The following is a 72,089-nucleotide window of genomic DNA, read 5'->3' as shown; positions in this document are numbered from 1 at the left end:
ATCATGATGGTGTGATCACTCACCTAGAGCCAGACATCCTGGAATGTGAAGTCAAGTGGGTCTTAGAAAGCATCACTATGAATAAAGCTAGTGAAGGTGATGGAATTCCATTTATGCTATTTCAAATCCTAAAAGATAATGCTACGAAAGGGCTGCACTCAATATGTCAGCAAATTTGGAAAACTCAGCAGTGGCCACAGGACTGGAAAAGGTCAGTTTTCATTCTAATCCCAAAGAAAGGCAATGCCAAAGAATGCTCAAACTACTGCACAATTGTACTCATCTCACATGCTAGTAAAGTAATGCTCAAAATTCTCCAAGCCAGGCTTCAGTAATATGTGAACCGTGAACTTCCAGATGTTCAAGCTGGTTTTAGAAAAGGCAGAGGAACCAGAGATCAAATTGCCAACATCCGCTGGATCATGGAAAAAGCAAGAGAGTTCCAGAAAAACATCTATTTCTGCTTTATTGACTATGCCAAAGCCTTTGACTGTGTGGATCACAATAAACTGTGGAAAATTCTGAAAGAGATGGGAATCCCAGACCACCTGACCTGCCTCTTGAGAAACCTGTATGCAGGTCAGGAAGCAACAGTTAGAACTGGACATGGAACATCAGACTGGTTCCAAATAGGAAAATGAGTATGTCAAGGCTGTATATTGTCACCTGGCTTATTTAACTTCTATGCCAAGTACATCATGAGAAATGCTGGGCTGGAAGAAGCACAAGCTGGAATCAAGATTGCTGGGAAAAATATCAATAACCTCAGATATGCAGATAATACCACCCTTATGGCAGAAAGTGAAGAGGAACTAAAAAGCCTCTTGATGAAAGTGAAAGAGGAGACTGAAAAAGTTGGCTTAAAGCTCAACATTCAGAAAACTAAGATCATGGCATCCAGTCCCATCACTTCATGGGAAATAGATGGGAAAACAGTGGCTGACTTTACTTTTCTGGGCTCTAAAATCACTGCAGATGGTGATTGCAGCCATGAAATTAAAAGATACTGACTCCTTGGAAGGAAAGTTATGACCAACCTAGACAACATATTGAAAAGCAGACATTACTTTGTCAACAAAGGTCCATCTAGTCAAGGCTACGATTTTTCCAGTAGTCATGTATGGATGTGAGAGTTGGACTATAAAGAAAGCTGAGTGCTGAAGAACTGATGCTTTTGAACTGTGGTATTGGAGGAGACTTTTGAGAGTCCCTAGGACTGCAAGTCCATCCTAAAGGAGATCAGTCTTGGGTGTTCTTTGGAAGGACTGATGTTGAAGCTGAAATTCCAATCCTTTGGGCAACTGATGTGAAGAGTTGACTCATTTGAAAAGACTCTGATTCTGGGAAAGAATGAGGGCAGGAGGAGAAGGGGACGACAGAGGATGAGATGGTTGGATGGCATCAGCAACTGGATGCACATGAGTTTGGGTAAACTCTGAGAGTTGGTGATGGACAGGGAGGCCTGACATGCTGCGGTTCGTGGGGTCGCGAAGAGTCAGACACAACTGAGCGACTGAACTGAACTGAAGCAGAAGGAAACACTTATAAAGAGGTTTGGAACTACATGAGGATGCTGAAAAAGCTGAGAATCTGATATTGCTCTAGTATAAGGCCTGAGGCAGGGATAACAAATGTTTTCCAGAAAGGCCCAGATGGGAAATATACTAGGCTTGGTGGGTCATATGATTTCTGTTGCAGTTTCTCAACTCTGCTATTGTTCTGTGAAGGCAGCTGTAGAAAATGGTGTCAAGGAATGGGAACAGCTATGTTCCAGTAAACTTATTTGTAAAAACAGGTGGTGAGGAGCCAAATTTGATCAGCTTAGAATATAATCACATTGTTTTGTTTTATCATTTATGTATTAATATTTATTGAAAGTGAAAGTATTAGTCGATCAGTTGTGTCCAACTATTTGTGACCCCATGGACTGAGCCTGCCAGGCTCCTCTGCCCATGGGATTTCCCAGGCAAGAATACTGGAGTGGTTTGTCATCTCCTTCCACAGGGCATCTTCCCCACCCAGGGATCAAACCCCGTCATCTGCATTGCCGATGGATTCTTTACTATCTGAGCCACAATAAATATATGTAAATCATTATATTTAAATATATAATATTTAAATATATAATGATCTCAGTGTTGCTTTTGTTTGTTTGTTTTCAGCTATATATTCAGGTGCGTGTCATAGAATCAGGAATGGAGAATAAGTTTGGTTGACATCTGTGCACTGATCAGGTGAATGGGCTAACCCAGTCCTCCAACTTTGCTTATTTAGATTTACTCTGGGTGCTGAGGGGACAATCACTCACTTACTTACCCACAGTTGCCATTTTTGACCTCTGCTAGGGGCTTTCAGTGTCTCAACTGAAAGAAGAGACTAGTGGTGAAATATTTTTAGAAGCTTGACAGTTGATACAAGTGGAAAGTTTTAATCATTTGGTAGCTGAGCCTTTTGCCATTTCTCTCTAGTAATGGAACAGAATCTGATTTGAGAGCTGTATCCGTCTTCTCAAACAGAACATTACTACATCAAAAAGGAAGCTGTTACAATATTTAAGGATTATCTGTTAGGATGCGAAGTACTCTGAAGTAGGAGACAGAAGTTCTCTTAGTTTTTTCCTTTGCTGGGACCAAGTGTGCGGGGATACCTACTCTTCTTAGTCTTAAGTTTTAAGACTAAGTTTTAAGTCTTTAAAACTTTAAGACTAAGTTTTAAGTCTTTAAAACTTTAAGACTAAGTTTTAAGTCTTTAAAACTTTAAGACTAAGTTTTAAGTCTTACTCTTCTTAGTCTTAAGTTTCTCATCTTTAAAATGGTCACAGGATTATTCAAAGTATATTGGTAACATCCCCTGGGGCTGACGTTAGGAGCTGTAGGAAGATGTTTATCTTAGATCATATCCAACTGCCGTACAGTCAATATATAAGAAAACACAGAAGAAAGATGTTCTAAAATGTGGAGAGGGCAATTTGACCTTTGAAAATACATTATGCCTTATGTTGGGAAGATCCCCTGGAGAGGGAATTACTAGTTTTTCCTGTATTCTTGGACTTCTCTGGTGGCTCAGACAATAAAGAATCTGCCTGCGGTGTGGGAGACCTGGGTTCGGTTCCTGGGTTGGGAAGACCCCCTGGAGAAGGGAATGGCTACTCATTCCAGTATTCTTGCCTGGAGAATTCCATTAACAGAGGAGCCTGGTGGGCTACAGTCCGTGGGGTTGCAAAGAGTTGGACACAACTGAGTGACTAACACTTTCACTTTATGCATAATAGTTTTCAAATCACTGAGCCATGGTTGGGAACCACACAGATAGGAAGCAATCTTGTCAGAAATTCAAATGCTTCAACAACACTGGGTCTAAATAGATCAAAAATGAGTGTTTCTCAAATACATCTAGAATGTCTCATATTGAGTTTGAGCAAACATTTGGGAACCTGGCAAAAGCAGAGAATGTGCAGATGTTTTCCATATACACAGTATGTGTTAATCAGCTGAGTGAACCAAAGAATTCAGGAAATGCTCAGATAGGGAAACTGTTAAGAACAGAAAAATCTGTTTGCTTTCCTGACACTGTCTCTTGTCTGAATCAGTTGTGAACATTCATCTAAACTACTCGTATAGGTCATAGAAACTTACAAGATCAGTAGTCCGAGAAGATCTGGAAACAGAACTATTAACTCAGCTTTTATCACTACTTGTCACGCTTCCTTTTTTTCCCTCCTAAGCTTTTATTGGGAAAATTTCCCCAAAGCTATAATTACACTGAATAATGACAGAACTTCCTTAATAAAGCAGAGAGCAGAAACTTTTTGAGATAGCAAAATTTGCAACCAATTAAATATTAGTGGAAATTGTCTATCTCAGAATCCATTTATTCACATTCATTTTTTTAAGTATCAGACTTGCATTTAATCTACAGGAAGTTCAAGCATCATGCATGTTTGAATTCTAGAAATAAAAAAATGTGTGAGTAATTTCATGATTTTCCTAAAATCAGTTTTCTGTACCAATCAAGAATATGAATGAAAAAGAGGTTAAAATCATCATAAAGAGCCATACATGTGTAGATTATTAAAATCAATGCCATCAAATGATCATCACAGTGAAGACGATAGCCTTTTTTTCCAAGGCTTTTTAAGTTGTTGACATATGTCCTTTAAAATTGTACTTGTAGAATAAAGTCTTGAATATATTAAATATTATAGAATATTTTATAATATTATAAAGAATATATTATATATATATATGGGTAGTATCTCAGCCCAAGTGATAATGAATTACCCAGATAGTTTATTTCATAGAATATGTTTATGCTAAGATGGGAATTCTTCTTCATTTTATTTCTAGAAATACCACACATAAAATCCAAACTTTGTTATCATCAAGGGACATGAAGATTTTTAAATAATAGAAAGTGCAGGGGACTTTTCTGGTGCTCCGGTTGCTAAGACTCCACACTCCCAAAGCAGGGGGCCTGGGTTTGGTCCCTGGTCAAGGAACTAGATGCTATATGCTGCAACTTACAATCCCACATGCTGCAATGAAGATGGAAGATCACGTATGCTGCAGCTAAGGCCTGGCATAGATAAAAAAAAAAAAAAGAAGGGTTGGGTCAGCAGGATGGGGGTGGGGCAGTTCTCCTAAGTGGCAGCATCACCATTACTATACAGACCCAAGCCTCTGAATTTGGAATCAGAGGCTAAGGCTTGAGTGTAACTGTGGTCAAGTAAACTGCCTTTGAACCAGTTGTTGAAACTTTCTGAATGACAACTTCCTCATCTGGAAATGGAGAAAATACATACTTCATGTGGTTGCTATAAGGACTACACAAAAAAAATGTCTGTGAAATTGCTTGAAAATCTGCAAGTTGTTACTGCCATTTCATTACCAAGCTTGCCTGGTTGGGCAAGAAAGACAAAGCTTGTTGAAAAAATCCGGATTGATTTCAAGCAACACAAAACAAAAACTAGTAGAAAGCAGGAAGCGATGTCAGGCATAAAGCCTTGGCACACTTTCCATGTTTAGAAGCATTTCCCATAAAGGGTTATATATAACTGAGTGACTGGAAAACCTCAGGAAAGTTCCATTTCCTCTCCTTCCTTGCTTAGCCCCAATCATTAATTGCCCTGGGAGTGCTCATCACTCCCCCTGTAAGGAGCACTGGCTGTGAAGTTCATGATGATTACCTTTGAAGCTAAAGATGTAATGGGAGATGTGACTGCACTTCCTTAGAGCAGGTTTCTGCATTTACAAGTCACCTCCACTCAACCCACAGGCCTCTCTGAGCTCAATTACAGCCTTGTCAGCAAGAATGCAGAAAGCAGCCGCTGCAAGCGAGCCCATTGGGCTACGCAGGGTTCTTGACACTCCAGTGGGATAGTAATCACTTTTATGGTGTCTAACTGACACCCGCCCTCCTCCCCAATAAATCATTAATATGCCTACAATTTTTCATTTTTGCAGCCAGCAGAGGGATTGCAAGGTTTTAGCACAAACTGATTTCTATCTTGACGGCCCTGGTCTTTAAGCTAATGCTAAATTCTTGCTTTACTCTCTTCTCCCAGGATCTGGGACATTGCAGTTCAAGTCTCAAGGGCAGGGACCTATTTTCCTGTATCTGGCGGTGATTTTGGCTGCATGACCTTGGATATCATGCCCTCTGAGCTGCAGTTCCTTCATGGAGGAAAAAGTAGAGCATGGTTGTGGCTAGGTGATCATTAGCATCTCTTCCCCCCAAAATTTCCTCTTCAACCTCGGCCTCAACTTACCCTGCAAAATGCATCAACTTGGAGCCATCACCAGCACCTGACAGCCGTGTCGCTACCTTGGAGAGACTGTGCAACCTTCTTGGGGACCTGTGTGACCTTTCCTGCAGTGGTAGAGCTAATTTCACTGTCACTCACTGCCTGACGGTGTCTTTGTGTGGGATCAGAACAACTTCTGTTCAGAACCATTTGGGTCCTCTTGGCTTTAATAAAGGGACCTTCCCACATGGAAGGGACAGATTCATTTTGTGGATGCACAGTTTCCAGGCCATGGCACACACTTACCCTTGTGACCTCCTTCATGAGAAAAGAAGAATGTGTCATTGTGATTTTGCATTCGAAAGTACTGAAAATCTGCATTCCCCTCTGACTGATCTGCCCTGGGCTCTGGGAGTGACTCGGCAGCCACGGGACAGAAATCGAAGTGGCCACAAGATCTTGGGACCCTAGCCAGTCCATTCACTGAGCTCTCCATCTGCTTACAAATTGCACCCTGTTGCTTTTATCAAATAACTCAGTGAACCGGGAATATATGTGCTTTTTGGTTTTTTAATACAGATGGAAAGTGGCAGGAGAGATTTTGTCAGACCAGAACTTGATGGAAATTTTGAAGTGTTCTATGGAACCAGATGTTGTGCAGTTCATTAAAATTAAGTGAACTATTTAATACAGATGTTTATAGATATTGAGCATCTTTTTACTGACTTTTATCCTTCAACAGTTCAAACTGATCTGCGTTTCTTAAAGAAGGGCTAAGAATAAAGAAAAGAGCAGGAAGTGCCCTCATGACATCATTGCCAAGATATGGCCTTAGTCACTTTGTGTGTTATAAGAAGTGTTCATAATAATTTTGGAGATGGTTATCACTGGCACCCCTGTGGTCCTGCTTATGAATCTAGGAAGAATTACCAAAAACAATTTTCATTGTGATTCTGAAGTAATGTGAAGTAAAAACAAACTTCAGTTTTGAAACTACCTTCATGCATAATGAAAAAATAAATAGTATGCTTGCATCGCAAGAAAGTAACGAAAACAATTCTAGGATTTACTAAGGATGAAGCTGCTCAGAATTTACTGACTCTTTTCTTGGTCCAGATCACCTCTTTCACCAGAGCAAAAGCTGAAGATTCAGAGCCAGCTTTACCATTGACCAGCTGAGATTCACAAATGTCCACATATCTTCCTCATCTGTGAAATGGGATTCTTACAGAACTTATCCCATAGAGTTCAAGGAGAAACAACTGCTGTGCAGCATGTTAAATACGCAACATATGCCTGGCGCTTTGTGAGGCCCTTGATTATCAGCAACCATGATGAATTTTGTGACTCTCACTGTGGGACGTATTGTCGTGAAACTTCGATCGTTATTCTGTTTCCGAGTAGAAAGACATAATAAATATAACTAATGATGCTGTTGTATTGTATAAAATGAAACAATCAACAATCTGGAAAATATCACCCCATCTTGAATATACAAAGCCTAGGCATCAACTATGTCTAGTGAGCGTGAAACGGTTTCTTACCCCAAGGGGAAAGTTGCCAGAGAAAGAGAACATTTGTCTCCAGCTATTGTGGCTCAGGGGACATTTGGAAATGAGATAGAACAGGAAAAAAATGAGGCTCTGTAAACAGCCACAGGAAAGGGGGCATGTAAGATGTAATGGGAAATCATTCAGACAGAACTCTGACCTCACTACCAAGCATACCAGGAGGATGGGATGTCCTTCCCATCACGGTAGTCAAGTGAAGGGCATTTGGAAAAGAATGTCCAAGGAAGCCCAGGTCCCTTGGGCAATTATTATAAAATGAAAATCGAGCAGCTCTAGGAACTGAAGCACTTTGTAAGTCCTGAGAAAGGAACTGGGCAATCAGAGAGGCTACTGCTACTGCTAAGTCGCTTCAGCCGTGTCCGACTCTGTGCGACCCCGTAGACGGCAGCCCACTAGGCTCCTCTGTCCCTGGGATTCTCCAGGCAAGAATACTGGAGTGGGTTGCTATTTCCTTCTCCAATGCATGAAAGTGAAAAGTGAAAGTGAAGTTGCTCAGTCGTGCTCGACTGTTAGCGACCCCATGGACTGCAGCCCACCAGGCTCTGCCGTCCACGGGATTTTTCAGGCAAAAGTACTGGAGTGGGTTGCCATGAACTTGCCAAAGGTAAAATGCTGAAATGCAGGCAGGCTAACACAGGTGCAAGGAGCAGATACACTTTAATGGCTTTATTCAGAGTCTGGGCAGGAGTTACCGGCACTTGTCACCAGTTCTAATTTCACCAGTGGCAATTGTACACAGTTCATTGTGTAAATAATGTTGAGTGGTTTTGTATCTCTCCCCCAAACACATGTGCACACACACACACACACACACACACTTCTAAAACTCTTCAAAAACTTAAAGATCCTTTTAGATATGTTTAAAGAGAAGGGTAATAAATGAATGTTATCAATAGCATTGTTTACACTCACCATTCCAGTATAGGGACAGGTTAGTTCATGGTGAGGGAGTTAAGACTGTGAGCAGACTACTGAATTATGGTTTACTCTGTGGCCTTACACATAGCTGTGAAAAGAAGACAAGCAAAAAGCAAAGGAGAAAAGGAAAGATATAAGCATCTGAGTGCAGAGTTCCAAAGAATAGCAAGGAGAGATAAGAAAGCCTTCCTCAGCGATCAATGCAAAGAAATAGAGGAAAACAACAGAATGGGAAAGACTAGAGATCTCTTCAAGAAAATTAGAGATACCAAGGGAACATTTCATGCAAAGATGGGCTCAATAAAGGACAGAAATGGTATAGACCCAACAGAAGCAGAAGATATTAAGAAGAGGTGGCAAGAATACACAGAAGAACTGTACAAAAAAGATCTTCATGATCTAGATAATCACGATGGTATGATCACTCACCTAGAGCCAGACATCCTGGAATGTGAAGTCAAGTAGGCCTCAGAAAGCATCAATATGAAGAAAGCTAGTGGAGGTGATAGAATTCCAGTTGAGCTATTTCAAATCCTGAAGGATGATGCTGTGAAAGTGCTGCAGTCAATATGCCAACAAATTTGGAAAACTCAGCAGTGGCCACAAGACTGGAAAAGGTCCGTTTTCATTCCAATCCCAAAGAAAGGCAATGCCAAAGAATGCTCAAACTACCACACAATTGCACTCATCTCATACGCTAGTAAAGTAATGCTCAAAATTCTCTAAGCCAGGCTTCAGCAATACATAAACTGTGAACTTCCAGTTGTTCAAGCTGGTTTTAGAAAAGGCAGAGGAACCAGAGATCAAATTGCCAACATCTGCTGGATCATCGAAAAAGGAAGAGAGTTCCAGAAAAACATCTATTTCTGCTTTATTGACTATGCCAAAGCCTTTGACTGTGTGGATCACAATAAACTGCAGAAAATTCTGAAAGAGATAGGAATACCAGACCACCTGACCTGCCTCTTGAGAAACCTATATGCAGGTCAGGAAGCAACAATTAGAACTGGACATGGCACAACAGACTGGTTCCAAATAGGAAAAGGGGTACGTCAAGGCTGTATATCATCACCTGGCTTATTTAACTTATATGCAGAGTACATAATGAGAAACACTGGGCTGGAGGAACCCAGTGAGGAACCCAGCTGAGAAACACAAGCTGGAATTAAGATTGCCGGGAGACATATCAATAACCTCAGATATGCAGATGACACCCTCTTATGGCAGAAAGTGAAGAGGAACTAAAAAGCTTCTTGATGAAAGTGAAAGAGGAGACTGAAAAAGTTGGCTTAAAGCTCAACATTCAGAAAACGAAGATCATGGCGTCTGCTCCCATCACTTCATGGGAAATAGATGGGGAAACAGTGGAAACAGTGTCAGACTTTATTTTTGGGGGCTCGAAAATCACTGCAGATGGTGATTGCAGCCATGAAATTAAAAGACACTTACTCCTTGGAAGGAAAGTTATGACCAACCTAGATAGCATATTCAAAAGCAGAGACGTCACTTTGCCAACAAAGGTCCGTCTAGTCAAGGCTATGGTTTTTCTATTAGTCATGTATGGATGTGAGAGTTGGACTGTGAAGAAGGCTGAGCACCGAAGAATTGATGCTTTTGAACTGTGGTGTTGGAGAAGATTCTTGAGAGTCCCTTGGACTGCAAGGAGATCCAACCAGTCCATCCTAAAGGAGATCGGTTGGGTGTTCATTGGAAGGACTGATGCTGAGGCTGAAACTCCAATGCTTTGGCCACCTCATGCAAAGAGTTGACTCATTGGAAAAGACTCTGATGCTGGGAGGAGTTGGGGGCAGGAGGAGAAGGGGACGACAGAGGATGAGATGGCTGGATGGCATCATTGACTCGATGGACGCGGGTTTGGCTGAACTCTGGGAGTTGGTGATGGACAGGGAGGCCGGGGGTGCTACAATTCATGGGATTGGAAAAAGTCGGACACAACTGAGGACTGAGTGACTGAACTGAACTGAGCTGTGGAACAATGTTTCCAAAAACGCAGAAGCGTAAAACCACACACATTTATCACGTCAAAGTTTCTGTGGGTCAGGAGTCCTATGGGTTCTCTACAAAGCTGCTAATTAAGTTTTAACTGGGTCTGAGTTCTTATCTGAAGGTCACCTGGAGAAGGGTCACTTCCAAGTTCATGTGACTGCTGTCAGATTTCAAATCCTTGCAAGCTGCTGGACTGAGGGTCTTTGCTGCCTGGCTGCCAGAGTTTTCCCTCAGTCCCTTTCCATGTGCCTTGTTCTTTAGTGCAGCTCCCAATGTGGTAGCTTGTTGCTTCAAAGCCAAGAGGAAGAGAGTTATTCATCGTGACAGTCTTTAAGATTTTACGTAACATTTCCAAGGAAATGAAACCCTGTTGTCTTTGTGGTATCCTATGGGTTAGAAGCAAGTTACAGGTCTCACCTAAAGTGACAAGGAGTGAGTTGCACAAGGGTATGAATACCAGGAGGACTAGGTCATGAAGGGCGATCTAGCCTGTCCTCCAAAACTACTGTGTGTTTTGAAAGTGAAGGGAAATCATTAGTCGCTCAGTCATGTCTGACTCTTTGCTACTCATGGGCTGTAGCCTGCCAGGCTCCTCTGTCCACAGGATTTCCCAAGCAAGAATACTGGAATGGGTAGTCATTTCTTTCTCCAGGGGATCTTCCTGATCCAGGGATTGAACCTGGGTCTCCTGCATTGCAGGCATATTGTTTACTGTCTAAGTCACCAGCAACATTGAACACTTGATATTTTCAGGCTCACTCTGAGATGCATATAATTATCATTATACTTTATAGATGAAGAAATTGGGCCTCCCAGAGGTGAAGTAATTTGCCCAAACTGTAGAAATGCTTCTGGAATTCTAGTCAGATCAAAACAAATGTTATTTTTCCTACCCTTCTTTATATGGCCTTTTAAGGCAAGTGTTATTTACACTTCTTTCTTTGGAAGATCATGGAATGACCTCCAAGAATGGAACAGGAGTGAGCAGTTGAAATTGCTTCCACGTTGGCCTCTGATGGTTAAGGGACTCTTCTTCCCCAAAGCCATCACAGTCGTCTCTTAACAGAGCTGTTTTGGGCTTACTGCCTCAAGGGCTGGAAGACTCAAATCATCTCATCGAGGGTTATTCTTTCTAACTCTCACACACACACACACAAAAATCTTTAAAATTCAGTTTATGAGGTCCTGGGGTATGGCTACCCACTTCAGTAATTCTTTCCTGGAGAATCCCATGGACAGAGGAGCCTGGAGGTCTACAGTTCATGGGGTCACAAAGAGTTGGACACAACTGAGAAACTAACATTTTCACTTGCACTGTGATTACCATATTCTCTCTAATCACGTGGGGATACTTGGATTAGGAGTGAGGAGACACATTGCCACATTTTTAGGTGAGTAAGATCAGGCAATGGTTTATAGATGCCACAACAAGTTGCAGTTGTATCTCCCACTCCTCTGCTCCTATGGTGCCACCCCCCTCCCCACTGGTACCCACCGATTTATTCTCTGTATCTGTGAGTCTGCTTCTTTTTTTATTATTATATTCACTACTAGTTTGTTGTATTTTCTAGACTCCACACATACATGATACTGCACAGTGTTTGTCTTCCCCTGACTTGTTTCTCTTAGCACAATGCCCTTCAAGTCCATTTATGTTGCTGCAAGTGGCAAAATTTCATTCTTTTTAAAAAAAGAGTCCTTATTATGTTCATACCTTGTTGCACCATTGAGTTACAAAACTGAAATTCAACCCACTGGACATTCCAAGGAGCGCCACGCTCACAGCAAGTTTGAACGAGGTACTCGAAAATCCAAGGCAAATGTTTTTTGTGTCATATTCAAAACGATTAGCTTCAGACATCACAAAAAGGCGACTCATACATCATGCATTGATGCTCCATTTGAGAACAGCTGCAGCCTATGTGCAGGAATTCACAAAGAAAGATTATCTGCCTAAAATCAATCTTTGCAGTTCTGGAAAAAGAGAGAAGACGGAAATAACTCTTTGTGGAGATGACTGACGTGTTCTGGCCAAGCACACTTTGTTAACAAAACAGCCGAGAATTAGACAAATTGGAGTTGGAAAGCACTCTTGTCATAACAGGGCCGATGGGTCTGTGGAAAGGCAGCAACCACGCCCGTGGGATGTGTTCACTGCTTTCCTGAGCTCTTTTTAAATGATCCAAGCTGTGAAGCCTTTCCCTGGAAGCTGATCTCCAAAGTAGGCAAAATGTTCCATGTTAGAAGTCAAACAGGGAGGTGGAGAGGGGCTTGCTCAAAAGCCTCCTGTGCTGGATTGTTCATTCATTCATTCCCTGAATCCAGGACTGTCCAGTGGAATTTTCTGTTGTGATGAAAGTATTCCAGAAATACCCTTCTTGGTGCTGTAGTCACCAGCCACTTGTGACTACTGAGCACTCAAAATAGGGCTAGTAAGGCTAGGAGCCACATTTTAAATTTTATCTAATTTAAATTAAATTTAGATATTTACATGCGACCAGTGACTCCCATAGTGCAACTATGCAGCCAGTCATTTAAAAATATTTAGAAGTTGCTTGATATGCATCTTTGGAGGATAGTGAGTATCGTCTAGTTTTCTTTTGAATGATATGAAGAAGGTAAGCTGGGTTCACAAGTATTTAGAATAAAACAAGAACTAAATTTAGTAAGACACACATAAAATTTTAAGAGAAAAGATATATGTAAATATATGTACCAGATGATAGTATAGTTTTATATTCAGTTCAGTTCAGTTTTATATTTGGGAAGAACAAATCTGACTCCATATTGGATCTGTTTCTTTTACTTTAACCTTTGTGCTCTATTGCTATTGCTACAAGAATGTTGCCTATAACCTTAAATATATGCAATAGCCCAATCTCAAGGCTTTTCCATTCATATAGCGATAAAAAAGTTTCAGAACAGAGAATAACATTTGTCTTGCTGGAGGTTTCCTGGAACGTTGTGACCAGGCCTATGTGGACAGCAGCAAGAATAAAGGATTCGGGCACCAAGAAAGTCTGCAACAACCAGCCATGCCCGCCTCCTCTCATGGTATAAAAGAAACCTGAATTCTAACTCAGGTATGATAGATCTTTGGGGTGCTAGTCCAGGATATTTTCAGTCTCCTAGGTTTCTGAATAAAGTCACTATTCCTCACCCCAGTGACTCATTTCTTGATTTATTGGGCTATCAGCAGTGAGAAATATATACTTGGACTATGTAACAGTTTATTTTACTCATTTATTTATAATTATATTGATTCAGAAGTAACTTAAAAAGGTCGAGGCAAAAATCAATTATTTCTTTGTGGCAAAGATGAATTTGTGTTGATTCTGGAATGGAAGTCCAGGTAGGGAGAACAGGAAAGGCCAGGTAAAGAGTCCCAGAAACAGCTTTTTCTGTATGTGATGGATTAGATGAGAAGAATCTGGAGAGTGCACAACAAGGCATAAGAAATTATATATTATCTTTAGCCAGGAAGTAAATAAACAGGCAATGTTTATGCATATTTAGATTAGCAAAAACCATCAGAACGAAACAAAACTACAGGCAATTCTGAGATTGGAATATGTAAGCCATAGCCACAAGTCATTTGTCATGTGCCCAACAAAAACTAGTAGCTTTTCTAACAGACTAGATCTATCTATCAAATTATGGCAAGAACATCCCCAGAGAAATCAAAGGAAGCCCTATTCCACCGAAGCTGTTTAATATGGCCCGGGTGTTCAATTCAATGAGTTACTATTTTATACTGGTAGTAGTGACATGCTTTTACCTTCAAGTATGGATGATACCCTTCTCAGTGAGCAAGAATTTCAGCTTTTGGAAATAGAAATTGCAATATGGGGGATAGAATGTCTTTATCTTCCAAGTAGAGAAAGCCTCAGCAAAAGTCAAGTCATGTAATTGTCATCTAGAAACAGGAAAATAGAAGTGATTCTCTTGAGCTCTTTAAGCTTACCAATGCCAACAAGAGTAGGGAGAGAAACAAGCCTGTGCCTGGGGGTCCCTGGCATGTTATAGCCATGGTTACATTTAACCTTTACAACTCCATGAGGTAGGTAATAATAGAATTTATGGTTAAGGAATTCTAGATCTGTGCAGGCTCATAACATTTTTAAGGTCATAAGGAGAGTCTGTTTCAAAGTTAAGTCACTCTTACTCCAAAGCCGTTGTCTTTTTCATTACATAATGCCTTTTTCTTTTTTTCATTATTGGAGCATAGTTGACTTTACAATGTTATATTAGTTTCAGGTATGCAACATTGCAATTTGGTATTTTTATAGATTACACTCCATACAAAGTTATTATAAATATTGATGCTATTTCCTGTGCTGTACATTATATCCTTATAACTTCTTTATTTTATACCAAGTAGTTTGTACCTTATCACCCCTTCACCCATTTTGTCCCTTCCCTTTTGCAACGACATGAACGTATCTGGAGGGTATTATTAATATTTTAGTGAAATAAGTCAGAAAGGGAAAGACAAATGATATAAGTTCTCATTTATAGGTAGCAACTAAGAAATAAAACAAATGAAAAAAAAGAAACTAAACGTAAATGAACTCACAGAAAACATCATGTATCTTTCAAACTCTCCATTGCTTTCAGTTTCCGGTGTCACGGTGCAACTTTACAAGTTAATGGAGTGAGGGGAAAAAGTCAGGCAATTCCCCAGCAGGTGATTACTTGTGGTATGTGTGATGGCATCCTTCAAGAAAACGTCCTGGGATTTCTTCCAAAGCAGGGGCAGGGTCCATGTGGTTGAATAGGACAGGGGGCTTCATAGAGGAGGTGACACTGAAGATGGATTTGAGCAGCAGATAAGATCTGGCAGTGGAGTACAAGCAGGTAAGATCTGGCAGAAGAGGAAGAGGCAACCTCAATGGCACAAAAACGTACTGAAAAATCTGTGTCACGTCTAGCTGGAGATTGAGTGGGAGAAGGAATCCCTGAATTAAGTGTAATAGAATGTACATTTGTGACTGGAAAAAACCCTCAAATGTATGTCAAATAGGTACAGTTAGAGGGAAAGAAAACCTGCCATTCCAAAGCTTCACACTAATATTTGCTATCCACCGACAAAAACAGAATTTACCTTCTGGACCAAAATAATCCGTTTTTGGGAGAAAATAATTTTATTCAAAATTATTCATTATGCACACTTGCTTTGGCCAGGCGCAGGGGAGATGCAGCCAGAAAAATGTGATTCCTGCTCTGCTGGAGCTCAGGACCTATTTGGAAAGACAAGCATTGTGTGCGTTACAAAGGACAAGCACAGAGTTATAAGGAAGGTGGTCCTGACCTTGTATGAGGATGCTGGAGGAAAGGTCTCAGAAGCTCTCTTGGGATTTGAGAGTTTCAGGGTTGGGTGATGATGATTGGGGGGAGGAGGAATAGTGTCCCAGGCAGTGGGAATAGCATGTGTGAAGGCCCTAGTGTAAGGAACCATTTAGATGCTTACATTTTTCAAGGACTGAAGGGAGACCCATGAAGCTGAAGTCTTAATAACAAAGCAGAGAATGGCAAAAGGGGGTCCTAGAGAATATCCAAAGGCTGAATGCTCACAGCTCTGTTGGGGAGGGAGATTTTATTCTGAGCACCATGAATCTGTCTGTTCTGCAGACATAGCACAAACACCACCTATTGTTCTTGGAAAAAGGAGAGTCACAATGACCCTCTGAAAGCATCAAGAGAAAATATTACTCCTGAAATTGCAACAAAGTTTGTGGAGATATGGTTCCCCCTAAAAACACAAAGAATTTGCAAACTGGCAGCCCAACTCTTCCATGTAGTCATTGGAATTCAGGTTCGTTGAGGTTCACTTTTGATGGGAATAGCATTGCCTGTTTTGGGGCTGACACTTCGCTCATTGCAGACTAGGGCACCTGGCCCCCCAGGGCTCAGGGCATTGCATGCACGTTTGCTCTGTTTGTCTTCAGCTGGAATCTGGTCCTGGGTCAAAAACAAGAAGAGAGGGTGACACCTATGACCCCACTGAGGAGGACAGAGCATACCTTCCCTAAAGGTCTTCTTAGAGCTTTTAAAAAGAAGGAAAATAAAAGCACTAAGGGGTACACGGCCCAGTTTATGCATTCAACTTATAGACAAGAAAGTAAGCTCCATAAGGGCAGGCATTTGTGTAGATTTTCTTCACTGCTGTATTTCTAACACTTAGAATGGTAACTGGCTGTTTTGTTGCTGTCACTAAGTCGTGTCTGACTCTTGAGACCCCATAGACTGTAGCCCACCAGGCTCCTTTTGTCCATGGGATTTCCCAGGCAAGAATGCTGGAGTGGGTTGCCATTTCCTGGCACAGTGAAGTAATTTTATATGAATCACTGAAAGAATCAAACGATTGAGCCGAATTGAACACTACTCTAGACTTGATTCAGCCCTTTGGACAGCCAATATGTAAACTCATTTTATAAAGCATTCTTTAATTTATTCTTTTCCCTAATTTGGACTAGTTTCTTTCCTGTGTGAACACCATCTCTATTAAAATCATAGAGTTTTAGCACGGAGTGGGCCTCTTGAAATGATCTCATTTCAATTCGGATCATTTGTTTTTATTGGTCTTGACTGAACTTTCCAATACTATTTTCTTTCTTGAAAGTAGCAAACCAAATCTTGCCCCATTCTCATCTCCCTAAAAAACTCACCCAAAGCACAAACACAACCGTGAACACCTTTTGATAGTTCAACCCTGAACCTATACTATTTTTTCTGTAACTCTAGATCATTTGCTTATAATTTGATGAATTGACTGAGTTTCCTAGTGTGTAGATCCAGGCTCAGTGGGGCTTGCACATTATTGTCAAAGCAGATTTCCATTCAGTGGTTATTCACAATACCCAAAGAGGAAGGCAATGGCAACCCACTCCAGTATTCTCGCCTGGAAAATCCCATGGACGGAGGAGCCTGGTGGGCCACAGTCCATCGAGTCGCCAAGAGTTGGACATGGCTGAGCGACTTCACTTTCACTTTTCACTTTCATGCCTTGGAGAAGGAACTGGCAATCCACTCCAGTTTTCTTGCCTGGAGAATCCCAGGGACGGGGGAGCCTGGTGGGCTGCCATCTATGGGGTCACACAGAGTCTGGCATGACTGAAGCAACTTAGCAGCAGCAAAGAGGAAGGTTGGGCAAGACTGGATAATTAATATTATTAAGAAATTATTTTTAAGTATGATGATAATATTTTGGTTATGTTCCGAAGAAACTTCATCTCTCAGATAGATAGATATGTATATATATATACTGAATTTTATGTAGTAAGAGGACATTATGCTTAGGATTTGCTTTCAAATAATCAAAGAAGAATGTGCATGATGGATTTAGATAAAATAAGACTGGCCACGGGCTGATAACTGTGGAAGCGAGGTGACAAATACATGGAGTTTACCATGTTATTCCCTCTGCTTATATAGGTATTTAAAAATTTTCACTTTCAAAAAAAACAGTAAAAATATCCAAAGTAGTCTGTTCAGATTTACCATTAGTGGTCAGTACTGCCTAGAGTTTATTGCACTTGGGCTGGTGCTCAGTCACTCAGTGGTATCCGACCCTTTGTGACCCCATGGACTGTAGCCCTCCAGGCTCCTCTGTCCATGGGATTCTCCAGGCAAAACTACTGGAGAGGGTTGCTCTTGATGAGAACCCTCCTTATTTTCTCCTCCAGAGCATCTTCCTGACTCGGGAATCAAACCCATGTCTCTTGTATCTCCTGCATTGTCAGGTGGATTCTTTCCCACTGTGCCACCTTACATGGTATCTGCCTATATTTGATTATGTTATATTGCTAAATATCATAAGCAAGTTACTTATATTGCAAAATACAGCTTTGTTTTGTGAACTGTATCTTTATTTTATCAATTGTATCTATATTTTAGCCTAGCTCAACTGTGTAACTCACCTAACAGGGGTCACAATGATTCACCAAGAATGTTCAGATCAGATCAGTCACTCAGTCGTGTCTGACTCTGTGCGACCCCATGAATCGCAGCACGCCAGGCCTCCCTGTCCATCACCAACTCCCAGAGTTCACTCAGACTCACGTCCATCGAGTCAGTGATGCCATCCAGCCGTCTCATCCTCTGTCGGCCCCTTCTCCTCTTGCCCCCAATTCCTCCCAGCATCAGAGTCTTTTCCAATGAGTCAACTCTTCACATGAGGTGGCCAAAGTACTGCAGTTTCAGCTTTAGCATCATTCCTTCCAAAGAAATCCCAGGGCTGATCTCCTTCAGAATGGACTGGTTGGATCTCCTTGCAGTCCAAGGGACTCTCAAGAATCTTCTCCAACACCACAGTTCAAAAGCATCAATTCTAGAGTGCTCAGCCTTCTTCACAGTCCAACTCTCACATCCATACATGACCACAGGAAAAACCATAGCCTTGACTAGATGAACCTTTGTTGGCAAAGTAATGTCTCTGCTTTTGAATATGCTATCTAGGTTGGTCATAACTTTCCTTCCAAGGAGTAAGCATCTTTTAATTTCATGGCTGCAGTCACCATCTGTAGTGATTTTGGAGCCCAGAAAAATAAAATCTGACACTGTTTCCACTGTTTCCCCATCTATTTGCCATGAAGTGATGGGACCGGATGCCATGATCTTCTTTTTCTGAATGTTGAGCTTTAAGCCAACTTTTTCACTCTCCTCTTTCACTTTCATCAAGAGGCTTTTCAGTTCCTCTTCACTTTCTGCCATAAGGGTGGTGCCATCTGCATATCTGAGGTTATTGATATTTCTCCCAGAAATCTTGATTCCAGCTTGTGTTTCTTCCAGTCCAGCGTTTCTCATGATGTACTCTGCATATAAGTTAAATAAGCAGGGTGACAATATACAGCCTTGACAAACTTCTTTTCCTATTTGGAACCAGTCTGTTGTGCCATGTCCAGTTCTAACTGTTGCTTCCTGACCTGCATACAAAGTTCTCAAGAGGCAGATCAGATGGTCTGGTATTCCCATCTCTTTCAGAATTTTCCACAGTTTCTTGTGATCCACACAGTCAAAGGCTTTGGCATAGTCAATAAAGCAGAAATAGATGCTTTTGTGGAACTCTCTTGCTTTTTCCATGATCCAGCAGATGTTGGCAATTTGATCTCTGGTTCCTCTGCCTTTTCTAAAACCAGCTTGAACATCAGGAAGTTCACGGTTCACATATTGCTGAAGCCTGGCTTGGAGAATTTTGAGCATTACTTTACTAGTGTGTGAGATGAGTGCAATTGTGCGGTAGTTTGAGCATTCTTTGGCATTGCCTTTCTTTGGGATTGCAATGAAAACTGACCTTTTCCAGTCCTGTGGCCACTGCTGAGTTTTCCAAATTTGTTGGCATATTGAGTGCAACACTTTCACAGCATCATCTTTCAGGATTTGGAATAGCTCAACTGGAATTCCATCACCTCCACTAGCTTTGTTCGTAGTGATGCTTTCTAAGGCCCACTTGACTTCACATTGCAGGATGTTTGGCTCTAGGTCAGTGATCACACCATCGTGATTATCTGGATCGTGATCTTTTTTGTACAGTTCTTCTGTGTATTCTTGCCATTTCTTCTTAATATCTTCTGCTTCTGTTAGGTCCATACCATTTCTGTCCTTTATCGAGCCCATCTTTGCATGAATGTTCCTTTGGTATGTCTGATTTTCTTGAAGAGATCCCTAGTCTTTCCCATTCTGTTGTTTTCCTCTATTTCTTTGCACTGATTGCTGAAGAAGGCTTTCTTATGTCTCCTTGCTATTCTTTGGAACTCTGCATTCAGATGTTTATATCTTTCCTTTTCTCCTTTGCTTTTCACTTCTCTTCTTTTCACAGCTATTTGTAAGGCCTCTCCAGACAGCCATTTTCTTTTTTGCATTTCTTTTCCATGGGGATGATCTTGATCCCTGTCTCCTGTACAATGTCACGAACCTCATTCCATAGTTCATCAGGTCTCTCTATCTATCAGATCTAGGCCCTTAAATCTATTTCTCACTTCCACTGTATAATCATAAGGGATTTGATGCTGTAAAGAGCAATATTGCATAGGAACCTGGAATGTCAGGCCCATGAATCAAGGCAAATTGGAAGTGGTCAAACAAGAGATGGCAAGAGTGAATGTCGACATTCTAGGAATCAGCGAACTCAAATGGACTGAAATGGGTGAATGTAACTCAGATGACCATTATATCTACTACTGTGGGCAGGAATCCCTCAGAAGAAATGGAGTAGCCATCATGGTCAACAAGAGTCTGAAATGCAGTACTTGGATGCAATCTCAAAAATGACAGAATGATCTGTGTTCGTTTCCAAGGCAAACCATTCAATATCACAGTAATCCAAGTCTATGCCCCAACCAGTAACGCTGAAGAAGCTGAAGTTGAATGGTTCTATGAAGACCTACAAGACCTTTTAGAACTAACACCCAAAAAAGATGTCCTTTTCATTATAGGGGACTGGAATGCACAAGTAGGAAGTCAAGAAACACCTGGAATAACAGGCAAATTTGGCCTTGGAATGCAGAATGAAGCAGGGCAAAGACTAACAGAGTTTTGCCAAGAAACTGCATTGGTCATAGCAAACACCCTCTTCCAACAACACAAGAGAAGACTCTACACATGGACATCACCAGATGGTCAAAACTGAAATCAGATTGATTATATTCTTTGCAGCCAAAGATGGAGGAGCTCTATACAGTCAGCAAAAACAAGACCAGGAGCTGACTGTGGCTCAGACCATGAACTCCTTATTGCCAAATTCAGACTGAAATTGAAAGTAGGGAAAACCACTAGACCATTCAGGTATGACCAAGAATGTTAGGTCACCATATTTAGCCTCCTCACTCTGTGAGATGGGAATTGAGCTTGGCAGTGTTAAGTATTTGTTCGAGGTCAAGTTTGTTTCTAGGGGTCATTGGTTATGAGTTGAAATCTGGGGGAGTGGGAAGAAGTGGAGGATTCAGAGAACATAGCCTGGAATACCAAACTGGGGAACTTGGACCTGGTATGAGAGGAGAAGAAACACTGGAATATTTCTAGGGTGGGAAGGAAAAGATGAACTTTGTGTCAATGATGCGGGGATGAGGGGGAAGATGGTCTAATATGCAGACTAGACATCAGCTGTGGAAATCTGTCTCTGGCTTTTCAGAACAAATCCCAACCCCCTGACATCTGGATTTCAGAAGTGGGTGTGGAAGAAACCAGAAGAGAATGCTGAGGCAGGATCCGCAGGTGTTGTGGTCCTTTAGGTTTCCAGGGCAGGAAGAGCAGGAAAGAATGGATAAGTATCTTTGTTTGTGCCTTCTTCAAATATATTTGGCTTCTTTAGATAAAGACTAAAGATTATATGCCAAAGGCTGGGCAGGCAGTATACGAGATGAAGGCAAAGACAAAAGCATATTTACTCTCAAATATGAATTTAATAACTCAGTTCAAGACATACAGGTCAGGTACACACTGCTGAACTTGGACTTATTTGAAAACAAATGGATGCTACTTATGAGCACCACAGAATTAAATATTATATGTACATATGAAAGCTGAACAACAGCTGTGTTTTGCTGCTTTACACTAGAACACAGCAGGCATCTTTCCACACCATTTCAGTTCTAAGGAAAGAAAAAAAAAAAAAAAAACAGACAAAGCAGAAAAAATGGACAATAAGCTACATGCTGGCATTTAGTTTGAAAAAGCCCAGTTTCTAAAGAACCAGAAAAATGTAGATGAAAGCTTGGCTGTATCTTTCCACTCCCACTGCTCCTGATTTCTTCCAGGGCTTAGAAATAAACATGCCTAAGATTATCTTCCAAAAGATTTCCTTAACATTTTATCATGCCTTCAAAATAAGCCAGTCTCTATTTTCAAATATGATTTAGTAAAAGGAGCATTGCCTTTGGAGTCAGTGAAACTGGCAATTAGATTCCAGCCTAGATGACCAGAGGTAAATGACTTGGAGCCTTGGTTTCCTGATTATATAATGGAAAGATATTACTCACACTACAGTACTGTAAAGACTGCAAATGTTCATGGTTTCCTGTGCCCAACAGTTGACAATAATTAACACTCCAGGGGATGAAGATGTGTTACTTTTAAAACATGAGGAATATAGACATGCAGATTCCACACAAGATTATACATCCTTGAGCCCTGTGCCAAGGTCATTGCCAACAATAGGATGGAAGCTCAGTAAATGTCTAGGTGAAATCCCTTGGTTAAAAAAGCAGGGTGATTTGTGCACTTATCCGTATCAGCAGTTGGTGAATGTCACTCCTCCTCCACTAGATTCCAATGATCCAACAGTCCCCTTTCTGGTGCCCTACACAGCAATTTCATTCCAGGTATTTTAGTGGCTTTGAACTCTGATCTTTGACTCCTAAGCTCACCAAGATTCTGGCACTCGCTTGATTGCTTCCTCCGTGCCCAAGTGAGGAAATTGTCCCTGAGAAGAGACCCGGAGGAAGGTGGGGTGCTCCTCAGGTGTTTTTATTCTCTAAAAGATCACAGTCTGGTGCTGTTCCATCAAAGCTGTGGTATATATATATATATATATATATATATATATAGATATAGATATAGATATAGATATAGATATAGATATAGATAGATATAGATATAGTGGGAGGGTTATAGTCTAATACCAGTGAAATTATTAAAACAGAGTGCAAAACCCAAACAGTTTTGAGTAGAATGATGACATGGTGAGAATTGTGTTTTAAAAAGTAATAATTAAGCCAACAGAACTGGACATGAAACAACAGATTGGTTCCAAATAGGAAAAGGAGTACGTCAAGGCTGTATATTGTCACCCTGCTTATTTAACTTATATGCAGAGTACATCATGAGAAACGCTGGGCTGGAAGAAACACAAGCCGGAATCAAGATTGCCGGGAGAAATATCAATAACCTCAGATATGCAGATGACACCACCCTTATGGCAGAAAGTGAAGAGGAACTAAAAAGCCTCTTGATGAAAGTGAAAGTGGAGAGTGAAAGTTGGCTTAAAGCTCAACCTTCAGAAAACTAAGATCATGGCATCTGGTCCCATCACTTCATGGCAAATAGATGGGGAAACAGTGGGAACAGTGTCAGATTTTACTTTTTGGGGGCTTCAAAATCACTGCAGATGGTGATTGCAGCCATGAAATTAAGACACTTACTCCTTGGAAGGAAAGCTATGACCAACTTAGATAGCATATTAAAAAACAGAGACATTACTTTGCCAACAAAGGTCCATCTAGTCAAGGCTATGGTTTTTCCAGTGGTCATGTATGGATGTGAGAGTTGGACTGTGAAGAAAGCTGAGTGCCGAAGAATTGATGCTTTTGAACTGTGGTGTTGGAGAAGACTCTTGAGAGTCCCTTGGACTGCAAGGAGATCCAATCAGTCCATCCTACAGGAGATCAGTCCTGGGTGTTCATTGTAAGGACTGATGCTGAAGCTGAAACTCCAATACTTTGGCCACCTCATGTGAAGAGTTGGCTCATTGGAAAAGACCCTGATGCTGGGGGCAGAAAGAGAAAGGGATGACAGAGGATGAGATGGCTGGATGGCATCACCGACTCTATGGACATGAGTTTGGGTAAACTCCGGGAGTTGGTGATGGACAGGGAGGCCTGGCATGCTGCAATTCTCGAGGTCACAAAAAGTCGAATACGACTGAGCGACTGAACTGAACTGACTGAATTATGCCAAAGAGAGAGACAAGAGTACTTATTGGAATAATGCTTAGCTATGGAATCATCTGACCATGGTGACAAATTGAATTGAGGGCAGAGGGGTGGGAGGAATTCATAACAGCAATGATATTTCAGCCAGAAAACATTGTATAGAAAGGAGGGTACTCTGAGAGGAATGCAAGTTTGCTTAGTGATGGGGATAATGTTGCAATGCAGGAAATCTCAGAAATGGGGACAGAATGCCTTTCTACTGCTTTCCTGACCTTGCTACTGTGATGTAGGGATTGGACTGTCTAACATGTTTCAAAACAAGCGTATTAACTAAAGCTAATACTGTCTGTGGGCTTCCCTGGTGGCTCAGTGCTAAGGAATCTGCTTGCAACAAAGGAGACTCAGATTTGATCGCTGGGTCAGGAAGATCTCCTGGAGAAGGAAATGGCAACCCACTCCAGTATTCTTGCCTGGGAAATCCCATGGACAGAGGAGCCTGGCAGGCTACAGTCCAGGGGGTCACAAAAGAGTCACACATGACTTAGCAACTAAAACACACACGGCATTGCTTGTACTATGCACCTAATAGTCAAACATTTTTGAATTTTGGTTAAAATGGTATTTTTTTTACAACAAATTCCATTAATTATTTTAATTCTTGGTCAGCATCCTTTCTAGATCACTCACACTATTTCCAATACTTTCTATTTTTATTTTCATGGCATTTGTTCCATTAATTCATTATTTTGCATGTAAATTTTATACTAAACATGCCTTTACTGATAGTTTAGACCTCTAGAAAATATTATTACAGATTGCAACTTTTATTATGTGTATGTTTTTATATGAAGGCTATTATTACTATCAAATTCAATTTGCCTAGGTAACACTCTACAAGTTCAAATTATGTCAAGAATTTTTTATTCCTTATGAAAAATAATGTGTATGTATAACTGAATCATTTTGCTGTACAGTAGAAATTAACACAATTTAAATCAACTATTTGAATAAAATAAATAATTATTTTTATATCAATTCAAATGGCTAATGAAGCTTATCATATATGTTTTGTTCTTCTTATTTTAATTTTTTTTCTACTACTACTGTTGTTATATACTGGATAAAAGATCAATCATTTATGGTTATATCATAGCTAATGGGCTTCCTAGGTGGCACTAGTGGTAAAGAATCTACCTGCCAATGCAGGAGACATAAGAGACATGGGTTTGATCCTTGGGATGGGAAAATCCCCTGGAGTAGGAAATGGCACCCTATTCCAGTATTCTTGCCTGGAAAAATTCCATGAACAGAGGAGCCTGGTGGGCTAAGGTTCATGGGATTGCAAAGAGTTGGACACTACTTAGTGAGTGCACACACACACACACACACACACATACATAATAGCTAATTCACACACAAAAAATTGAGAACAATTTTAAAATTGCTGCATTTTCAAAAATTAGTTACCTCCATCAAAAAGACTCTTTCAACTTTCAAATATTCTATTTATTCTGGTGTTGCTCTCCCTTATAGAGGCATAAACTGTTGTTCCCTTCTGGGACAAGGTTTCTAGGTACTACCACTTAGTATCCAGATCAAAAGATACCTGCTTTGGATCTGGCTTGCATGGATAATATGCAATGTGAACACATTTTTCATTCAGGTATTATTCTTGGTTGATCTTTCATATACTGATTAAACCCGGGGAGGAAAAGCAAATTGCTATGTTCCAAGATTCCCTGGGAGTCAGTCATCAATAGGTATATTTGGAACAATATACGATTAGCCATCTGGCATATTGACTGTTGACTTTTAAAAGCACAGCAGGTCAAAATGAACTCAGATTTGAAATCAGTAGGCTCAAAACATCCTGCTTTACTCAGAAATTGTTGCTAGTTTGAAGAAGCAGTCAAGAAAGAAAGTAAAAATGATTTCTTAGCTTCAGACTTATAACAATGATAAGACAGTATTCTAGACTGGGTACCCTGCAAAAATATATTTTATGGACACAGATGCTTCTTTTTCCACTGAAAATCATTGAAGTATATAAATAGTAGCCAAACTCTTGAACAGAATTTTTACAGCTTTTATCACTATAAACTTCGTTGAACAAGTCACATTTTCTGACAATTTACTGTCAGTAATTGCTGACACATTAATTTGTCTTCATCTTCTGAAAACTAAGATTTGCCTAGAATGGCATTATTTTTCTGACTGTGTAGTTCATTTCATGATGGGGTACATTTCAAAAACAGACCACATTCCTCCATGTGGTAGAGACATCAGAGTAGAAAGAGAGAAACAGTGTTTTCAGGAGGCATTCCCAGCCAATGATTCAGAGTTCTGCCACTACTGATGCAAAGTTGAGTAGTGGGGATGAGCTGGGTACGTGTGGGGAACCTAATCTGCATTTCTGATATATATTTTACATGGTTCCCATGTTTCTCAAACTAAATTTTTGTGTGCTTCTAGCTCCACAAACCTAGAAAATGCTCCTATGTTTCTGCTTTTTCATCTTCAAGTGGGAGGATTTTTAGCAGAAAAATTCAGACCAATACTTCTGTCTTGTAGTTGAAGTCTTATTTTCAAGGTTGTTGCTTTAACTCTTACTATAAAAGCTATTTGTTAAATGTTAGTATTCCTGTTTGACTGATGAAGTGACTAAGTGACTTTCCACCAAATCACAAGACCCGAAGCTATCTTTTCTACATTATCCTTCTCTTAAAAATTATACTGCTCCATTTCACTTTGCAATCTCTATCCCTTCAACAAAGTGAAAGTTTGTCTTGATCAAAAACTGCTTTTGTTGGGATTTCCCTGGTGAACCAGTGGTTACAGCTTCTTGCTTTCAATGCAGGAGATCCCCAATCCCTGGTTGGTGAACTAAGATCACACATGCTGTGTGGTATGGCCAAAAAAAAATTTGTTTTTAAATTTCTTTTATATAAAAACACTAAATCAAAGAGATAAAGGAACCCCAAAGTTCCTAGCAGCTGTATTTACAATTGATGTTATAATATGGGAATACCCTAAGTGCTTATGAACAGATGAATGGATAAAGGAGATGTGGTACATATATACAATGGACTATTACTCAGCCATAAAAAATAATGAAAATTTGCCATTTGCAGCAACACAGAATGACTTGGAGGGCATTATGCTAAGTGAAATAAGCTAGATAAAGACAGACAAATACTGTATGGTGTCATTTATATGTGGATTTCTAAAAGATACAGCAAACTAGTGAATATAACAGAAAGGAAACAGATTCCCAGATCTAGGGGACAAACTAGTGGATACCAGTGGGGAGAGAGTGGGGAGGGGCAATATAGTGGTAAGGAAGTAGCAGGTACAAACTATTGGGAGTAAGATAGCTTACAGGGATGGATTGTTTTTAAAAAGGGAATGGAGTCAATATTTTATAATAACTGTAAGTGGAGTGTAACTTTTAAAAATTGTATAAAAATAAAATTTAAATATTTTGCTTTAATCATTTTCAATTATTTTACCAGTTTTTATTGCTTGTATGAAATGGTGAATATAAATACATGGTTTTATGGCACGGGCAAAGTATCAAGGTCAGCACTAATGCAAACCTTGAGCACTCTTCCCTATCCAGTCCCAACTGTCTGCACCCCACCCCCCAAATAACCGCACCTTGATGTCTGTGTCCACTATCACACCTTGGCCTTGCTTCCTAGTTTGCTCACTGAGGAATGTACTTATGGCCAGTATTCAGCTGCCAAGCACTTGTACACCTTTTTGTAAGATATCAAAATGTTTTCTGATCCTTTAGTAAGTAGGCACTATCCCAAGCCCCATTTTTGGACCCACCTGCTCTGGATGTTCAGGCCAGTATCATGAAACTTCCTGGATCCAGAAGATAAAAGGTTACTGCCTGGCACATCAAAGCTCCTCCAGAAGAAGGAGAAGTCTCCAGTATTATGCCTTATTGTTGCTAGTAAGCTACATGTGTAAGCTGAATATTTCCCAGAGCCCACACCAGAGCTAATGACATTAGAGTTCGGACCAGACTGAGTGGAAAGACCTCCCTAAACCTGGGACATCCAGTAGAGACCCCAGACGGGCAATGCCTGAGCTAGTAGTGCTAGCAGTACTAAACTAGCAGCAATGCTAAACTAGCAGTACCAAACTAGTAGCAATGTTAAAGTAGCAAGACTAAACTAGCAGTACCAAACTAAGAGCAATGCTAAGCTAGCAGTTCTAAACTAGTAGCTATGCTGAACTAGTATTACTAAACTAGTATTACTGTTAAACTAGCATTACGAACTAGCAGTAATGATAATCTGGCAGTAATGCTAAACTAGCAGTACTAAACTAGTAGCTATGCTGAACTAGTATTACTAGCAGTATTGTTAAACTAGCAGTAAAAACCAGCAGTAATGATAAGCTGGCAGTAATGCTAAACTAGCAGTACTAACTAGTGTTACTAAACTAGCAGCAATGCTAAACTAGCAGTACTAAGCTAGTGTTACTAAACTAGCAGCAATACTAAATTAGTCCAAAAATTCCAGAATCAAGGACACTATCATCTTCTTCCTGAAAACTTCTCTTAAAATTTTAATAGAAGGAAAATTAGGGATCAGGTGAAAATGGCTGCCTCTTCCTTATTGTCAATTTTAGATTTGGAAAAAAAAATCACCTCTTTCTAGAATGTACTCCACTACATAAAACAGGTCCACTAAAGACAATTGATGAATGCAAACACTTCCTCTGACTAATGAACTGGTACCCACTGGTCCTGGTGTGCTGGGTTTGGTTGCTTGTACCCTTTTTCTAGGACTTCACAGGTGGTACAGTGGTAAATAATCTGTCTGCCAACACAAGAGACATAAGAGATACGGGTTTGATCCTTGGATCAGAAAGATACCCTAGAGTATCTTGCCTGGAAAATTCCATGGACAGAGGAGCTTGGCAGGCTACAGTCCATGGGGTTGCAAAGAGATGGACATGACTTAGCAACTAAGCCACAGCACCCTATCTCTAAAATAAAGCCATTTGGGAGAAGGGAGAACTTTTTAAAAAATTAAGTGATACCTTCATGTCATGCTCTGGATTTGTATTTCTCTCAAACTACTGAAACACACAAAGATTTTCCTGCAAGAGAGTTCACCAAGACCTCAGTACAGTTTAGCTCCATAAAAGACCAATTGGCTGTGCTATGGCTGCCCTTTGATTGTAATGGGGTTTAGTCTGGAACTAAATCCAGGATGATCAGTTAAAAAAAAAATCTTCAAGAATGTAGGAATATCTATTCAGAAAGCAAAACATCCAATCTTAACAGATGTGGGATATGGGAAAAGGATATTTCATTGAGTAAGGTCCCTGAGCAATCCTACACTCAATTTCCTTGAGCCTTTCAAAAATGTTGTCTATTTGGCAGAATAGTGATAATAAATGATGTGCTTTGTAGCAGTTCACCTAGGAGTAATAAGAAGAGAATGACAAACTTGCAACTCTTTTCCCCCGTCACTTAGTAGACTAGTTATAAGTTCCAAATACAAAGGGATATTTTTAGAATCATATTTGTAAGCACATTGTACCCAAGATGGGATTTGAGTGAACTCCAATATAGAAAAGTCATTTTACAATCTGGAACCATATCACATGTGAAATGTGTTAAATAATACTTTTCTTTCCAGAACGACTATATCCTGTATAATGAATTTCTTACTGTAACTTTATAAAAAAATAGTTATCTTCGGCTACAGCTAAGAAGTTTTGAATATAGTTAGGTAAAGATCACATTTCCATGGTTAATTCCGATTTTCCATCTCTTTTGCTCTAATAAACTAACACTAAACTAGCACATCTCCGATTCTGCCCTATTGCCTGCACCAGTACAGTGTTCACCAAAGTTCTATTCTGTGCAGAGGCCCAGATACTGCAGATGGACCTTGGAGAGTCCCTCTGAGCTTTGCTGCTCTTAATCCTCACAAGGGCTCTGTGAATGAGCTCATGAAGCCTTTTAGAGCTGTGTGAATATTCAGTGAGATAAGTCACACAATGCATAGCCCCTAGAACCTAGTAACAAGTCATTAAATGGTAGTAGCAGTTCTGTCGGAGAAGGCAATGGCACCCCACTCCAGTACTCTTGCCTGGAAAATCCCATGGATGGAGGAGCCTGGTAGGCTGCAGTCCATGGGGTCGCTAGGAGTCGGACATGACTGAGCGACTTCACTTTCACTTTTCACTTTCATGCATTGGAGAAGGAAATGGCAACCCACTCCAGTGATCTTGCCTGGAGAATCCCAGGGACGGGGAGCCTGGTGGGCTGCCATCAATGCGGTCGCACAGGGTCGGACACGACTGAAGCGACTTAGCAGCAGCAGAAGTTCTGTACTTGTTTCGGCTATAAGCATCAGGGTTCAATGCCCATATGCAGCTGAACAATGGTGGGGCCAGGGGTCTGCTTGTCCCATGTCTGCACGTACCCAGAGCGTGTACTTTCCTTGACTTCATGCTTTATACTTTTGTGGCCTCTGCTGAAACAGATTTCAACCATAGATCAACAATAACTATTTCACGTTGAGTATTTTCTTCCTCTCCTAAATAACTTTTTATTATTTTGAAATCCTGCATCTCTGTCTTCAGTAAACCCTTTTCAAAAAAGAGGAAGAACACTTTAGGTAACACAGAAAACCTAAGATGAAAGAGTTACCACATTTATGTTGGAAACTAATTTCACTCAGAGTTAAAGCTGAGGTATCTCTGAAGCAGATTGCTGATACCTTTGATCTGCACCCAAACTCAGAAGACTCTTGAAGTGAGTCGTAGCTGCAGAAGTGGAAGCTACTAGGGAGGAAGGAACCACACGGAGCGACGTGGTCTCTTCCCAAACTCCACCAGACACTGCTTTCAGAACTGTACCTCTTTGAAATTTTTGGAACATAGGTAGAATATATTTATTTCTTTCCTTTTAATTCATAGAATTTTGAGGTCGAATTTTAAGTATCTGGAAAGCATTCTGAGCCTGGGTCCTAGTCTAGTCCTACCTCTTATTTATTTTATTTGGGATTTGTCATTTCTCACCTTCGTAAATCTCAATTCTCAATTTGAGATTATGAACACACCGCTATTTCTGAAGATAGATTAAATGAGTTGTTTGTGGAAGTAGTTTTCAAATGCAATATAAAAACATGAGTCATTCAGAGGTTGTTTTCCCACAATCCTCTGTAAAATAAATAATTCTTGGGATTTGTAAGATGATGTTTAAAGAGAAGGACAGGTTCAATCCATTTGTCGTATTTTCTTTAGCAGCGGAGAGGATGCAGTTTATGGAATGATTGCCTTCGGTGGCTGTAACTTCAGCCAGGACTTATTCGATGCTCCTGAATGAGTGCCCTCAGGTCCGACATGACTCCTCTGGCGCTTTCCACGTTACAGAAGTCAGGGGACCAGAGGACTCATTGGTTTCTTTGCTGAGCAAGACGGTGATATGAACTCCATATAGCACCTGTGAGCATGATCCATGGATCCCTTTGGGAATCTTTAAAGATAGTGCCTCTGAATTCTTGTGGAAGTGTCCAAGTTTATATCCACTCAGATGCTTGTTAAAAGTTAGGGACTAAAAAAAAATCTGTATTTTAAAAAAGAAATAAAAATTTATACAAATGTTATGACATATTGTAAAAGAGTCAAAAGAGCAGTGATAGGGAAATATTTGCATCACAGATGAAAGGAAAATATTTTTCTTTTGTAATATACACAGAGCTTCAACAAGCTCATAAAAGAGACAAATTGAAATTTCGGCAAACTATTTAAAACAATACTTTATAGAGGAGAATATAAAATGCCTAATAAACACATGATATTAATTCTCTCTAGTTGTAAGATGAATACAAATTAAAGAAACAATATGATATTCAGCTCTCAAACTGAAAAAAATATATATATAAACATGTTGAATAGGACTAGGCACCCCTGGGCTGACGAGGGTGTGAATTGCTATATTTCCACTAAAAATTAATCTAGATTTACCTACTAAAAATTAAAAATACAAAAGTACTTTTCCCTAGTAACCCCAGATTGGGGATATAACAGCAGCTAAATAGAAGAGTGAAATTAAAATGAATGGGGAGCTGATTATTAACTTTGCATATTTTTGCATTCTGTTGCTTGATTGCTTAATAAAACAAACAATTTAATAAAAATTAAATTAATAAAACAAGTGATTTATATGTATACATATATGCATATATACATATACATGCTCATTATATACATATATACATCTCATTATATATGTGTGTAATGAGATGTCCAAGGAGATCCAACCAGTCCATCCTAAAGGAGATCAGTCCTAATTATTCATTGGAAGGACTGATGCTGAAGCTGAAACTCCAATACTTTGGCCACCTGCTGCAAAAAACTGACTCATTGGGAAAGACACTGATGCTGGGAAAGATTGAGGGTAGGAGGAGAAGGGGATGACAGAAGATGAGATGGTTGGATGGCATCACCGACTCAATGGACATGAGTTTGAGTAAACTCCGAGAGTTGGTGATGGACAGCGAGGCCTGGTGTGCTGCAGTCCGTGGGGTTACAAAGAGTCGGACATGACTGAGTGACTGAACTGAACTGAACTGAATGAGATGTCCACAAAACTTTAGGTCAAACTTAGATAGCTTACTGTGGCCTCAATGGAAATTCAGAAAGTTCAGAATAAATGATCTTTTTCATTCTCTGGTGGGGAGACCACATATGGTATCATCTGCCCAGTCAAAGGGTTGGTTATTCATAAATTAAAGAAATTCCAGAAAAGGGAGATCAGAATGATGAAAAAGTCATCATCAAACAGAATGATGAAAGTCACATCTCATATGCAAAGATTTAATGACCTGAGTGATCTAAATTAACAACCTCCTGTCCTTCACTTTCAACTCTCTGCAAATAGACCTTGCTAGTCTGTGTCCTATTTATCAAATCCAAAGGCTGTCTTTTCTTCTTTGAATCATTACAGAGATTACATGAAACATATAAAAAGTTTAAAATTGTGTCTGGCATGCAGAAAATTCTCAATGAATACTATTGTTATTATTAGTGTCTTTGAATGACCCCAATAAAAAACACTCCTCTTTCCCCACTTTAGTTCTGAATCAAACAACAAATGAGACAAAGACTTGCCAGATGACAACCAAATTCTCACCAATAGGATGGAAAGTGTGCTTCCTGATTTTAATGCCAAAAAATTAGTGACACTCATCTTCCTCTTGTAGAATAGGCAGCAAAAGACCAGTGAGTGTGTCAAGACCTGGATTCTAGTAACAAAGCTACAGTTGTGTCTGAATCTTCTGGTTCCCAAGAAAAAGAAGAAAGGAAAGACTATGAATGTTTTGCTTCACTTTTCAGACACATCAGTCTGATAACTCACTACCTTCTTCTGTGGGCAGGGTTAGTGGGAGAAAGGTCCATCTTGTCAAAGTTATGGTTTTCCCAGTAGTCATGTATGGATGTGAGAGTTGGACTATAAAAAAATGCTGAGTGCCGAAGAATTGATGCTTTTGAACTGTGGTGTTGGAGAAGACTCTTGAGAGTCCCTTGGACCGCAAGGAGATCCAACCAGTCCATCCTAAAGGAGATCAATCCGGGGTGTTTATTGGAAGGACTGATGTTGAAGCTGAAACTCCAATAATTTGGCCACCTGATGCAGAGAGCTGCCTCATTTGAGAAGACCCTGATGCTGGGAAAGATTGAAGGCAGGAGGAGAAGGGGATGACAGAGGATGAGATGGTTGGACGGCATCACCGATGCAATGGACATGGGTTTGGGCAAGTTCCAGGAGTTGGTGATGGACAGGGAGGCCTGGTGTGCTGTGGTTCATGGGGTAGCAAAGAGTGGGACACGACTGAGTGACTAAACTGAACTGAACTGAACAGTGACTATATTCCCTGGTCTGAGCTCATGTTCAGATTAGATCTGTAATGTTACATTTATGTTTAACAATGTGGATCTGTGATCTGTTTAAAGACAAAAATGATTTTCAGAAGCAAATCTGAAAAAGTAAATCACATTGTTTTTCTGTGCACACATATGCAATAAAATAAATGCTAGAGACTTGATTGCAAGAAAATAACAAAAGAGCTCAAAAATATAAGTCCTCCATATGACTATAAACAGCTACTGAGGTAGAAATAAGGAAATACCTTAAATCAGTAAAAAGCTAACCAAGATAATCATTTTAAATTATATTAAAATAAATTGAATAGCAATGGTTTTCATTCAGTATGGCCAAATAGAAAAACAAACAAACAAACAAACAAGTTAATTATTTGTTTCAAGTACAATGCTGCTGTTAAGTCACTTCAGTCATGTCTGACTCTGTGCGACCCCATAGACGGCAGCCTACCAGGCTCCCCTATCCCTGGGATTCTCCAGGCAAGAACACTGGAGTGGGTTGCCATTTCCTTCTCCAGTGCATGAAAGTGAAAAGTGAAAGTGAAGTCGCTCAGTCGTGTCTGACCCTCAGCGACCCCATGGACTGCAGCCTTCCAGGCTCCTCCATCCATTGGATTTTCCAGGCAAGGGTACTGGAGTGGGGTGCCATTGCCTTCTCCATTCAAGTACAATAGACAATAATTATTGTTTCAAATAGGTTTTAAAACTTTTTCTTTTCTTTTTCAAAAGTGATGCCACAGATTTGCTTTCCTAAGCCGAAGTAATTTCCAAGTCAAATTTTGGAGCATCTCCATTATCTTTCTTCATTAGTTTTAGACAATTACAGAAATTAATTCAAAACTCTGCACCTGCGGTTCAAGGTCACCAACTAAAAAAGTAAAATTAATATTGCTTTTGTGTTCAGAAAGTCATGCAAAAAATAAAGTTCTCTTCCTCTTTAAAAGTAGATAAAAGTAATTTCATTATTTTGAGTTACATTTTTTAGCTTATTAATTTTATTTTGGCCACACTACCAAGCACATGCAATCCTAGTTCCCCAACCAGGGTTCAAACCCGTGTCCCCCTGCATTGGAAGTGCAGAACCCCAACAACTGGACACCAGGGTAGTCCCTATTTTGTGTTTTAAAGTGTGGTGCTGGAGAAGACTCTTGAGAGTCCTTTGGACTGTGTGGAGATGAAACCAATCAATCCCAAAGGAAGTCAACCCTGAATATACATTGGAAGGATTGATGCTGAAACTGAGGCTCCAATAATTGGGCTACCTGATGTGAAGATGTGACTCATAGAAATAGACCCTGATGCTGGGAAAGACTGAAGGCAAAAAGAGAAGGAGGCAACAGAGGATGAGATGATTAGATAACATTATTGACTTAATGGACACAAATCCAGCAAACTCCTCTGGGAGATAGTGGAGGATAGAGGAGCCTGACATGCTTCTGTCCATGGGGTTGCAGAGTCAGACATGACTTATGACTCAACAACAACTTGTAGATAATACTAACTTTTGTTCTTTTCCTTTCACTGCTTGATAGTATTCCATTAGATACAAAGTCTTCAGTTTATTTATCTATTTGTCTCTGGAGGTAACATAGGTAATTTCTGACTTTTTGCTATTAAAATAAAAGCTGATCTGAAAAATGATGTACATATTTTTGTGCATATGTGTAATATGTACCTTGAAGGGGAGTGCTAGATCTTAGGAGAGGGGATAGGCTACCCACTCTTTAGTTCAGTCATTCAGTTGTGTCTGACTCTTTGTGACCCCATGAATCGCAGCACACCAGGCCTCCCTGTCCATCACCAACTTGTGGAGTTTACCCAAACTCATGTGCATCCAGTAAGTGATGCCATCCAGCCATCTCATCCTCTGTCCTTCCCTTCTCTTGCCTCCAATCCCTCTCAGCATCAGGGTCTTTTCCAAAGAGTCAACTCTTTGCATGAGGTGGCCAAAGTACTGGAGTTTCAGCCTCAGCACCAGTCCTTCCAATGAACACCCAGGAATGATTTCCTTTGGGATGGACTGGTTGGATCTCCTTGCGGTCCAAGGGACTCTCAAGAGTCTTCTCCAACACCACAGTTCAAAAGCATCAATTCTTCTGTGCTCAGCTTTCTTTATAGTCCAATTCTCACATCCATGACTACTGGAAAAACCATAGCCTTAGCGAGACAGATTTTTGTTGGCAAAGTAATATCTCTGCTCTTTAATATGCTGTCTAGGTTGGTCATAACTTTCCTTCCATGGAGTAAGCGTCTTTTAATTTCATAGCTGCAATCATCATCTGCAGTGATTTTGGAGGCCCCCCCCCCAAAAAAAGTCTGACACTGTTTCCACTGTTTCCCCATCTATTTCTCATGAAGTGATGGGACTAGATGCCATGATCTTCGTTTTCTGAATGTTGAGCTTTAAGCCAACTTTTTCACTCTCTTCTTTCACTTGCATCAAGAGGCCTTTTAGTTCCTCTTCACTTTCTGCCATAAGGGTGGTGCCATCTGCATATCTGAGGTTATTGATATTTCTCCCAGAAATCTTGATTCCAGCTTGTGCTTCTTCCAGCCCAGCGTTTCTCATTATGTACTCGGCATAGAAGTTAAATAAGCAGGGTGACAATATACAGCCTTGACGTACTCCTTTTCCTATTTGGAACCAGTCTGTTGTGCCATGTCCAGTTCTAACTGTTGCTTCCTGACCTGCATACAAATTTCTCAAGAGACAGGTCAGGTGGTCTGGTATTCCCATGTCTTTCAGAATTTTCTACAGCTTATTGTGATCCACACAGTCAAAGGCTTTGGCATAGTCAATAAAGCAGAAATATATGTTTTTCTGGAAGGCTCTTGCTTTTTCGATGATCCAGTGGATGTTGGCAATTTGATCTCTGGTTCCTCTGCCTTTTCTAAAACCAGCTTGAACATCTGGAAGTTTACAGTTCACGTACTGCTGAAGCCTGGCTTGGAGAATTTTGAGCATTACTTTACTAGCGTGTGAGATGAGTGCAATTGTGTGGTAGTTTGAGCATTCTTTGGCATTGCCTTTCTTTGGGATTGGAATGAAAACTGACCTCTTAGGGGTAGCAGATTTTCATATGCATTAGTTACTGCATTTTCCTCCTTATTTTATACTTTCACCAGAAGAGTTTAGCAGTTCCATTGCTTTTTAATGTGGCCAAACAAACCATTTATAACTATAATGCATTATAACTAAATTTCCCTTAAGCACTATTTTCTCTGTGTAAATCTTGTTATGCTATATTTTTGTTTTTGTTTATCTCAAAATATTTTCTAATTTCCCTTGTGATTTCTTTCTTTATGCATTGGTTATTTATAAGTGTATTATTCATTTTCACACATTTGTGAGATTCTTAGATTTTCTTCTGTTATTGATTTCTAATATCATTCCATTGTGGTCAGAGAATATAATTTGTGTGATTTTTATCTTTTTGAATTTATTGGGAATGGTTTTGTTGCCTAATATATGGTCTACCATAAGGAATGTTTCACCTTTACTTGAGAACAATATGTATTATGCTATTATTGAGTGTGTGTGTGTGTTAGTTGTTCAGTCATGCCCAATTCTTTGTGATCCATAGACTGTAGCCTGCCAGGCTCCTTTTTCCTTGGGATTCTCCAGACAAGAATAGTGGAATGTGTTGCCATTCCCTTCTGCAGGGGAGCTTCCTGGCCCAGGGATTGAACTCTGGTCTCCTGCATTGCAGGCAGATGCTATTGAGTGTGACTGGCTTACAAAGCAGTTTAGGTGTGCTGTTTCCTTGGTGATCTCCATCCTAGTTTTTATATTAGTTATTCCAAATGTGGTAGTATCGAAATCTCCAAGTATTGTTGCTGACTTGTCTATTTCTCCCTTTGATTCTATCCCTTTTGTGTTATGTGTTTAGAAGCTCTGTTGCTAGGTGCGTATTGTTATGCCTTCCTGATGGATTGATCCTTTTATTATTGTCTTCATTGTCTCTAGTAACAATTTTAAGTTAAAATCTAAGAATTTAGATTTCAATTTCATAATGAAATTATGGTATTCCACCTCTCTTTTAGTTACTGTTTGGTTACCTTTTTAATCCTTTTAATTTCAATCTATTTCTATCTTTAAATCCAAAGTCTCTTATGGGTAGAAGATAGTTTGATTATTTTTAAAAAATTTATTCTGCTGTTCTCTGCCTTCTTCCTTTCTTCTTTCCTTCTATCCCTTCTTTAGTTTTTAAACACAAAATAACAATCCCAGTTGCCCACTCCAAAGACCATAAGAAAATGATTAAAGAACAAGTAATTTACTTAAAAAATAAATCTGAGGAGGAATTAGGGAAGAAACCAGGAGGGAAAGGCATCTGATAACAAGTACATGATTAAACTAGATCCCACTGTGAGAAATCATAGATTTATCCCACAGGGGGACTGTGTGAGCAAATGCAATTAGATTGATCCATTTATCAGCCTGAATGTGAGAGAGAGAGAGTGAGAGAGCTGAAATATTTATAGACCAACTACTATAGCCCCTAGTTGAGGGAGCATTATTTCTACTCTTCTCTGCATTGCCACTGCAAGGTCGACTAAGCTTCCACTGCTTGAAAAAGTCCTCATGTTGCTGGTGAGGGCAGAGGGATGGTACCATACAGTCGTACCTGAGGGGCTGTGGGTAGAACTCTCACCCTGTCTGTTCCATTCTTGCAATGTCATCAATAGACAACGGCAACTTTTTCTTATGATTTTCTGTACCAATTCTGTTGTGCGAGATACAGCCACTGGCCTTCCCAGGTGGTGCTAGTGGTAAAGAAACCACCTGCCAATGCAGGAGACATGAGACATGAGTTCAGTTCCTGGAAGATCCCCTGGAGGAGGGCATGGCAACCCACTCCAGTATTCTTGCCTGGAGAATCCCATGGACAGAGGAGCCTGGCGGGCTGCAGTTCTTAGGGTAGCAGAGTGAGACAGGACCGAAGTGACTGAGCACGCACATGTGGTATATCCATTACACGTGCGAGTATTTTTCTGAACCTTGAGTATAATTCTGAGCTTTTTCTTCTGTTCCACTGAGCCATGTGCTATCTCAGGTCAGCACCTACACTGTACCCTTTCTCATTTCTGTTGCATGTGTCTTTTCTGTTTTGTCTCATCCATGGAGAAGCTGTATCAACCTTATTGGTGTCTTCAGACAACTGACTTTGTTCCATTGATCTATTCCATTGATGTTTTCTTATATTTCATTTATTTCTGCTCTTGAATTTACTTTTTAATTTCTTTTATTTTTTTTTTGGACTTTGTTCCCCCCCCCTTTTATTTAGGTGGAAACTTCATTAACTTGTTACTTCTTTCCTGATACAAGCATGTAATACTGCACATTTCCCCCTAGGCATTGTTTTAACAGCATTCCACAGTTTTTGACATGTTGTATTTTTATCATTTCGGTTTAAATTATGTTAAAATTTTCCTTGGGATTTCTTCTTTGAAATGGGATTATGTTGAAGTTGTTTCATTTCTGAATATTTGGGATGTTTTAGATACTTTTTCAGTATTGATTTATAGCTTAATGATGCTGTGGTTAGAGACTCTACTTTGACATTTTCATCGCCTCTGTTTTCTTTGTTCCCTGTGTTTGTGGAATTTCTTGAATTTGGATGTTTGATTTTCTAAACTGATCCTCTAATTGTCTCACTCAACTTCTATTATTTTCTAGATTTTTATCTTTCTGCTTTATTTTCCACGAGACTTCTTTTATTTTCTACATAGCACTGAAAATTTTATTACCATCCTATCAATCATTTGAGACCATCTGATTTGATCCCTTTTTGATTTTTAACAATCTAGTTTTGAAACCTCTGTTCTGCAAGGACAAATTCAGTTAATTTATATCTTGTGATTACTGACATAATTAAATTTAAGCAGTGACATTACTCTGCCAAAAAAGGTCCATCTAGTTAAGGCTATGGTTTTTCCTGTGGTCATGTATGGATGTGAGAGTTGGACTGTGAAGAAAGCTGAGAGCCGAAGAATTGATGCTTTTGAACTGTGGTGTTGCAGAAGACTCTTGAGAGTCCCTTGGACTGCAAGGAGATCCAACCAGTCCATTCTGAAGGAGATCAGTCCTGGGATTTCTTTGGAAGGAATGATGCTAAAGCTGAAACTCCAGTATTTTGGCCACCTCATGCGAAGAGTTGACTCATTGGAAAAGACTCTGATGCTGGGAGGGATTGGGGGCAGGAGGAGAAGGGGACGACGGAAGATGAAATGGCTGGATGGCATCATTGATTCGATGGATGTGAGTCTGAGTGAACTCCGGGAGTTGGTGATGGACAGGGAGGCCTGGCGTGTTGCGATTCATGGGGTTGCAAAGAGTTGGACATGACTGAGCGACTGAACTGAACTGATATTTGATATTTTATTTTTGATTCTTTTTTCTGCTCTTTATGATTTTTTCTTAATGGAGTCAAGATTTTTTTTTAAAAAAATTCTTTTTGCACTTTTCTATTCCTTTTGAAGTTATAAACATGTTTTATATTCCAGTGCTTTCTATTAAAGCAACAATGTGTATACTTATCTTACAAAATATATAGTTAAGCACTTCTTCTGCTCTTCTCTGCAATAGCAAGACTTTAGAACATTTCACCTCTGGTCACTATCCCTCCTCCATGCCCCATAATATCTTCTATGCTTATGAATTCTTAGAAGGGACCTTTTCCTAAATTCAAGAAAGGTAAAAAAGCCCTTCGTTGTCTGTCTTTACTGCTAGGTGGATATTATCTGGTTCATCATTTCTGTTAAGTACAAGAGGACAGTCTTTTGTGACAGCAGGTCTCAGCTCTAGTTCATCATCTTATAAAACCCAGTGAATTCCCTTCGGAGCTGTCGCATTTCCTGGGTCTAGTTTAATCGGGTCAGCAAATGCTACTTCAGTAGGCTTGAATTCAGCAAAAAACTTAGCACTCTAACTTCTATTTCTCTTTTAATTTTGGTCTTTTGTAATTTTTTCTTATTTTCAAACAGACTCAGCTATATATCAAAATTATGTTTTAAAATTTCATGCTTTATTTTTAGTATTTTAATTGAGAGCTTTTTTAATAGTGAATCTTTTTTTGTTTTTGATGCATGTGACATACTGCCAAAAATTAAAAAAAAACAGCTTGTATTAGCATTTGACTATGTTAATTTCTTTTTTGATTTCTTTTATCTATTATTTCATTCTAGTATATTAACTGTAGTTTTCTGATGCTATCTGCCTTGATAATTCTCCAGTGGCTATGCAAACTAGTGGTGAGTAGAAGAAATAATGCATGAACTGTTGTATAAACTCTGAAGTATCATATAAAATTTTCCTCACAAACATTTACCAAGCATTTTCTACATGTAAGACACTTTGCTGGGTTCTTTGCAAATGCTAACTTTACTCATCATCAAGAGTCATAACACAGGAAGAAAGATGTCAGCTTTCCCAACACCATCTTGCCATTGGAGGTCACACTGGGATTTGAACTCATATCCACCTGACTCCTAAGTGTGTTACTTTCAAAGTCTCCAAAAAAGACTGCAGAGTATTTTGAAACCTTTGAAAAGGGCTATGCCACTAATACAAAAGCAGCTTGCTAACAATTGAAGCCATTAAAGATCATTCTTGTCTGAGTGCTTCACAAAAGAATTAACCCAGAGGCCACTGTTTCTTAGATAGTAATGGCTAGATAATAGTTTCCTAATTTTTCCCAGAATTCTTTCAGTTAACACACAAGTTTAGCCACCTAAATTTAGCTGATAATATGTGGGAGGCATTTTGGGTAATTCATAATCAAGTGCTTTAATTTTGATATGGTTGATTTCCAGCCCACACGTGAGTAAATAATCAAAAAAGGGAGACAAAATTTAAACTGTAGGTGCTGGGGGTTAAGAGTGATACTTAATTTAAGCAACTTTCCCAATGAAAGATGGGTTCTTTGGTCATGCCTGAGGAAGCTGCAGGGGCTCTTAAAATGTTTCTAAAATAACAATTCTCCATCTGTCAAAAATAAATGAGCATGAGCTCATTTGATAAGGCAATGTAGATGTAAACAGTTGAAGAACACAAAGGTGAGCATTGTAGTTTTTGTTAATAATTGTCCTTAAGAATGATTAGGGAGTCCAGATTCAATAATGCCTTGACTGAAATCATCAGATGAGATTGATGAAGCTCGCTCAAACTTCGTTGAACCGCCTATTCTATGAATAGACCTCTTTCAAACCAAAAGTGCCGCCTCCTCTTTTTCCAAGGTTAACATTTAAATTTTCTGATCGCAAATTTCACTCTTCAGCAATGAAAGATGATTCTGGCACTTTTCTGGTCCTTTCCACCCTCCCACCTCTCCTAGCCCCCTGACATACACCTTCTCTCCATTTGTTTCTGAACTGTTGCTAAAATAAAAGGATGAGTCATCCTAGTGGTGCTTGAATGGAAAACTCATGTGGATTTTCCACGTATTGAAAAGCATACTGAGTAAATTATTAGAGAACTTTAGAGCTTAATGGAATACTTTTTGATGACTGGGAATCATTGCTTAATCAGCTCTAATGGAAAGATGAAGGTCTTTATTTATGCCACTGCCAAAGACTGCATCTGCTGGGGATTTGACAGTATATTACTTGCCATTTTAACTCAAAAACAAAAATGAAAAAGCAAAAACAAAATTCTTACCAGCCATATTTTACTTACAGATGATTATCACATTCAGATGACTTTGGTTTAGATTATCCTTCAAAGGAAGAGGGGGGTGTGATCTTCTTGCCAAGTTTGCTGCACACCCACCCTGCATCCACACCTTCTGCTACCAGTGGGTAGGGCCATCTTCTTCCTTATCTAATGATCTTGTTTGCAAATCATTATAATATTGAGTTCCTACTTTTGTTTATGTGTGTCTAGGATTGGTGCAATATGGAAAAGGGCAGGCAAGAGGGGAGCATAGTCATTTAATTACCTTAATGGAGAGATAGGAGATTAGGACTCAAGAAATTTCAACTGAAGGACTCACAAGATTCCTATCTGATGAGAAATGGGCCCTTGTAACATCTCTGAACCTCATTCTTCTAATCTATGACCTGTGGCAGATAGTACCTGGTAGATTTTCCTGAGAATTAAATAGACAGGAGTTGGAGAGCTATTGGTATCTGGATCAGAAGTGGTAACAGGTAGGGGAAAGGCTACGAGTAAAAAGACTCATTCAGTCTGCTCAGTGATTTCACAATCAAACTCACATTTTAGAGAATGTAAATATTTAATCTTTATTCTTATATATAATTCTGGGGTATCTTAGAATGGTTGTCTATTTACACTTTTCCCATGTCACACCCAATATTTACAGCAATTTTTCAGAATATCATGTTACATATGAGGTTATTACATCCAAATAGTTCCCAGAAACAAAAGACAATCTTCACAGTCTTCAGACAGTTCCTCAGAGACAATTCATTCTGCACTTTTCACTGACAGGAAGCTCAGTTGAAGAGCAGCCCTAATTCACTGGTAATTCCTTCTTGAATTGAGACAAGGACAGAGTTTTTATAATTTTCAAGCATTATATTTTCTTGGTTTATTATATGAAATACTTAAAAATACGTTTTGCATATTCATCTCCATGTCTTTTTCACACTTAAAATTCTTTGCACTTTGTAATTTTTACAACACTCCTTTTATGCAGTATTTTCAGGTAAAAATATGAACATATTTATGCTAAAATATTTTCACTAATTGACTAAAGTGCAAATTTAATTGTTTTGTATTTTTATTGGCTAAATCTGGCAAATTCAAGATAGTTTTCAGAATATTAACCACTCTGCTAGCCTCCTCTGGTTTGTCTTCTAGGAGTCAGATGTACTTGGTTTCAAGTCTCAGTTCTATAATTTATAAGCTACATGATCTTGGATAAATTACATTATCTTTCTGAGCCTCCATTTTATCATCTATAAAAGAGACATAACACCTCTGAGGGCAAAGATTACACCTGCTCACCAAAATCTGTGCCTCCTTGTATTCCAGGGATCACAGGTAGAATAAACTTCTAGGCTTCTCTTATAATTAGGAATCCCATTTGTTTGACTTTCAGTCAATGGTAGAAATGATTGGGTTAAGGCTTTTCAAGAAGGAAGACTGTGCCTTCTCCAAGCTCCATGTTCTTCCCTTTGTCAGCTGGGTGTGGGGTAATGAGGTCTTACGGATTAGTGAAGCCTTCAAATGAAAGGAGTTTAGATCGCTGAGTCGCCTTGTGAAAAAAAAGAAAAAAAAAGAACAAAAACAAAAATTTTACATACCAGGAACACTCATACTCACTCTTTATGTAAGAAAAAAATACCAAATTTTGTTTGGTTATACCACTGAACTTCGGAGGTTAATTTGTCCCAGCTGTTACTACTACCATGACTAAGAAAAAAATTGCTACCAGTAAAAAAAAAGAAAAAAATACTGCTACTGCTTTCAGTTCAGTTCAATCGCTTAGTCGTGTCCGACTCCTTGCGACCCCATGGACTGCAGCACGCCAGGCCTCCTTGTCCATCACCAACTCCCGGAGTTTACTCTAACTCATGTCCATTGAATTGGTGATGCCATCCAACTATCTCTTCCTCTGTCATCCCCTTTTCCTCCCACCTTCAATCTTTCCCAGCATCAGGGTCTTTTCCAGTGAGTCAGTTCTTCACATCAGGTGGCCAAAGTATTGGAGTTTCAGCTTCAGCATCAGTCCTTCCAGTGAATACAGGACTGATCTCCTTTAGGATGGACTGGTTCGATCTCCTTGCAGTCCAAGGGACTCTCAAGAGTCTTCTCTGTACCTAACGTACATGGCATTCTGTAAAAACAGCATAGAGGTTTCTCAAAAGACTAAAAATAGAAGTACCATATGACAGAGTAATTTTATTGCTGGTTTTGAATTTTTGAGAAGCCATTAATTCAAAAACATACATGCATACCAATGTTCATAGCAGCGCTATTTATAACAGCCAAGATATGGAAGCAACTTGTGTCTATCACCAGATGAAGGATAAAGAAAATGTGGTATGTATATATATATCTATATATATATATAATGAAATATTACTCAGCCATAAAAAGAATGAAATTTTGTCATTTGCAATAACATGGATGGACTTGGAGTGTTTTATGCTAAGTGCAATAAATCAGAGAAAGACAAATACTGTATAATATCATTTATAGGTGGAATCTAAAAAATAAAACACACTAGTGAATATAACAAAAAAAGGAATTGACTCAAAAATGTAGGGAACAAACTAGTGGACACCAGTGGGGAAAGGAAAGAGGGAAGGAGCAGGGGTAGGAAATTAAGAGATACAAACTATTCTCTATAAAATAAGCTATAAGGATCTATTGTCCAGCCTGGGGAATATAGTCTATATTATGTAATAACAAGAAATGGAGTATCACCTTTAAAAATTGTGAATCACTATATTGTATACCTGAAGCTTATATATTTTACATCAACTATACTTGAATAAAAAATATACTTAGCAATTAGACAGGACTATTGATAAAGAAATTTTTCTCCCTAGAATACGATCCTATTTGTGTGATTAAGCTGTTGCCTGGAAGTAGACCGCATTCCTACTGATTTGAATGTCTAAAGAAAGGAGGATGAAGTGTTCATCTATTTTGGCTTTTAGTAGTATTTCTTCTTAATTTTAAGGCCCCCTCCAGACATAATATTATGATTCTAGAGTGAGTTTCAGGGACTGTGGCACACCTAAAAAGATAACAATCCTGCCATTTATTGGACCAGACATTTTCTAGCTGTTTTCCATATTATTTACTCTTGAAAGATAACAATGATATCTGATTATCTAAAAGCTGGGTGCTGTTGCTGTTGCTTTTTCTGACATTAGAAGTTCAACAGAGCCCAAGGGAACAGAAAACTATAGACTTTTCTGATAAGAAAAGATCTACAAGTTAGCAGACATTTTTTTCATTTTACCAATGAAGAGAATAGGCTCAAGGAAGTTAAATAAATTTGCTTGTTTAAATTACTTGTCATTCTGTGATAAAAACTAAGTTTTGATCCAGTTATGATTTCAGCGATTCTATGCTTTTATCTATACAACTCTGTGTATGGGATTTTTTCAAATAATATTATCTGCACTGTTGATCTTTCTTTGTCATCTGGTCTTGCAGTCAAAGTCACACTCAAATTCTACTCAATCACCTGCTGTGTGGTTTGGAGGAAATTACCATCTCTGAGACTAAAATGCCTCATTGGCTGTGTTGATATAATAATAACCAACATATAAATTTGTTCTGGGGATTAAAATTATTATATACATAAAACACAAAATACACTGCTTTCTAGGCAATGCATAATTATTGTCATCATAATTAAGATGGATTTAGAAAAGGAATGCTTTTGGTTCTATGTCTTGTCTATGAGGGGTGCTTCACAGGTGGCGCTTGTGATAAAGAACACGCCTGCCAATGCAGAAGATGTGGGTTCAATCCCTGGGTCGGGAAGATCCCCTGGAGGAGGGCATGGCAATCCATTCCAATATTCTTGCCTGGAGAATCTCATGGACAGAGAAGCCTGGTGGGTTACAGTCCATAGTGCCGCAAAGAGTCGGACATGACTGAAGCAACTGAGCATGTATGCATGCACGCAACTATGAGGAAGGATAGTGAAAAAAAATCAGATGATAACACTTCTTTACAATCTATAATGGAGAAGGAAATGGCAACCCACTCCAGTGTTCTTGCCTGGAGAATCCCAGTGACGGGGGAGCCTGGTGGGCTGCCGTCTATGGGGTCGCACAGAGCCAGACACGACTGAAGCGACTTAGCAGCAACTTGGCAGCACAATCTATAATAGAGATCTCATACTGTTATATTAAAGGTACAGTCTCTGTCTGTTTCTATTTTACTTGAATTGCAACAGATTGATTAACCAAAGAAACTTTCCATAAGGAAGAAAGCCCTCTCTTAAAATTGAAGTAGCAGAATTCATCTCTGGTGGCTCAGATGGTAAAGTATCTGCCTGCAACTCAGGAGACCTGGGTTCAATTCCTGGGTCAGGAAGATCCCCTGGAGAAGGGAATGGCTACCTACTCTAGTATTCTTGCCTGAAGAATTCCATGAACAGAGGAGCCTGGTAGGCTACAGTCCACAGGGTCACAAAGAGTCTGACACAACTGAGTGACTACGCAACCATCTTTGAAAACAGGGAGGTTATGGATGTAGTGTTATGGATGCTATGATCTGGACTAGAAGTTCTCATAATTTAGTCTTACAAAAATTATAAATAAGCTCAAGAGAATTTATGTAACAAAGAGATCAACACAAATGGAATGTAAATTCTGTTTCTGAGCTCTGGTAAAAGATAAGGTTAAAAAAAAATCAAAGGTACTACTTATGATAATTCACAGTTCACAAAGCATTTTTCACATTCACGATTTTTTCAGACCTCCTACAACTCTGTGAAATTGGGACTGATTCTTATCCCTGTTTTACACAAGAGGACTTTGAGGCTCATGAATTTCAAATGACTAGTCCAAAGTTACCCACCTAGTAAGTCCGAGAGCTGGGATGAGGCTCAGAATCGATTCCAAGAATCCTAAGTGTTTTCCATGAATAGATCATTATCTCTCTAGGTAGATCTATTTCAATATATAAGAAAGCTTTGATGAAATACAGATTTGAGCAGCAGTTGAAACTCTTGATGAAAGATGAACATTCATTTGAGAAATTGATCCTTGTATAAAAAATGAAGCCAACCTTGTTGCCAGATGGAAGCCACTAAGAGAAAAAATTGCTTGTTAGGAAGAGAATTTTTATCAAGAAAGAATGTGATGGCTTATGAGATTATTATAAGCAGAAAGTGGGTTTTAGGACACCTTTTGGATCCCTCCTTATTAGTATTGTGAATTATTATCAGCACTAAATATTCTGAAAATAATTTATCTTACCTCTCTCTCTACCCCTAGGTGTGCCCCTCTCTCTACTCACCACTGTATATGCTGTACCTCTCAGCTATGGTTTTGGCTTCTTCAATGGCTCAGAGGGTAAAGAATATGCTGACAATGCAGGGGACATGGGTTCAGTCCCTGAGTTGAGAAGACCCCCTAGAGGAGGATATGGCAACCCATTCCAGGATTCTTGCCTGAAAAATCCCATGAACGGAGTAGCCTGGCAGGCTACAGTCCAAGTGGTCACAAAGGGTCAGACACAGCTGAGCACAATTGGCTTAGATGTATCTCTCATGGACCTCAACGCTTTCCCCCCAGCATACACTCACACAAACGCTGCTGGGCTCACGTTCCCTCTGTTTTTCATATCCAGTCTCATTTGTTTTATGTGGTTAATCAAAGCTTGACTTAGATTTAATCTAATCTGTTTTTTCAGATCACCCTAAATGATATATTCCCCCTCTGAGCTCAGTTCCTGTGACACTGTTTTTTCACCTAAAATAGGTCTGAAGGATTGTCTGTTCATTTGTCTGTCTCTTTGTTATCTTCAAGACCAGATAATTACACTTTTTTTCCCCCAGAGACAAAGGCAAACGTTTATTTAGAAGGAAAAAAAAAGAAATCACAACTTAGGTAGCTAAAATCTGAAATATACCACAAATAATACAAAGTTTAGAAAAATAAAAGCATATTTTAATTTATTTGTGTTTATTTTTCTTTAGGAGTCAGCTCAAATGTTATCTCCTATTCTGATCACCCTATACAAAGCAGCCAACACCTTTTCCCTCATTTTTCATTCCTGTTATCTATTGTCTTTTATTCCATAGCACTAATCCTTCAGGCTCTCATCTCTATTTTTCTGCTTATTATGTTTCTTCCCCACTAGAATGTAAACCTTAAGAGGGCAAAGATATTTTCTGTCTAGCCCAGTACACAGAAGAGTGCCCAATGGATGTCTGTTGAGTAAATGTTGGACATTTCACAGAGAATTCCATATTTTACAAAATGTATGTGGAATATGATACAGTTTTTGGTTTAAAAAAAGTAACAATATGCATAGGAAAAACAGAAGTAGATCAAAATATTAAAAGTGATTAGGTTATAATGATAAAATTACAGATATTTTCATTTTCTTCATCCTATTTTTCTAGATATTCCAATTTTCTTTGTGTGACTGCTTGTTCGAACTCTATATATCAGTGCATTGTGCCTTGCTCTGTGTGAAAGTTGTGTGTTACATTTCATCTCCCTGTTCTCTGAATTATTTTCCTGTGAGAATTTTATCCATATTTTCAAATATCAACTACATGCTGTAGATTTTAAAAAGTCTTTATTTCTAATCCCTAACTTCATGAACTCCAGACCCCTCTTCTATGGATAACTCCATCAAGTCAACCAAAAGGCATTCTGAATACAATTTGGCTAAGCTCTCGCTCATTTTCATAAACAGCTGTGAGCCTGGCACTGTGACAGATGCTTCGTATAAACTACTCATAACCACACTATAAAACAAATGAGAATACTGAGGCTAAAGAAGGTTGAAGATCCACAGTGGTACTAAAGAATCTGATTTCAGGCATCTGCAGAGCCTCAGTCAGCCCCAAATCCTTTGGGGCTCAGTGAGCTGCAAAGTACAAGGGCCAGGTCAGAGGTACTGCTGACCCAGCCCTAGGCAAACAGTCTTTTGTGAAGTGGTTGCCCTGGCACAAAATCCTTTGCTAGCAAGCAGAAGGATAGATATTTTAATTGTTCCATGTTACTTACCACTCTTTACAGGCTTTACAGGTTCACAGGTCTATGACTTGGCTTCAGTGATGACCATTTGGGATGGGTCATCACCCTCTGAACTCCGTCAATTGCAACCTTCCTTATCCTTAAACCTGAGACTAAAGGACATGACCTACATTAGTCCTGCTTCAATTCTAACAGAGGGTACGTTTTTCTTCTACTTTTTACACAATATTCTTCTTCTATGTCCAATTTGCCAAACAATTTGCCTAGTTGTTGAGCTGCTGCCAGTGGAATTTCCTGCTAAGCTCCCAGCAGGAAGAGTTTCTGCTCATTCATTTGTGTGTCTTCCATGTGTCCAACCTAAATAGTTGCTTAGGTATATCCTCCATAGTCTGTACAATTAAATAGCTGCCTTATAAATGATGTGGTAATTATGCTTTTAGATTATTACAGTAGTTTTAATTAAGTAAAAAGAGGAACTTAAATATATAGTGAAATAAGTAATTCAACAAGAATTTCAATAACAAACAGAAAAAAAATCATGGAGCACTTTGTCAATGCTTGGCTAATTGGCACACACTTTTATACTCCAAATATTTCTGAGGGTTAAGGGAGATATATAATAAAGGGGATGACAGAGATAGTTGAATCCATTTAACTATAGAACTAAGACTGTAATAAGCTTGAGAATTATGATTGAAAAACACAAAGAATTATCCTATAAATAATGTAGGACGACTGGGTAACCATCTGGAAACAGTAATGCTGATACTTCCTTCAAAACTTATGAGAAAATAAATTTTAGATGAATCCAAGATTTGTACATAAGTGAAACTCCATACTAGAAGAAAACATTAGAAAATTAAAAATAAATCTTGGAGTAGGAAGGCCTTTACAAGTTAAAAAAATCCACAAGTCATAAATTTTACTATGTGAAGCAAACAAAATCTAAGAAATATATTTGACATCAAAATGGCCTTCATATATAAAGAACTTCTATGTATTGATAAGAAAAGATCAACATTGAACATTTTATATGATGAGATAATTCATAGAGAAACATATACGAATGACTCTAAATATATGGAAATATTTTCAAATTTACTCATGATAAGAGAAATGCAAATAGAAACTATAATGATTTAATGTTTACTACCTATCAGATCAGCAAAGATAAAAATATTTTATATCACATTATGTTGTTATTTGCAACAAAATAGACTTTTATGAATTATTACTGGGAATTTAAATAGTACAACCTTATGAAAAACTATTTGGCAACATATATAAAAATTTAAAAAGAATTACACCTTTTGAATCAGTAATTCTACTTCTAGAATTTTATCTTACTGATAGATTTGCTACAGGCACCACACATTCAAGGCTATTAGTCACAGCATCTTTATTTTGAAGTTATTAAAGAATGAAAATGATGTAAAAGCCCATCAATAGGAAACCAGTAAATAGTTATGATAATCCATATAATCAATTAATATTCAATCATCAAAAAGAATGAGGTAGCTTTAACATAGCTATGAAAAGAACTCTAAATTGAATTATAACAAATTGTTAATTGAAGCAAGCAAGTTAATATGCAGAATGTTTCCATTTGTGCAGAGCTCAAAGAACATATATACACATATATATACACATATATATAGACTGCACACTGCTGCTGCTGCTGCTGCTGCTAAGTCGCTTCAGTCGTGTATGACTCTGTGCGACCCCATAGACAGCAGCCCACCAGGCTCCCCCGTCCCTGGGATTCTCCAGGCAAGAACACCGGAGTGGGTTGCCATTTCCTTCTCCAACGTGTGAAAGTGAAAAATGAAAGTGAAGTCGCTTAGTTGTGTCCGACTCTTAGCGACCCCATGGACCGCAGCCTACAGGGCTCCTCCGTCCATGGGATTTTCCAGGCAAGAATACTGGGGTGATATACATATACACACACACTTATAAAAGCAAAAGTAACTCCAGGAGAAAATTGTACTGGGAAGCTTCATCTAATAGATGAGGAGAATCACAGATACTATAAATTACATTCAAAGTCAGTAAGTTAGTTAGCTCAGGAAGAAATTTCAATCCAAGTCACCTGACACTGACCATCTGCTTTGCTCGCTGGTTAAGATGCTAGGTTTTCTGGTACTAAATTCAAGGAGAAGAGATATGGTCTCTACCCTGGATGAACTTAACAGTAGAGGAGCAGACACAGAAAAGAACAACCGCCTAGAAGCGCGGTGACAGTGCTGAGTGCAAGATTCGGTAGGATCACAGGAAGCTGTGTAATAGAGGACAAATCTGACCCCATATTGCGTCTGTTTCTTTAATTTTTGTCTTCTGTTGCTTTTGCTACAAGTTAAAAATGTTGCCTATAACCTGGAATATACAAGCTAGACCATTCTCAAGGCTCTGATTTTTAAAGGTATAACACGTTTTCATTCATACAGAGATTAAAAAGTTGAGGAACTGAGAATAATATTTGTCTTCTTTGAGGTTTACAAGAACATCAGGGCCTGATTCTGACACCATGTTTACAATGACCAACCATTCCCCATTCACCCTTTAGTAGAAAAGAAGCTTGAATTCTAACTTAAGTGAGATAGTTTTTTGGGACACTAGTCCATTATCTTCTTGATCTGCTGGCTTCCTGAATAAGATTGCGATTCCTTGCCCCAGCAACTCATCTCTCAATTTATTGGCCTATCATGGGGTGAGCAGAGCGCTCTAAAGTGATATGAAGATTAATGCTTGAGTTGTGTTTTGGAAAGATATATGTGTTTATGACTTATGAGTCATATCAGAGAGAGAAAAGAAAGATGAGCGCCTGAGAGAGGAATCAGCATGATGGAAAGCTCAGAATTCATTCATTTGTTCATGCATGCATTCATCCGGAAGGTGTCTATTGAACATCTGTTAATTCCTGAACAAGAAATGATGACCAAGTCAGACAAGGTTTGCAGCCTTATTGTCATCCCAGAGAGGAGACAAACTCTTGAAGATGTAAACAGATAAGCTCATCTCACAGTGGTAAATGCCATGAGGTTTTAGAAAGAAACAAAAAGGGTGGTGTATCAGTGAGTGAATGATGGTGAACGAAGGCTCCTTATGGACCAGCTAGGTCAACCCTCTCTGAGAAGGTGCTATTGAGGCAGAAATCCGTATCTCCTCCTCCTACTCCTTCATCCTCATCATGAACATCATCTCTCTTTCTGTCATCTATCTATAATGTAGACCACATATATAATTTCAAAGTTTTTAGTTACCACACTAAAACAGTAAAATGAAGCAATGCAATGGATAACTTAATGTCTCAACTCGACTGGCCATGGGGTCCCTAGATAAATATTCTTTCTAAGCTTGTCCATGAGGGTGTTTCTGGATGAGATGAGCATTTGGATCAGTGCACTAAAGTTAGATGGCCCTCCCCAGTGAGGTCTGGCGCCATCCAACCCGTTGAAGGGCTGAATAAAACCAAATGCAGAGGAAAGAGGAGTTTACCCTCTTTTCTCCTGCCTCTCCCTTGAGCTGGGGCATCTCATCTCCGACCGGATCCACCCTTAGCTTCCCTTGTTGTCAGTTCTTTGGGCTCGGACTGGAGTGCATCGCTGGTTCTCTTGGGTCTCCAGCTGCCAAACGGCACTCTGCAGCCCTTTTCTGGATCATTAATTTTATTTTGTTTAATTAATTTATTTTTAATTGAAGGATATTTGCCTTACAGAATGAGCCTCCATTTCTGCAAGAGTTAATTCCAGCAATAAATTTATCTATCTATACATCCTGTTAGTTCTGTTTCTCTGGAGCTCCTGATACAAAATGTTGTTGCTGTTGTTTAGCTGCAGGCGTGCCTGACTCTTGCAACACCATGGACTGTAGCCTACAAGGTTCCTCTGTCCATGGGATTTCCCAGGCAAGAATACTGGAGTGGACTGCTGTTTCCTTCTCCAGGGTATCTTTCTGATCCAGAGATTGAACTCACATACCCTGCAATAGCAGGCAGATTCTTCACCACTGAGGGAAGCCCAATACAAGCAGTAGCCACATTCAAAAGGTAAAAAAGAGCAGGCTAAATTAATTTCAGTAGCATCTTTTATTTAGTCAAATACATTCAAAATATTTTCATTTTAACATGCAACCAACATAAAAATTATAAATGCAATGTTTTATATTATTTTTCATTTTAAACCTTCAAAATCCACTGTGTTTTATATACTTGCAGTGTATCTGTTACACCAGGAACAGATCACATGCTCACTAGGCACAAGTGGCTCAGGCCTGCTGGATGGCACTGTTCGGTTCTAGAGCCTGTGTCCTTAGTAACACAGTGTTTAGTAGAACAATCTAGACAGTGATTCTAGGACTATTGTTTGTAAAACTGTTGTAGCTGACTATAGAACTCTAATGCATAGAACCAATATAACAAAATCAAAAGCTGGAACAAGAGGAAGAGAGAGGCTTTTGAATTTCTTAATTCCAGACTATTTCCAGAGAGCTAAAAATCTCCTTCTTAGGCTCCTCCATTTCTTGCTCCAAAGATCTCAACTCCCTCCTTCCTGGGTCTCCATTTCTTTCTTTTTTTTTTTCTCGAGAATGAGGTTGTGGCAGAAGGTGGATCAATACTAATATTGATAACAATATTGAAGATGGATCAATACTAATATTGCACCCAAGTCTTATGAACATAGGGTTTCTCTAAACATAAACTGAACACAGAACATACAATCAGGTGGCAATCAGCAACCTGGATGTCACTTTTTACAATTATACCTTATAACAAGTCCAAGCTATTATAATCTTGACAATTTAGGAGCTCTTCTCAAACTTTCTAAAATTTCCATGGAGCAAATCCACAGTCTGCGTTTCTAAATTATCTCCCTGAATAAAATAGAAGATTGCTTCCTTTCCAACACAAATAATATTTATGTTTACATGTAGGTCAGAGTCAGCCAAACAGCTCTTGTGTCTGAGAGTCTATTTTAGACTTGGCTGTCATGACAACCATGGGATTGGGCCCAGGTGTCTTCTATCTCCTGACACAGACAGCAAGTCTGCAGGCCTGGCTGTGATTTCTGGGGAGCGGCGCTTAGGAACTGCCGTAGGATGAATCAGCCCACTTGGTCTTGGCAGGGGTGCTGGCCTCACAGACTGAAAAAAGATTCTGTTCCATGTGGATCCTGAATTTATCAATTCAGATTAGCAGAGGGCACAGCGGGGAGGGTTGGGATTACTAATGGGCTCAGTTTCCACAGTACTGCAGGAGCAAGACAAGCTGAGAAAGTGTCCGGGGCAGAGTCCAAGAGATGCTTGCTCCTAGAATCCAGATATGAAGTTTCAGACCATTGGGCTCACATTCCAGTCCAAGGGCACAGATTCTGAAACAGTTCCCTAAGAGGGCAGCCTGGAAAACCTCACACTCCTTTTTCTAATCAAATCAGTTCAGTTCAGTTCAGTCACTCAGTAGTGTCCGACTCTTTGTGACCCTATGAACTGCAGCATGCCAGGACTCCCTGTCCATCACCAACTTCCAGAATCCACCCAAATTCATGTCATTGACATGAATGGACATGTCATCCTCTATATTTTAGGATAGTAAGAAAAATCTATAGTCTTTTCAAATGAGTCAGCTCTTTGCATCAGGTGGCCAAAGTATTGGAGTTTCAGCTTCAACATCAGTCCTTTCAGTGAACACCCAGGACTGATCTTTAGGATGGACTGGTTGGATCTCCTTGCAGTCTAAGCAACTCTCAAGAGTCTTCTCCAACACCACAGTTCAAAAGCATAATTTCTTTGGCACTCCAACTTTCACATCCATACATGACTACTGGAAAAACCATAGCCTTGACTAGACAGACCTTTGTTGACAAAGTAAGGTCTCTGTTTTCCAATATGCTGTCTAGGTTGGTCATAACTTTCCTTCCAAGGAGTAACCGTCTTTTAATTTCATGGCTGCAATCACCATCTGCAGTGACTTTGGAGCCCCAGAAAATAAAGCCAGCCACTGTTTCTACTGTTTCCCCATCTATTTGCCATGAAGTGATGGGACCAGATGCCATGATCTTAGTTTTCTGAATATTGAGCTTTAAGCCAAACTTTTCACTCTCCCCTTTCACTTTCATCAAGAGGTTTTTTAGTTCCTCTTCACTTTCTGCCATAATGGTGGTGTCATCTGCATATCTGAAGTTATTGATATTTCTCCGGGCAATCTTGATTCCAGCTTGTGCTTCTTCCAGCCCAGCATTTCTCATGATGTACTCTGCATGTAAGTTAAATAAACAGGGTGACAATATACAGCCTTGACGTACTCCTTTTCCTATTTGGAACCAGTCTGTTGTTCCATGTCTAGTTCTAATAGTTGCTTCCTGACCTGCATACAGGTTTCTCAAGAGGCAGGTGAGGTGGTCTGGTATTCCCATCTCTTTCAGAATTTTCCACAGTTTATTGTTCTAATCAAAAGGGCTCCACTTGAGTTTGAGCTTTCCTGGTGGCTCAGACAGTAAAGAATCTGCCTACAATGCAGGAGCCTCAAGAGATGCATTTGATCTCTGGATCGGGAAGATCCCCTGGATGCAGAAATGGCAACCCACGCCAATATTCTTACATGGAGAATCCCATGGACAAAGGAGCCTGGTGGACAACAGTCCATGGGGTCACAAATAGTAGGACACGACTGTGTGGCTGACACTTTCACTTTTGACCTGAGTTCAGCTTGGGAGTCTAAGTTTGCTCATCCTGCCCATTAGAGACTTTGCTCCTCTGATCAGATCACCCTCCCTACAACAATGGTTCTCAAATCATGCTGTAAAACAGGATCACCCGAGGAGCTTTCAAAACTCCTGGTCCACTGGCAAAGCCCCATTTATATTAAGTCAGAATGTCTTGGGGAGGGGACCTTGTGATTCAAGGCATCGGTAGTTTTTAAAACTCCTTGTTGAGTAAAATTCACCATCATGACTGAGATGTACTGATACTGAATGAACATGGAAGGTGTGTGGTCACATACAGAAGCGTGGCTTATAGATTTTTCTTACTATCCTAAAATAAATGCTAATATGGACTTTACTGGATGAGCTGTAACAGGAATTATGAAAACTTTTGGTGTTGGAATCCTTTCCACTCTCAAAAACTATTAAAAATTTCAAGATACCCTTGTTTTATGTGGGCTATGTCTATTGATATTTATTATACCAGAAATTAAAGCTGAGTTTAAAAATTTTATTTTATTTCTCTATGTCTGTGCTGGGTCTTCATTGCTTCAAGGGCTTTCCTCTAGCTGTGCTGAGAAGGAGCTACTCTAGTTGCACTGCACAGGCTTCTCACTGCAGTGGCTTCTCCTATTGCAGTGCAAGGGCTCTAGGGTTCAGGCTTCAGTAGCTGAGGCCCATGGACTGAGTTCCCAAGCTCTAGTAGCTGTGGTGGATGGGCTTAGTGGCTCCATGGCAAGTGGCTTGCTCCCAGATCAGGGGTTGAACCCATCTCTCCTGCTTTGGCAGGCAAATTCTTTTCCACTGAGCCACCAGGGAAGACCCAAAGTTGAGGTTTTTATTTTGTTTGTTTTTAACACAGGAATGCACCAGTACACATTCTATTGGCCGTCAGAGCAGTGGTGTTGTCATACATCATGGAAGCTTTAGAAAAGCCCACAGTGACCCCACAGAGAATATGAGTCAGTAAAGAATTTCGTCATGGCAACAGTTTTGACCTGTGGATGCCCTGCAGAGGTCATAGAGATGCCAGTATATTTCTGGATCACATTTTGAGAACCATTGAGCTAAATGTTCACATGATTTTGAGAAAAATCAAGACCTTTTCTTTCTGTGAATAGTTTCTCTTTTTACTGATTTTTGTTGTTGTTTGTTTTGGGACTCACAAACATACCAGCTATACATATTTCTTACCAAAGAATGTGGATTAATTAATCCTCAGAGTATGTGGTAAAAATACAGAGTAAGAGAATATTTTCTAGCAAACTGTTCTCTGTCTCCATCCCTTCCTCATCTCTCACCTCTGTGTTCTCATTACTGATCCTGGGATGTCTGGAATGCATGTGTACTAAGTCTCTTTAGTTCTGTCTGATTCTTTGTGACCCCAAGGACTATAGCCCAGGCTCCTCTGTCCATGGGATTCTCCAGGCAAGAATACTAGAGTGAGTTGCATACCTTCCTCCAGGGGATCTTCCCAACCAAATGATCAAACCCTCCTCTCTTAAGTCTCCTGCATTGGCAAGTGGCTTCTTTACTACGAAGCCCTGTCACAAAATCAGATAAGATCAGTCACTCAGTCGTGTCCGACTCTTTGCGACCTCATGAATCGCAGCACTCCAGGCCTTCCTGTCCATTACCAACTCCCGGAGTTCACCCAGACTCACGTCCATCGAGTCAGTGATGCCATCCAGCCATCTCATCCTCTGTTATCCCCTTCTCCTCCTGCCCCCAATCCCTCCCAGCATCAGAGTCTTTTCCAATGAGTCAACTCTTCGCATGAGGTGGCCAAAGTACTGGAGTTTCAGCTTTAGCATCATTCCTTCCAAAGAAATCCCAGGGCTGATCTCCTTCAGAATGGACTGGTTGGATCTCCTTGCAGTCCAAGGGACTCTCAAGAGTCTTCTCCAACACCACAGTTCAAAAGCATCAATTCTTCGGCACTCAGTCTTCTTCACGGTCCAACTCTCACATCCATACATGACCACAGGAAAAACCATAGCCTTGACTAGACGGACCTTTGTTGGCAAAGTAATGTCTCTGCTTTTGAATATGCTATCTAGGTTGGTCATAACTTTCCTTCCAAGGAGTAAGCGTCTTTTAATTTCATGGCTGCTGTCACCATCTGCAGTGATTTTGGAGCCCAGAAAAATAAAGTCTGACACTGTTTCCACTGTTTCCCCATCTATTTCCCATGAAGTGATGGGACCGGATGCCATGATCTTCGTTTTCTGAATGTTGAGCTTTAAGCCAACTTTTTCACTCTCCACTTTCACTTTCATCAAGCGGCTTTTGAGTTCCTCTTCGCTTTCTGCCATAAGGGTGGTGTCATCTGCATATCTGAAGTTATTGGTATTTCTCCCGGCAATCTTGATTCCAGCTTGTGTTTCTTCCAGTCCAGCGTTTCTCATGATGTACTCTGCATATAAGTTAAATAAACAGGGTGACAATATACAGTCACAAAATAGCCACATAATAAAAGGTCATTGCACATTACATGAGACTGTTTAACTCATTGCATTCTCGCATTCAGAACTCTAAGTTTAGAATTGTTGTTCCAATTTTATAGATGGGGAATCAGAATCTAGAAGAAGTTAAATCCTGGTGTGGTTATGCTTCTGTTATATGTTAGAACAGAGGGCGGGTGCTACCTGTACCCCCAGGACCCGGGTCTCTACACTTCTTATATGCAGCCCGCATGAGCAAAAGTTCACAAGCACTATTAGAACTGCAAGTGCCCTTGAGTCTTTTTCTGCTTCCTGGCTGAAATGTAAACCAAAAACAAAGAAAGCACACATACACCCAGCAGTATCCAGACATAATTTTCAGTATATATATATGTTATACACACACAGACATATATATATATATGTATATGTGTCTGCGTGTGTGTGTGTTAAGTTGCTTCAGCTGTGTCCAACTCTTTGTGACTCTATGGACTACAGTCCACCAGGCTCCTCTGTCCTTGGGATTTCCCAGGCAATAATACCAGAGTGGGTTGCCATTTCTTCCTCCAGGGGATCTTCCCCACTCAGGGATCAAACCTGCCTCTCTTCACTCTCCTGCTTTGCAGGTGGATACTTTACTGCTGAGCCACCAGGGAAGCATATATATATATATATATATATATACTTCCATCATAGTCAACAAAACAGTCCAAAATGCAGTAATTGGATGCAATCTCAAAATCTCAAAAATGACAGAATGATCTCTGTTCATCTCCAAGGCAAACCATTCAATATCACGGTGACCCAAGTCTATGCCCCAACCAGTAACGCTGAAGAAGTTGAAGTTGAACAGTTCTATGAAGACCTACAAGACCTTCTAGAACTAACATCCAAAAAAGATGTCCTTTTCATTATAGGAGACTGGAGTGCAAAAGTAGGAAGTCAAAAAACACCTGGAGTAACAGGCAAATTTGGCCTTGGAATATGGAATGAAGCAGGGCAAAGGCTAGTAGAGTTCTGCCAAGAGAACGCACTGGTCATAGCAAACACCCTCTTCCAACAACACAAGAGAAGACTCTACACATGAACATCACCAGACGGTCGACAGCAAAATCAGATTGATTATATTCTTTGCAGCCAAAGAAGGAGAGGCTCTATACAGTCAGCAAAAACAAGACTGGGAGCTGACTGTGGCTCGGATCATGAACTCCTTATTGCCAAATACAGACTGAAATTGAAGAAAGTGGAGAAAACCACTGGAGCATACAGGTATGACCTAAATCAAATCCCTTATGACTATACAGTGGAAGTAAGAAATAGATTTAAGGACTAGATCTGATACAGTGCCTGATGAACTACAGATGGAGTTTCATGACACTGTACAGGAGACAGGGATCAAGTCCATTCCCAAGAAAAAGAAATGCAAAAAGCAAAATGGCTGTCTGAGGAGGCCTTACAAACAGCTGTGAAAAGAAGAGAAGCAAAAAGCAAAGGAGAAAAGGAAAGATATACCCATTTGAATGCAGAGTTCTAAAGAATAGCAAGGAGAGATTAGAAAGCCTTCCTCAGTGATCAATGCAAAGAAATAGAGGAAAACAATAAAATGGGAAGGACTAGAGATCTCTTCAAGAAAATTAGAGATACTAAGGGAACATTTCATGCAAAGGTGGGCTCAATAATGGACAGAAATGGTATGGACCTAACAGAAGCAGAAGATATTAAGAAGAGGTGGCAAGAATACACAGAAGAACTGTACAAAAAGATCTTCACAACCCAGATAATCACGATGGTGTGATCACTCACCTAGAGCCAGACATCGTGGAATGTGAAGTCAAGTGGGCCTTAGGAAGCATCACTATGAACAAAGCTAGTGGAGGTGATGGAATTCCAGTTGAGCTATTTCAAATCCAGGAAGATGATGCTGTGAAAGTGCTGCACTCAATATGCCAGCAAATTTGGAAAACTCAGCAGTGGCCACAGGACTGGAAAAGGTCAGTTTTCATTCCAATCCCAAAGAAAGGCAATGCCAAAGAATGCTCAAACTACCACACAATTGCACTCATCTCACATGCTACTAAAGTAATGCTCAAAATTCTCCAAGCCAGGCTTCAGCAATATGTGAACCGTGAACTTCGTGATGTTCAAGCTGGTTTTAGAAAAGGCAGAGGAACCAGAGACCAAATTGCCAACATCCGCTGGATCATGGAAAAAGCAAGAGAGTTCCAGAAAAACATCTATTTCTGCTTTATTGACTACAAAGCCCAAAGCTTTTGACTGTGTGGATCACAATAAACTGTGGAAAATTCTGAAAGAGATGGGAATACCAGACCACCTGACCTGACTCTTGAGAAACCTGTATGCAGGTCAGGAAGCAACAGTTAGAACTGGACATGGAACAACAGAGTGGTTCCAAATAGGAAAAGGAGTACATCAAGGCTCTATATTGTCACCCTGCTTATTTAACTTATATGCAGAGCACATCATGAGAAACACTGGGCTGGAAGAAGCACAAGCTGGAATCAAGATTGCCGGGAGAAATATCAATAACCTCAGATATAGAGGACATTGTACAGGAGACAGGGATCAAGTCCATCAAGTCCATAAAACCTATGTATATAGGCATTTCCCACTTACTAAATTACATGCCACACAGTTCTATCATAGCTATATCATTTAATAGTTTTTAAGATATGAAATTGTCAGCAGATTTCAGAGCTGGGAAAGACTTTAATGTTCATCAAGGCCAACCTTTTAATTTTATAGAGCAGTGCTCAGAAGCTGTGGCGTGCAGACTCTGTTGCTCCACGTTATGTGGGATCCTAATTCCCCAACCAAGAATCGAGCCTGTGTCCCCCAAATTTCAAGGTGGACTCTCAAACACTAGATCACCAGGGAAGTGCCCAGAGATTCTGATTAATTTGTCTGGGCAATATATTTTTAATTCTCCCCAGGGTTGACAATCCCTGCAGTAGAGAACACACAGGCTTTGGTTTCTGAGTGTCTAGGTTTCATTCTGGATTTCATTGCCTTGGTGCTTCATGATCACAGGCAAGCTGTTTATCAAAGTTTCCTATTTATCAAAGGACCTGGAGGACACACGCACGCAGCCAGGCAGTGAAAGAACCTCCTTCCAGCTCCCACAGGTGTGGAGAGCAGAAGGGCTCAGCTGTTTATTAGGGGGAGGCCACCTTCTTCATGTTCCTGGGAAATAGAAGTCTGTGAGTTCAGAGTGGCTAGTTGTCCTTTCCTTGCTCCTTGTCTAGCATATAACCCCGCACAAGCAAAAAGGACTCTGAACTTGGATTTACAACGAGGCTTTATTATACAGCTGCCAGTGTGATACAAAGGAACCTCTGCCCTTGGAAGTCAGTCTCCTGCCTCTCTCATGCACTTCACATCTCCCCTCTGTCAGCTGTGCTTTTATTGCCCCATGGTGCCAATTTTTTATGTCTCCTCCTGTCACATTTTCTGCATCTTTTCATTTACAAAAGATGCTAACTATTCCTAGGGCTCCTGTCCACCACCATCACTCTGTTCCTATGGAAGGAGAGCTCTGATGGAGTCAACTAGATGCACACAGAGGACACATCTTCTTCTTCTGGGGGGGGGGGCGGTGGCTATTGATGGTGACTGAAGCCATGAAAGTAAGACACTTGCTCCTTGGAAGAAAAGCTATGACAAATCTAGACAGTGTATTAAAAAGCAGAGACATCACTTTGTTGACAAAGATCCACATAGTCAAAGCGATGGTCTTTCCAGTAATCATGTATGGATGTGAGAGCTGGACCATAAAGAAGGCAGAGCACTGCTGAATTGATGCTTTAGAACTGTGGTGCTAGAGAAGACTCTTGAGAGTTCAGTGGACAGCAAGGAGTCAAACCAGTCAATCCTAAAGGAAATCAACCCTGAATAGTCATTGGAAGGACTGATGATGAAGCTCCAATATGTTGGCCACCTGATGCCAAGAGCTGGCTCATTGGAAAAGACTCTGGTGCTGGGAAAGATTGAAGGCAAAAGAAGAAGAGGGCAACAGAGGATGAGATGGTTGGATGGCATTGCCGATTCAATGGACATGAGTTTGAGCAAACTCCAGGAGATAGTAAAGGACAGGGAAGCCTGGTGTGCTGCAGTCCATGGAGTCACAAAGAGTTGGACACAACTTAGTGACTAATCAGCAACAACAACTTAATGACAAGAGAAACTTTCAGGCTTAATGATTCTTTTCCCCCTCTAGTTTCTACCATACTTTTTAGCTGTTTGCTGATCAATCTGAGTAAGTTGAAATCTACCTTTTAGCCTTTAAGCCTTTCAGCAAATTTCCTTTTGAATTGGCATGAGCTCTCACTGAAATTGGTGTTCTTTTGGATATACACCCATTGGAATCTTCTTTCAAGAAAATGGGGATGTGGAGGGACTTCAGGAACATTTGGTGTTTTATACATGTCAAAAATATATGTTGGGATTCTGGAGTCCTAAGATGGGCACATAGTCTTTCTCTCTGACTAGAGTTCTTAGTTTTACCAACTGTTCACGACACTGACAGACATTCAACCGCTAAGCTTTGGTTTCCTTAACTGAAATAAAAAATGAAAATGACACTATTTTACAGGATTTTTACAGTGGATTTTTTTCCCTTCTTTTCCTTTTGAGAGCTAGATAGAGATTTCAGTTTATAGGCCTTTCTGCTTATGAAACCACTTACTCAGCATGCTTTCTATTAGTCTTCCCAGAAAAATAAGAAACTAGAATTTAAAGAGGTCTGAGAAGTACCTTAACTCAGAATGTACTCTCAAATGTGTAATCCATAGAACAACAATAGATTTATGGAGCTTTTAACAATAGAGGTAGAGGGTGAATCTTGAGGAAAGAGACATACTTTCAAGATTTACTTTAGACCATTCAGGTACGACCTAAATCAAATCCCTTATGATTATACAGTGGAAGTGAGAAATAGATTTAAGGGCCTAGATCTGATAGACAGAGTGCCTGATGAACTATGGAATGAGGTTCGTGATATTGTACAGGAGACAGGGATCAAGACCATCCCCATGGAAAAGAAATGCAAAAAAGCAAAATGGCTGTCTGGGGAGGCCTTACAAATAGCTGTGAAAAGAAGAGAAGCAAAAAGCAAAGGAGAAGAGGAAAGATATAAACATCTGAATGTAGAGTTCCAAAGAATAGCAAGAAGAGATAAGAAAGCCTTCTTCAGCAATCAGTGCAAAGAAATAGAGGAAAACAACAGAACGGGAAAGACTAGGGATCTCTTCAAGAAAATCAGACATACCAAAGGAACATTTCATGCAAAGATGGGCTCGATAAAGGACAGAAATGGCATGGACCTAACAGAAGCAGAAGATATTAAGAAGAGATGGCAAGAATACACAGAAGAACTGTACAAAAATGATCTTCACGACCCAGATAATCACGATGGTGTGATCACTCACCTAGAGCCAGACATCGTGGAATGTGAAGTCAATGGGGCTTAGAAAGCATCACTACGAAAAAAGCTAGTGGAGGTGATGGAATTCCAGTTGAGCTATTCCAAATCCTGAAAGATGATGCGGTGAAAGTGTTGCACTCAATATGCCAGCAAATTTGGAAAACTTAGCAGTGGCCACAGGACTGGAAAAGGTCAGTTTTCATTTCAATCCCAAAGAAAGGCAATGCCAAAGAATGCTCAAACTACAATCGCACTCATCTCACACGCTACTAAAGTAATGCTCAAAATTCTCCAAGCCAGGCTTCAGCAATATGTGAACTGTGAACTTCCAGTTGTTAAAGCTGGTTTTAGAAAAGGCAGAGGAACCAGAGACCAAATTGCCAACATCCGCTGAATCTTGGAAAAAGCAAGAGAGTTCCAGAAAAACATCTATTTCTGCTTTATTGACTATGCCAAAGCCTTTGACTGTGTGGATCACAATAAACTGTGGAAAATTCTGAAAGAGATGGGCATACCAGACCACCTGATCTGCTTCTTGAGAAATTTGTATTCAGGTCAGGAAGCAACAGTTAGAACTGGATATGGAACAGCAGACTGGTTCCAAATAGGAAAAGGAGTACGTCAAGGCTGTATATTGTCACCCTGTTTAGTTAACTTATATGCAGAGTACATCATGAGAAACACTGGGCTGGAAGAAGCACAAGTTGGAATCAAGATTGCCGGGAGAAATACCACTAACCTCAGATATGCAGATGGCACCACCCTTATGGCAGAAAGTGAAGAGGAACTAAAAAGCCTCTTGATGAAAGTGAAAGTGGAGAGTGAAAAAGTTGGCTTAAAGCTCAACATTCAGAAAACGAAGATCATGGCATCCGGTCCCATCACTTCATGGGAAATAGATGGGGAAACAGTGGAAACAGTGTCAGACTTTATTTTTCTGGGCTCCAAAATCACTGCAGATGGTGACTGCAGCCATGAAATTAAAAGACACTTACTCCTTGGAAGGAAAGTTATGACCAACCTAGATAGCATATTCAAAAGCAGAGACATTACTTTGCCAACAAAGGTTCTTCTAGTCAAGGCTGTGGTTTTTCCTGTGGTCATGTGTGGATGTGAGAGTTGGACCGTGAAGAAGGTTGAGCGCCAAAGAATTGATGCCTTTGAACTGTGGTGTTGGAGAAGACTCTTGAGAGTCCCTTGGACTGCAAGGAGATCCAACCAGTCCATTCTGAAGGAGATCAGCCCTGGGATTTCTTTGGAAGGAATGATGCTAAAGCTGAAACTCCAGTACTTTGGCCACCTCATGCGAAGAGTTGACTCATTGGAAAAGACTCTGATGCTGGGAGGGATTCGGGGCAAGAGGAGAAGGGGACAACAGAGGATGAGATGGCTGGATGGCATCACTGAGTCGATGACATGAGTCTGGGTGAACTCCGGGAGTTGGTGATAGACAGGGAGGCCTGGCGTGTTGCGATTCATGGGGTCGAAAAGTTTGGACACGACTGAGTGACTGATCTGATCTGATCTGACCTGATGCTTTTCAAAAATGAGAGTTATATGATATTTAATTTTTTGTTAGGTTTCAGTAATCTGCTGCCTGACTTTTCCAAGGAGGGGAATGAGGCACAGAGAGGCGAAATAACTTTTCCAACACTACAGAGGAACTTCACTTCAATATAATCCTTCTACTTGAGTTGGTTATTTATTTTTCATTGTTTGCTTCAGAAGAAATTTACAATAATTAATAATAAAGACTGGGCTGGATGGCTGCGGTCAGCTTTGTAAAGATCCTTCTTGCTTTGGACATTATCCTGTAGTTAATGAAATCCCACTTTGAGTATAATAAGAGTGATATTGTCAGGTTTGTGTGTTAGAAAGTCTCTTCTGGTAAGTGTGAGTATGGTGGGGAGAACTGAGCTAGAGTGGAGGAAAGAGATCAAATGGACATCAGATAAAGGACAGTCACGTGGGTGCTCCAACAGCAGGGCTCCACATTCCACTCCATCCTCTTCTCCACCATTTGGGCATCTGTGGATGAGTCTGGACTATTTTCCTTGCATGTGAATAATAACACTTTCTCATATTCAAGAATTTCTCTTACTCTTCTTGTGAGTTTGCTTCTTCAGCTTAACGCTTTACAAAAACATAACCAATTGCAAGACGCTCTCTGACAGTTACTTAAAATGTTCCCGAGAATTCAAACAGTAAAAGTCCCTCCACTCAAGTTTCCTAAATGCCTTAAATAAGCTACATACTTGTGCACAAGCCTCAGAATAAACAACAAATTGTGTAAAAGTATCTCCTCCCAAACATACAATTATTTTGCTGCTCATAGAAATGTTTGCAGCATCTAAGTCAGTCTCAAGTCCAGAAAACACTTTGAGATGGGTAGAATTATACCGGATTGTACTGGGTATTTTTTTATTATTATTTTATTTTATTATTTTATATTGGAGCCTAGCCAATTAACAATATTTTGATAGTTTCAGGTGGACAGCAAGGGGACTCAGCTATACATATACATGTATCCACACTGCTGTATTTAAGATAGATAACAAATAAGGACCTACTCTATAGCACAGGGAACTCTACTCAACGTTATATGGCAGTCTGGATGGAGGGGAGTTTGGGGGAGAAGGCATCCTGTGTTTTAAATGAAGGTCCTGCCACCAGGAGTTGTACCAGGCACACCTGCCTCCGCTCGTCCCATGTGATCCTGACTATGGTCCAGGAAAAAAAGAATGAGATTTGGCAATGGCTTCTTCTGAGAGTTCCTTCACTTCTTGACTCTATCTTTAAGCGGTTTATTTCATCTGCCAAGCTTGCAAAGAGCTTGGCTACGATTGGAAACTCAGCAAAAAGTAAAGTAAGTCCTTTCCATAGTCCCTTATCTCACAGGGCTTTCTAAGGGAACGATGCACACGGTAAGGAGACAGTTAACTCCCCCTCACATCCCATCTTATCTTCCCTATTCATTGCAAAAAAGCAGCTGTAAGCTGAGCCCTTTTCTGAGTGAGGCACCTACGTCCTTGATAAGCCAAGAGAAGATGCCAGAGACAGACTTCCTTGCCTACATAGGAAAAGCAAACCAAGGGAAACAGGCAGTCAAGAAACTAGTTGACATTTATTTGAAAGTAACCCACTTGGCCACCTACGGAAATGAACTGCCTCTCCAACACCCACGGCTTCCTACTTTTGCTGGATTGGCGGCTTTGATCCGGAAATCCCAGGTGCCTGAGTGAGGGGCAGAGCTATGAGAATTCAAGCAGAATGACATTTTTCAAGAAGATTTGGATTAGCAGAGGGGAAAACGCTGCCAAGCTGAAAACCTTTTGGGATGAAGAAGCGGTAAACGGCATAAGCAACATCATACCTTCAGTACGATTTTATTCACACTGAAATGATGCTAACCTTTGTGTGAAGGGAAACTTGGGCTCCGCTGTCAACATTTCCCTATGTCTAATGCTAATGTTCTGCTACCCAGCTGCAAAACCCATCTGCACCATTCTAATGCTTTTTCTCTCTTTCCTGCTCTGGTTATTTTTCCGGGCATGCTTCCTTAAACTGTCAGAACTTAATGTTACTTTATAGCCTTGAGCCAAAGCTTCATAGCTTGAGGAATAGCTGAGCAGCAGACATAAGTGTGAGCTGACCCCTTTTAACACACACGTGCTCATGAGATAAAGAAGGAAGAAATCCTAGACTGTGATATTGTTGTGGAAAATGGTTTATCCTTATCTGAACTCACTTGGTGATCTTGGAGTCTGCTCATGAAGCTCCCTTTGCTGAATCACCCTCTCAAGGATGTCCTGGAGGGCGATAAACTCAGAGCACCTGACACAGGGGACTACAAAAGAAAACAAAACCAAAAAGATCCTTGAAGTCCATGGAAGCAACGGCCTTTCTCTATGTTCTGTAGGCCTTACAACAACCCTATAGGGTTAGTATGATTAATCTCATTTTACAGATGTGAAAACAAGGGATCATAAAGTTTAATTTACCAGGGTCACGGAACTAGTAATTATGGAGTAGGAATTTGTATTTAGACTTACTTACTTTCGATATCTTAATGATAGTAGCTGTCATTTATTGAGTATTGAACGTGTCCCAAACACTCGAAGGATTTTTATATATTTTATTCTAGTTATTCCTTATATTTCTATCCTTATATCTATTTTAAGGAGAAGGCAATGGCACCCCACTCCAGTACTCTTGCCTGGAAAATCCCATGGACAGAGGAGCCTGGTAGGCTGCAGTCCATGGGGTCGCTAAGAGTCGGACACGACTGAGCGACTTCACTTTCACTTTCATGCATTGGAGATGGAAATGGCAACCCACTCCAGTGTTCTTGCTTGGTGAATCCCAGGGACAGGGGAGCCTGGTGGGCTGCCATCTATGGGGTCGCACAGACTCGAACATGCCTAAGTGACTTAGCAGCAGCATACCTATTTTAAGATGAAAAAATGTGGGGCTTAGAGAGGTTTTGCTACTTGCTCATCTAAGTCAGGAGCAGAATTTTATGTGATGGAGAAAAAGTGGAAGGCAAGTGAGAGTTAAATGTTCTTATTACACATGCACCAGGTGTTAGGAGAGTGTACACTTCAATTATTGTGTTCAATCTTGAAGAGTTTCATGATAATAACCTAATAATATGGATGCAATTGAGGAGCAATTTTAAGCACTTTTAGATCACCAGGCAATCCTTCTTCCCACAAAAGATTGTATCGTGGGGCTAATAGACCCTTTACAGTAATGGAACAATTCATATTCAAGTCAGATGAATTTTCCTCTTTGTAGTTGTCATTCTTGTCACACCTAACTCACTGAACTTCAATCAGTAAGTGTACAAAAGCTTCTGAGCAGAGGGATAGTTATTCTAGGGGGATGTGGACTTACTTCCAGTAACTTTGAACTCAGCTCATATTTATTGACGCTTGGTATTCATTCAGTTGGGGCTTCTCTGGTGGCTCAGTGGTAAATAATCTCCCTGCTAATGCAGGAGATGCAGGTTTAATCCTTGGGTCAGGAAGGTCCCCTGAAGAAGGTCCCCTGAAGAAGACAACCCACTCCAGTATTCTTGCTTGGAGAATCCTATGGACGGAGGAGCCTGGTAGGCTGCAGTCCATGGGTTCAGAAAAGAGTTGACCACGACTTAACAACTAAACAACAACAATTAATTCTGTTACTGCATGTTGTGTATTGTGCTTGAATATTTCAAAAAATTATCTTATTTAATATTTACCACCATTTGTGATAGGCATTATTCTCCACTTTTCTCAATAAAGAAACTGAAGCCCGGTGAGATACAGGTCATAAAATGATGAAGTGACAGAACAAGAATTTGACCTTAAGACTTTAGTTCTACACACCATGCTTTTATTAAGACACCATGATGCAAACTCAGGACTTTCTAATTCTGACATTTCAGTCCTAAAACGGTTGACCGAGTGTTTGGATGTGCTCAGACATGTGTTGGTTCGACTACGGTCTATACCTGTGGAAGCTCTGTTCCTCTAATTCCTCTTGGGTCCTTAAATACATATAGTAATCTAGCTTTCTTAACCTCTTACTTAGGCTGGAAGAAAAACAGCCTTTTTAAACCCCTAATTCAGTTTTCATAGCACTCTGGTGGGGAATGAAGGGTATTAAAAAGAGGGCACACAGACCAGTTTCTAAGGCTTCCAGCTGTGTGCATGAGGCAGTAGGCTGGGAGGAAATTCAGAGAGCTATTATGGTATGATTTTAACAAGAGAAACACCTTTTTAAGTTCATTTCTGTTGGCTTTGTGCAGAAACCAGCCCTGAGGTTCCTGCAGACCCATTTGCGATAGAAGCCATTGGGGACTGCTCCATCACAGGCATCCACCTTCCCTCCAGTGTATTTTTATCATCTCTCTGCAATGTATATAGAATTCAAACCGCAGATTCATTAAGCAGGAACAGGGTCTGCTCTTAGTCAACCTAAAACATCTGTCACATTGTCAGTATTCATTACGTCTTCAATAAAGTATTACACTCAGAGTCTTTTGGTTTTAAAGGATACTCCCATTCTATTTTTGAGCAGGCAAGACTGGGCAGGTGTTTTCTGCATTGGTTTATAGCTGTTGTTGCTTTCCATTTTCTGCCTTGGATAAAACTGGCTTTTCACGAATTACCATTTACAAACTAATTGATTACAGGTGAATGAAAGGCAAACATTTTACTGATTCAAGAGCTGTTGGCTTTTATCTGATCTAACCTTTAAAAGATAGTCATTTTGTTTCCAACATAATTCCACAGTGATAAGAGAACAGACTTTATGATTTCAATACCTTTAGATCATGAAATTGTTGCACTATCTTTTATGTCCCTGGATATGTTCCATTGTCTCCTAGTTTATAGTCTAAGGGAACTTGAATAGAATTTGCATCCTATTGTTATGTGAAAATTATATAAATCTTAATTATGTTGAATCGGTTCATGGTGTTTTTCAGGTCTACTGTACCCTTTTACTTTTCTGTATATTCATTCTATTAATTTTTGAGAGTTTGATATTGAAACTCCAACTAAAAATTTATCTACTTAAAAATAATTATAATACATAGTGGAACTATATGTAACTTTGTTCTAAAATTTCCAAGTCTCCTATAAAGGTGTTATCATACTTTAAAAAAAAATTAAAAAAGAAAAAGAAGAAAAGACAATTATTTTAGGAGTACTCACTATGTGTCAGAACTTTTTTCTGTTCATACCCTCATTTTCCTCTAGTCTATGAGCAACGAAGCAGTTTCCGCTACAAAGGTTATGGGAAGTTGAACCATATGATAATGGTTAGAAATTGTCTAATGTCAACAGTTTCACATGGCTCAATCTAATAACACATGTGGAACATAGGAGTTAACAAATATGTGTTAGATGGACAAATACAGGGAAGACAGATATCTAGGTATGAATTTAGTCAACTAAAATTCTTAAAAGTGGTAAGGCTGGCAATCTGGTAGCAGAAAATCACTCCTTCTCTCTATCTCTGTGTCCAAAGGGCATGGAAGAGAAATCAAAATACACTTGTTGCATTCCCTCATTCATTCGTTCACCCTTTAGGCAAATACTTATTAATAGCATCTGCTATGGGAAAGCTCCATGCTGGTTGGGCACATGCAGAGAGTCCGCTGTCAAATGTAGACACAGAGAAGTCAGCCAATGCCCACGGTTCAGCGAGGTAAGAGATGATTTGTGGAATTGAGTACAAATGGCAGGAACCCTCAGAGGATAAGCTGCTAAAGCTGCCTTGTATGCAAGCAACAGCTGAAATGAGTTTGTGAGAGACAAGTTTCAGAGATTTCAGGAAATGAAGATGCTCTAGAAAGAAAAACAGCATCTAAAAAAAGCCTGAAGTTACTGTTACCATTTTCTGGTGACAAAAAGATGAGTTGAGTTTGAAGAAAGAGGCAGAGCCAGGCCAGGAGGGTCCTGTTGAGGAGCTTGTATTTTGCCTTGAGGGAAATGAGGAGACACCCAGAGGTGTAAAACAGGGGAATAGCTTAATCAGTTTTACGTATTTGTTACGTTTGGTTGCTAAGTTGTGTCTGAGTCTTTTGCAACCCCATAAACTGTAGCCTCCTCTGTCCGTGGGATTTCCCAGGCATTAATACTGGAGTGGGTTGCCATTCCTTCTCCAGCGAATCTTCCTGACTCAGGGATCGAACTATGTCTCCTACCTTGGCAGGCAGGTTCTTTACCACTGAGCCACCTGGGAAGCCCCATGTATTAGAACACAGCATCTAAAAATTGATTTGAGAATATATTTCTCAATTTCAAAAAAAAGAATGGGAGTTTTGCTGGACTTGCATCAAATTTGTAGATAATTTTGGTTTAAGTGTGGTTATTTCTTTACATCTTTACTCTCTTGAGTCTTTTAGTCTACACACTATTATCTCATCATTTGGGGGTGTTTTTATGTTTTCAAGTTAGTGAGAGAGTTGGTTCAAATCTCCTGTTCCACTGTGCCTGAAATCGAAGTCTCATTCATAGGAATTCAGACTTAAAGGGACATTTCTTCAGAGAAGACACACAAATGTCCA

Source organism: Bos javanicus, chromosome 11 (genome assembly GCF_032452875.1).
Source record: "Bos javanicus breed banteng chromosome 11, ARS-OSU_banteng_1.0, whole genome shotgun sequence".
Taxonomy (NCBI): domain Eukaryota; kingdom Metazoa; phylum Chordata; class Mammalia; order Artiodactyla; family Bovidae; genus Bos; species Bos javanicus.
The sequence above is the reverse complement of the archived record's forward strand: the minus strand, read 5'-3'. Positions refer to the sequence as shown.